Below are 72,089 nucleotides of genomic sequence, written 5' to 3' on the forward strand. Positions count from 1 at the left end.
TTCTTGAGAAAATTAATTTTGAAAATTTTGCGAAATTTTGTTAATTTTATTCCAAAAATTCCAATATGACATCTCCTTATACCAAAAGCTGTGGACTTACTCAGGTATACCTGGTATGCAGTCTTTATTTCTGGTACTTGAGCTAAATTCTGGAAAAGTGCGGTGGAGTTATTTTTTTCTATTCTTGAGAAAATTAATTTTGAAAATTTTGTTAATTTTATTCAAAAAATTCCAACATGACATCTTCTTATACCAAAAACTGTGGACTTACCCAGGTAAAGCTGGTATGCAGTCTTTATCAATGGTACCTGAACTCAATTCTGGAAAAGTTTGGTGGAGGTATTTTTTTCTATTCTTAAAAAAATTAATTTTGAAAATTTTCCGAAATTTTGTTCATTTTATTCAAAAAATTCCAATATGACATCTCCTTATACCAAAAACTGTGGATTTACTTTTTTTTTTCCTGTTAGGCAGTCTTTTTTTCTGGTACCAGAACTCAATTCTGGATAGTTTGGTGGAGGATTTTTTTTCTAGCCTTAAAAAAATTAATTTTGAAAATTTTGCGCAATTTTGCTAATTTTATTCAAAAAATTCCAATATGACATCTCCTTATACCAAAATCTGTGGACTTACGCAGGTAAAGCTGGTATGCAGTCTTCATCAATAATAACTGTATTAAATTCTGGAAAAGTTTGAAGGAGGTATTTTTTTTATATTCTTGAGAAAATTAATTTTGAAAATTTTACGAAATTTTGTTAATTTTATTAAAAAAATCCAACATGGCATCTCCTTATACCAAAAACTGTGGACTTACCCAGGTAAAGCTGGTATGCAGTCTTTATCAATGGTACCTGAACTCAATTCTGGAAAAGTTTGGTGGAGTTATTTTTTTCTATTCTTGAGAAAATTAATTTTGAAAATTTTGCGAAATTTTGTTAATTTTATTCCAAAAATTCCAATATGACATCTCCTTATACCAAAAGCTGTGGACTTACTCAGGTATACCTGGTATGCAGTCTTTATTTCTGGTACTTGAGCTAAATTCTGGAAAAGTGCGGTGGAGTTATTTTTTTCTATTCTTGAGAAAATTAATTTTGAAAATTTTGTTAATTTTATTCAAAAAATTCCAACATGACATCTTCTTATACCAAAAACTGTGGACTTACCCAGGTAAAGCTGGTATGCAGTCTTTATCAATGGTACCTGGACAAAATTCTGGAAAAGTTTGGTGGAGGTATTTTTTTCTAGTCTTGAAAAAATTAATTTTGAAAATTTTGCGAAATTTTGTTAATTTTATTCCAAAAATTCCAATATGACATCTCCTTATACCAAAAGCTGTGGACTTACTCAGGTGAAGCTGGTATGCAGTCTTTATTTCTGGTACTTGAGCTAAATTCTGGAAAAGTGCGGTGGAGTTATTTTTTTCTATTCTTGAGAAAATTAATTTTGAAAATTTTGTTAATTTTATTCAAAAAATTCCAACATGACATCTTCTTATACCAAAAACTGTGGACTTACCCAGGTAAAGCTGGTATGCAGTCTTTATCAATGGTACCTGGACTAAATTCTGGAAAAGTTTGGTGGAGGTATTTTTTCTAGTCTTGAAAAAATTAATTTTGAAAATTTTGCGAAATTTTGTTAATTTTATTCCAAAAATTCCAATATGACATCTCCTTATACCAAAAGCTGTGGACTTACTCAGGTATACCTGGTATGCAGTCTTTATTTCTGGTACTTGAGCTAAATTCTGGAAAAGTGCGGTGGAGTTATTTTATTCTATTCTTGAGAAAATTAATTTTGAAAATTTTGTTAATTTTATTCAAAAAATTCCAACATGACATCTTCTTATACCAAAAACTGTGGACTTACCCAGGTAAAGCTGGTATGCAGTCTTTATCAATGGTACCTGGACTAAATTCTGGAAAAGTTTGGTGGAGGTATTTTTTCTAGTCTTGAAAAAATTAATTTTGAAAATTTTGCGAAATTTTGTTAATTTTATTCCAAAAATTCCAATATGACATCTCCTTATACCAAAAGCTGTGGACTTACTCAGGTATACCTGGTATGCAGTCTTTATTTCTGGTACTTGAGCTAAATTCTGGAAAAGTGCGGTGGAGTTATTTTTTTCTATTCTTGAGAAAATTAATTTTGAAAATTTTGTTAATTTTATTCAAAAAATTCCAACATGACATCTTCTTATACCAAAAACTGTGGACTTACCCAGGTAAAGCTGGTATGCAGTCTTTATCAATGGTACCTGGACTAAATTCTGGAAAAGTTTGGTGGAGGTATTTTTTTCTAGTCTTAAAAAAATTAATTTTGAAAATTTTGCGAAATTTTGTTAATTTTATTCAAAAAATTCCAATATGACATCTCCTTTTACCAGTATCTGTGGACTTATCCAGGTAATGCTGGTATGCAGTCTTCATCAATGATACCTGGATTAAATTCTGGAAAAGTTTGAAGGAGGTGTTTTTTCTATTCTTAAGAAAATTAATTTTGAAAATTTTGTGAAATTTTGTTAATTTTATTCAAAAAATTCCAATATGACATCTCCTTATACCAAAAACTGTGGACTTACCTAGGTATACCTGGTATGCAGTCTTTATTTCTGGTACAAGAACTCAATTCTGGAAAAGTTTGGTGGAGGTATTTTTTTCTATTCTTGAAAAAAATAATTTTTAAAAATTTTGCGAAATTTTATTAATTTTATTCCAAAAATTCCAATATGACATCTCCTTATACCAAAAACTGTGGACTTTCTCAGGTAAAGCTGGTATGCAGTCTCTATCAATGGTACCTGAACTAAATCCTGGAAAAGTTTGGTGGAGGTTTTTTTTTTTCTATTCTTGAGAAAATTAATTTTGAGAATTTTGCGAAATTTTGTTAATTTTATTCAAAAAATTTCAATATGACATCTCCTTATACCAAAAACTGTGGATTTACTTTTTTTTTTACCTGTTAGGCAGTCTTTTTTTCTGGTACCAGAACTCAATTCTGGATAGTTTGGTGGAGGAATTTTTTTCTAGTCTTAAAAAAATTAATTTTGAAAATTTTGCGAAATTTTGCTAATTTTATTCAAAAAAATCCAATATGACATCTCCTTATACCAAAATCTGTGGACTTACGCAGGTAAAGCTGGTATGCAGTCTTCATCAATAATAACGGTATTAAATTCTGGAAAAGTTTGAAGGAGGTATTTTTTAAATTCTTGAGAAAATTAATTTTGAAAATTTTACGAAATTTTGTTAATTTTATTAAAAAAATCCAACATGGCATCTCCTTATATAAAAAACTGTGGACTTACCCAGGTAAAGCTGGTATGCAGTCTTTATCAATGGTACCTGAACTCAATTCTGGAAAAGTTTGGTGGAGTTATTTTTTTCTATTCTTGAGAAAATTAATTTTGAAAATTTTGCGAAATTTTGTTAATTTTATTCCAAAAATTCCAATATGACATCTCCTTATACCAAAAGCTGTGGACTTACTCAGGTATACCTGGTATGCAGTCTTTATTTCTGGTACTTGAGCTTAATTCTGGAAAAGTGCGGTGGAGTTATTTTTTTCTATTCTTGAGAAAATTAATTTTGAAAATTTTGTTAATTTTATTCAAAAAATTCCAACATGACATCTTCTTATACCAAAAACTGTGGACTTACCCAGGTAAAGCCGGTATGCAGTCTTTATCAATGGTACCTGGACTAAATTCTGGAAAAGTTTGGTGGAGGTATTTTTTTCTAGTCTTAAAAAAAATTAATTTTGAAAATTTTGCGAAATTTTGTTAATTTTATTCAAAAAATTCCAATATGACATCTCCTTTTACCAGTATCTGTGGACTTATCCAGGTAATGCTGGTATGCAGTCTTCATCAATGATACCTGGATTAAATTCTGGAAAAGTTTGAAGGAGGTGTTTTTTCTATTCTTAAAAAAATTGATTTTGAAAATTTTGCGAAATTTTGCTAATTTTATTCAAAAAATTCCAATATGACATCTCCTCATACCAAAAACTGTGGACTTACCCAGGTAAAGCAGGTATGCAGTCTTAATTTGTGGTACCTGAATTAATTTCTGAAAAAGTTTGGTGGAGGTTTTTTTTTCTATTCTTGTGAAAATTAATTTTGAAAATTATGCGAAATTTTGTTAATTTTATTCAAAAAAAAAATTCCAATATGACATCTCCTTATACCAAAAACTGTGGACTTACCTAAGTATACCAACTATACAGTTTTTATTTCTGGTATCTGAACTTAATTCTGGAAAAGTTTGGTGGAGGTCTTTTTTCTATTCTTGAAAAAAATAATTTTGAAAATTTTGCGAAATTTTGTTAATTTTATTCAAAAAAATCCAATATGACATCTCCTCATACCAAAAACTGTGGACTTACCCAGGTAAAGCTGGTATGCAGTCTTTATCAATTTTACCTGAACTAAATTCTGGAAAAGTTTGGTGGAGGTCTTTTTTTCTTTTCTTAAGAAGATTAATTTTGAAAATTTTGCGAAATTTTGTTAATTTTATTCGAAAAATTCCAACATGACATCTCCTTATACCAAAAACTGTGGACTTACTCAGGTATACCTGGTATGCGGTCTTTATTTCTGGTACCTGAACTTAATTGTGGAAAAGTTTGGTGAAGGTATTTTTTTCTATTCTTAAGAAAATTAATTTTGAAAATTTTGCGAAATTTTGTAAATTTTATTCAAAAAAAATTCCAATATGACATCTCCTCATACCAAAAACTGTGGACTTACCTAGGTATACCTGGTATGCAGTCTTTATCAATGGTATTTGTCCTTAATTCTGGAAAAGTTTAGTGGAGGTCTTTTTTCTATTTTTGAGAAAATTAATTTTGAAAATTTTGCGAAACTTTGTTAATTTTATTCAAAAAAATTCCAATATGACATCTCCTCATACCAAAAACTGTGGACTTACCCAGGTAAAGCAGGTATGCATTCTTAATTTGTGGTACCTGAATTAATTTCTGAAAAAGTTTGGTGGAGGTATTTTTTCTATTCTTGAAAAAATCAATATTGAAAATTTTACGATATTTTGATAATTTTATTCAAAAAAAATTCCAATATGACATCTCCTTATACCAAAAACTGTGGACTTACCCAGGTAAGGCTGGTATGCAGTTTTTATCAATGGTACCTAAACTAAATTCTTAAAATGTTTGAAGGAGGTTTTTTTTATTCTTGAAAAAAATTATTTTGAAAATGTTGCATTTTATTCAAAAAATTCCAATATGATATTTCCTCATACCAAAAACTGTGGACTTACTTAGGTATACCTGGTATGCAGTCTTTATCAATGGTACCTGAACTAAATTCTGGAAAAGTTTGGTGGAGGTATTTTTTTCTATTCTTAAAAAAATTAATTTTGAAAATTTTCCGAAATTTTGTTAATTTTATTCAAAAAATTCCAATATGACATCTCCTTATTCCAAAATCTGTGGACTTACGCAGGTAAAGCTGGTATGCAGTCTTCATCAATAATAACTGTATTAAATTCTGGAAAAGTTTGAAGGAGGTATTTTTTTTATATTCTTAAGAAAATTAATTTTGAAAATTTTACGAAATTTTGTTAATTTTATTAAAAAAATCCAACATGGCATCTCCTTATACCAAAAACTGTGGACTTACCCAGGTAAAGCTGGTATGCAGTCTTTATCAATGGTACCTGAACTCAATTCTGGAAAAGTTTGGTGGAGTTATTTTTTTCTATTCTTGAGAAAATTAATTTTGAAAATTTTGCGAAATTTTGTTAATTTTATTCCAAAAATTCCAATATGACATCTCCTTATACCAAAAGCTGTGGACTTACTCAGGTATACCTGGTATGCAGTCTTTATTTCTGGTACTTGAGCTAAATTCTGGAAAAGTGCGGTGGAGTTATTTTTTTCTATTCTTGAGAAAATTAATTTTGAAAATTTTGCGAAATTTTGTTAATTTTATTCAAAAAATTCCAACATGACATCTTCTTATACCAAAAACTGTGGACTTACCCAGGTAAAGCTGGTATGCAGTCTTTATCAATGGTACCTGGACTAAATTCTGGAAAAGTTTGGTGGAGGTATTTTTTTCTAGTCTTAAAAAAATTAATTTTGAAAATTTTGCGAAATTTTGTTAATTTTATTCAAAAAATTCCAATATGACATCTCCTTTTACCAGTATCTGTGGACTTATCCAGGTAATGCTGGTATGCAGTCTTCATCAATGATACCTGGATTAAATTCTGGAAAAGTTTGAAGGAGGTGTTTTTTCTATTCTTAAGAAAATTAATTTTGAAAGTTTTGCGAAATTTTGTTAATTTTATTCAAAAAATTCCAATATGACATCTCCTTATACCAAAAACTGTGGACTTACCTAGGTATACCTGGTATGCAGTCTTTATTTCTGGTACAAGAGCTCAATTCTGGAAAAGTTTGGTGGAGGTATTTTTTTCTATTCTTGAAAAAAATAATTTTTAAAAATTTTGCGAAATTTTATTAATTTTATTCCAAAAATTCCAATATGACATCTCCTTATACCAAAAACTGTGGACTTTCTCAAGTAAAGCTGGTATGCAGTCTTTATCAATGGTACCTGAACTAAATTCTGGAAAAGTTTGGTGGAGGTTTTTTTTTTTCTATTCTTGAGAAAATTAATTTTGAGAATGTTGCGAAATTTTGTTAATTTTATTCAAAAAATTCCAATATGACATCTCCTTATACCAAAAACTGTGGACTTATCCAGGTAAAGCTGGTATGCAGTCTTTATCAATGGTACCTGAACTAAATTCTGGAAAAGTTTGGTGGAGGTCTTTTTTTCTTTTCTTAAGAAGAATAATTTTGAAATTTTTGCGAAATTTTGTTAATTTTATTCGAAAAATTCCAACATGACATCTCCTTATACCAAAAACTGTGGACTTACTCAGGTATACCTGGTATGCAGTTTTTATCAATGGTACCTGGACTAAATTCTGGAAAAGTTTGGTGGAGGTATTTTTTTCTATTCTTGAAAAAACTAATTTTGAAAATTTTTACCGAAATTTTGTTAATTTTATTCCAAAAATTCCAATATGACATCTCCTTATACCAAAAACTGTGGACTTTCTCAGGTAAAGCTGGTATGCAGTCTTTATTTTTGGTACCTGAATTAATTTCTGGAAAAGTTTGGTGGAGGTATTTTTTCCATTCTTGAAAAAATCAATTTTGAAAATTTTGCGATATTTTGTTAATTTTATTCAAAAAATTCCAATATGACATCCCCTTATACCAAAAACTGTGGACTTTCCCAGGTAAAGCTGGTATGCAGTCTTTATCAATGGTACCTGAACTAAATTCTGGAAAAGTTTGGTGGAGGTTTTTTTTCTTCTATTCTTGAGAAAATTAATTTTGAGAAGTTTGCGAAATTTTGTTAATTTTATTCAAAAAATTCCAATATGACATCTCCTTATACCAAAAACTGTGGACTTACCCAGGTAAAGCTGGTCTGCAGTCTTTATCAATGGTACCTGAACTGAATTCTGGAAAAGTTTGGTGAAGGTATTTTTTTCTATTCTTAAGAAAATTAATTTTGAAAATTTTGCGAAATTTTGTAAATTTTATACAAAAAAAATTCCAATATGACATCTCCTCATACCAAAAACTGTGGACTTACCTAGGTATACCTGGTATGCAGTCTTTATCAATGGTATTTGTCCTTAATTCTGGAAAAGTTTGGTGGAGGTCTTTTTTCTATTTTTGAGAAAATTAATTTTGAAAATTTTGCGAAATTTTGTTAATTTTATTCAAAAAAAATCCAATATGACATCTCCTCATACCAAAAACTGTGGACTTACCCAGGTAAAGCTGGTATGCAGTCTTTATCAATGGTACCTGAACTAAATTCTGGAAAAGTTTGGTGGAGGTTTTTTTTTTCTATTCTTGAAAAAATTAATTTTGAGAATTTTGCGAAATTTTGTTAATTTTATTCAAAAAATTCCAATATGACATCTCCTTATACCAAAAACTGTGGACTTACCTAAGTATACCAATTATTCATTTTTTATTTCTGGTATCTGAACTTAATTCTGGAAAAGTTTGGTGGAGGTCTTTTTTCTATTCTTGAAAAAAATAATTTTGAAAATTTTGCGAAATTTTGTTAATTTTATTCAAAACAAATCCAATACGACATCTCCTCATACCAAAAACTGTGGACTTACCCAGGTATACCTGGTATGCAGTCTTTATTTCTGGTACCTGAACTAAATTCTGGAAAAGTGTGGTGGAGGTCTTTTTTCCTTTTCTTAAGAAGATTAATTTTGAAAATTTTGCGAAATTTTGTTAATTTTATTCGAAAAATTCCAATATGACATCTCCTTATACCAAAAACTGTGGACTTACTCAGGTATACCTGGTATGCGGTCTTTATTTCTGGTACCTGAACAAAATTGTGGAAAAGTTTGATGAAGGTATTTTTTTCTATTCTTAAGAAAATTAATTTTGAAAATTTTGCGAAATTTTGTAAATTTTATTCTAAAAAAATTCCAATATGACATCTCCTCATACCAAAAACTGTGGACTTACCTAGGTATACCTGGTATGCAGTCTTTATCAATGGTATTTGTCCTTAATTCTGGAAAAGTTTGGTGGAGGTCTTTTTTCTATTTTTGAGAAAATTAATTTTGAAAATTTTGCGAAACTTTGTTAATTTTATTCAAAAAAATTCCAATATGACATCTCCTCATACCAAAAACTGTGGACTTACCCAGGTAAAGCAGGTATGCATTCTTAATTTGTGGTACCTGGATTAATTTCTGAAAAAGTTTGGTGGAGGTATTTTTTCTATTCTTGAAAAATCAATATTGAAAATTTTACGATATTTTGTTAATTTTATTCAAAAAAAATTCCAATATGACATCTCCTTATACCAAAAACTGTGGACTTACCCTGGTAAGGCTGGTATGCAGTTTTTATCAATGGTACCTGAACTAAATTCTTAAAATGTTTGAAGGAGGTTTTTTTTATTCTTGAAAAAAATTATTTTGAAAATGTTGCATTTTATTCAAAAAATTCCAATATGATATTTCCTCATACCAAAAACTGTGGACTTACTTAGGTATACCTGGTATGCAGTCTTTATCAATGGTATTTGTCCTTAATTCTGGAAAAGTTTGGTGGAGGTCTTTTTTCTATTCTTAAGAAAATTAATTTTGAAAATTTTCCGAAATTTTGTTAATTTTATTCAAAAAATTCCAATATGACATCTCCTTATTCCAAAATCTGTGGACTTACGCAGGTAAAGCTGGTAATAGTAATAATAACTGTATTAAATTCTGGAGAAGTTTGAAGGAGGTATTTTTTTATATTCTTGAGAAAATTAATTTTGAAAATTTTACGAAATTTTGTTAATTTTATTAAAAAAATCCAACATGGCATCTCCTTATACCAAAAACTGTGGACTTACCCAGGTAAAGCTGGTATGCAGTCTTTATCAATGGTACCTGAACTCAATTCTGGAAAAGTTTGGTGGAGTTATTTTTTCCTATTCTTGAGAAAATTAATTTTGAAAATTTTGCGAAATTTTGTTAATTTTATTCCAAAAATTCCAATATGACATCTCCTTATACCAAAAGCTGTGGACTTACACAGGTAAACCTGGTATGCAGTCTTTATTTCTGGTACTTGAGCTTAATTCTGGAAAAGTGCGGTGGAGTTATTTTTTTCTATTCTTGAGAAAATTAATTTTGAAAATTTTGTTAATTTTATTCAAAAAATTCCAACATGACATCTTCTTATACCAAAAACTGTGGACTTACCCAGGTAAAGCTGGTATGCAGTCTTTAGTTTTGGTACCTGGACTAAATTCTGGAAAAGTTTGGTGGAGGTATTTTTTTCTAGTCTTAAAAAAATTAATTTTGAAAATTTTGCGAAATTTTGTTAATTTTATTCAAAAAATTCCAATATGACATCTCCTTTTACCAGTATCTGTGGACTTATCCAGGTAATGCTGGTATGCAGTCTTCATCAATGATACCTGGATTAAATTCTGGAAAAGTTTGAAGGAGGTGTTTTTTCTATTCTTAAGAAAATTAATTTTGAAAATTTTGCGAAATTTTGTTAATTTTATTCAAAAAATTCCAATATGACATCTCCTTATACCAAAAACTGTGGACTTACCTAGGTATACCTGGTATGCAGTCTTTATTTCTGGTACAAGAACTCAATTCTGGAAAAGTTTGGTGGAGGTATTTTTTTCTATTCTTGAAAAAAATAATTTTTAAAAATTTTGTGAAATTTTATTAATTTTATTCCAAAAATTCCAATATGACATCTCCTTATACCAAAAACTGTGGACTTTCTCAGGTAAAGCTGGTATGCAGTCTTTATCAATGGTACCTGAACTAAATTCTGGAAAAGTTTGGTGGAGGTTTTTTTTTTTTCTATTCTTGAGAAAATTAATTTTGAGAATTTTGCGAAATTTTGTTAATTTTATTCAAAAAATTCCAATATGACATCTCCTTATACCAAAAACTGTGGACTTACCCAGGTAAAGCTGGTATGCAGTCTTTATCAATGGTACCTGAACTAAATTCTGGAAAAGTTTGGTGGAGGTCTTTTTTTCTTTTCTTAATTTTTTTTTTGTTAATTACTTTATTTGTACAGGCTCATTCGAATAAACTTTACAGAGCCAAGTTATCATTTTCTTTATACATTATAAATGTCTTAAATCTAAAATTAAAGGATTGGAACCGATTTCTCGCGGTCTTCTCGAGGTTAGTGGATGACAATTGTTTGGATCGGGAGAGGGAAAAGGAGATTTGGAGTATGATTTATGATTAAAAAATTTCACTATTTCTAAACCAAATACTTAATCCTATCGACGTTATATCAACTCTGTAATTATACAATTATTACAGAAACAAATCTACAAAAAAAAAATACACACACACATACAAAACACAAACTAAACACAAGGTTAATCAAACTTACAATCTATGGTTAATATTCTTCAAGAAAACATATATGAGTTGCATAAACTCCAGATCGCGTCTAGCCAAAATATCCCGAACTGGAACATTAGGTTGCCTACCTCGAGCCCGAAGGGAATCGTACAACTCGGATCTGACTCCACGGTGCTCAGCACATGACCAAATAATGTGATCTGCGTCCTGGTAACCTTGTCCACATTCACAGAGATTACTGTCCCCCAGCCCAACACGGAACAAGTGAGCGCTTAGTGAATAGTGATTGGACATGAGGCGAGACATCACACGAATGAAGTCTCGACCCACCTCCAAACCTTTGAACCAAGGACACTTCGACACCTTAGGGATGATTGAATACAACCATCGTCCCAAACTCCCTTCACTCCATTTATGTTGCCAGCTGGCGAGTGACTGTTGACGATAAATGAAGAAAAATTCGTCGTAGGCGATTTGTCGATCGTAAATATCGCCTTCCATAGCGCCCACCTTTGCAAGCGAGTCCGCCTTCTCATTGCCCGCAATCGAGCAATGAGATGGAACCCATGCAAAGGTGATGACAAAAGATCTTAAAGATAAAGCACTTAAAAGCTCTCGTATTTTCATGAGAAAATACGAGGAGTGCTTTACCGGCCTCATGGAGCGAATAGCCTCGACAGAACTGAGACTATCCGTAAAAATAAAATAATGATCTGGTGCAAGTGAGGCGATCGTTTCTAGCGTATAATGTATTGCCGCCAGTTCAGCAACATATACGGAACAAGGAGCTTGAAGCATTCGAGAGGCGCTATGAAATTCGTTATAAATACCAAAACCAGCGGACGCCTCTATTAGTGATCCATCTGTGAAGAACGATCTTGCGGAATCAACTTGGCCAAACTTTGCAGCGAAAATTGACGGAGCAATCATGGAACGATGATGCTCTGGGATTCCGCGAATCTCTTGCGTCATTGATAAATCAAAATGAACAGAACTGTCGAAGTCGGAGAAGCAAACACGATAGGGATTATGCTGCGAAGGGCTGACATCCTGTGTTATGTACACGTAGTACAATGACATAAAACGAGTTTGAGGGTTTAGCTCAAGAAGCTTCTCAAAGTTTGCAATCACCAGTGGGTTCATAATTTCACAACGGGTGAGGAGCCTGAGGGATAATTCCGAAAACCGATCAGAGAGTGGCAACATGCCCGCTAACACTTCGAGACTCATCGTATGAGTCGAGTGCATGCATCCTAACGCGATACGAAGACAGCGATACTGGATCCGTTCCAGTTTGATGATGTGAGTTTTAGCCGCCGACTGGAAACAAAAACTACCGTATTCTAAAACCGATAAAATCGTTGTCCGGTACAACGTTAGAAGATCTTGCGGATGGGCTCCCCACCACGTTCCGGTAATTGTTCGGAGAAAATTGATCCTTTGTTGGCATTTCCGCTTCAGATACTCAATGTGGGATCTCCAGGTGCATTTTGAATCGAACCAGACCCCAAGATATTTGAAGGACATAGAATGAGTGATCGGTTTACCCAAAAGTTGAAGCTCTGGTTGTGCTGGGCTATGCTTCCTAGAAAAAACGACCAACTCAGTTTTCTCCGTGGAGAATTCGATACCTAGCTGGATAGCCCAAGTAGACAAATTGTCTAAGGTATCCTGTAAGGGTCCTTGCAGGTCGGCCTCTCTGGGTCCTGTCATAGACACTACTCCGTCATCTGCAAGTTGTCTCAACGTGCAGTTGTCCCTTAGACAATTGTCAATTTCTCTGACGTAGAAATTATACAGAAGGGGGCTTAAACATGAGCCCTGGGGGAGACCCATGTAGCTAAATCGTGAAGCTGTAGAGTTTCCATGAGAAAAGCTCATATGTTTCTCTGACAGCAAATTGTACAAAAAGTTATTAATTAATGGAGAAAGGCCACAAGCGTGGAGTTTGTCTGAAAGGACTTCAACCGATACTGAATCAAAAGCCCCCTTAATATCCAAGAAGACAGAAGCCATTTGCTCTTTATTAGCAAAAGCCAACTGAATTTCAGTGGAAAGCAACGCGAGACAGTCGTTCGTTCCCTTGCCCCTACGGAAACCAAATTGAGTATCTGAGAGTAGGTGGTTCAACTCAACCCATTTGTCCAGGCGAAAAAGGATCATTTTCTCCAACAATTTACGAATGCACGATAACATCGCAATTAGACGATACGAATTGTGATCTGACGCGGGTTTTCCAGGCTTTTTAATGGCTACAACTCTCACCCGCCTCCAATCATCCGGAACAATATTAAGCTCCAGGAACTGACCAAACAAGTTCAACATGCGCCTCTTAGCGACGTCTGGGAGGTTCTTCAACAAGTTGAACTTGATTCTATCAGACCCCGGAGCCGAATTGCCACACGAAAGGAGCGCGAGTGAGAGCTCCAGCATTGAAAAAGGCTGGCTGATCTCGTCTACCGAATTCGTCGTTTCGCGAGGAATCATCTGTGCCGGCACAGAATCAGGACATACTTTTCGCGCGAACTTGAGGATCCAACTATCGGAGTACTCCTCGCTCTCGTTGTTTGAAGATCGGTTACGCATCCTTCGCGCCGCATTCCAAAGCGTATTCATCGACGTTTCGCGCGATAATCCGTCCACGAATTGCCGCCAGTATCCGCGTTTCTTGGCTTTGATGAGGCTCTTGAGTTCGCGTTCAAGAGCCGAGTACGCTTCGAAATGTACGGGTGTTCCACGTTTCCGGAAAAGCTTAAACGCGTCGGACTTTTTACGATAAACCTCAGTGCATTGCTGGTCCCACCAAGGGGAAGGAGGTTTCCTACGGAAAGACGTTCCTGGAACCGGCCGAGTTTGAGCTTGGAGCGCGCTGTCCAAGATCAGATTGGAGAGGAAGTTATATTCCTCCAACGGTGGAAGCCCTTCTACCGACGTTAGGGCATCTCCTATCACATTCTTGAACTTTGTCCAATCGATATTACGGGTAAGATCGTACGCGACGTTAACGGGTTCCGACGGATTGAACCCACTGGCAACTGAAACTTTGATCGGCAAGTGATCACTACCGTGGGGATCTTGGATCACATTCCACGTGCAATCCAACGATAATGAGTTAGAGCAAAGTGTGAGGTCTAATCTACTTCCATTCGAGGATGGTCCAGCCAAACGTGTTACTTCTCCATTGTTAAGAATTGTCATATTAAAGCTGTCGCAGAGGTCATATATCAAAGTAGAACGGTTGTCATCATACAGTTCCCCCCAGCCTGTACCGTGGGAATTAAAATCTCCCATAATCAACCGTGGAGCAGGAAGTACTGAACATATATCTGAAAGTTGTTTTCGATTAACAACGGCTCTAGGAGGAATATAAACAGAAGCTATACAAAGGCTCTTACCTTTAATAATAGCCTGACATGCAACAACTTCAATACCTGGAAATTGTGGAAGATTCACTCTATAGAAAGAATGGCACTTTTTGATCCCCAAAAGTACCCCTCCTCCACGCGAATCCTCACGATCCAGTCGAATAATGTTAAAATCATAAAAAGGAAGATCTATATCTGAAGAGAGCCAAGTTTCACAAAGAGCAAATGCATCACAATCATTATTGTGAACTAAAAACTTAAAAGAGTCTAATTTAGGAATGAGACTTCGGCAATTCCACTGTAGAACAGTGATCAAATCCCCGACCTCGTTTGGAAAATTATCCATCGAAGGAAATGATTGCTGCAATGAGGGGCCACTTCAATGTCAATTGCTTCAAGAGGGTCTTCACAGAAGGAAGCATTGCCAGAACAATGCTTTTGAGAGGATCAGAAATATTGAGGTACTTGAGAATATCGTCCACAATTTTATCAAATGAGAACAACCCGGATGAAGAAGGGGTTTCTGTTCTTAAAAATGGGCCATCAGGGGTTTTTGATGTCCCCGGGAGAGATGGAAAGTTCTGGTTATAGTCAGTTCTGCGGAAACCAGGAGGAGTTGAAACTTCCTTTTTTCCATCACTCCTTGATTTGGGCAAGCTGATTTGGGGTTCCTTATCTGCAACTTTCCGCGAACGGATGCGTTTTCGTTTCCGTGCAGAACCTTCCGGAAAACTGAAAGAAACTCCCTCCTCAGCCAAGTCAGAGTCAGACTCGTCATCAGACAAAACAGCAAAGGGATTTTTGTCGTTGGTTGATGGTGTGGCTGTTTTTAGCATTGCTGCAAAAGACTGCCTGGAACGCTCCTTAATAGAGCGTTCTAGTTTCTCCCCGCGTTGTTTGTACGCCGGGCACGATGAGAGACCATAAGGAGTTCCCTTACAGTACACGCATTTTGGTGCAGTGACTGTGCAGGCGCCATCCTCGTGCTTCTCCCCGCATTTGGAACAGCGTGCCTTGCTGCCACAGTGAGAGGCCGTATGTCCCAACTGTTTGCAGTTTTGGCAGTTCATGACCCGAGGAACAAACAAACGCACAGGTAGCCGAAGTTTTCCCAACTCGATGTAGTGAGGAAGGGCTGAACCAGAAAAGGTCACTCGAAACGAGTCTGTGGGGGTAAAGCTCTTTTTACCCTCGCTGAAAGATACTGAGTTCAGCTTCTGGACTTCCAGTATCTCAACCGTGGGAAGCAAGGGGTTCTTGAAACGGCCAACCGCTTGCTTCGCCAAGATCTCGGGGGTCAGACTCGCTTCGGTGACCACACCTTCGATCTCCACATTACGAGCTGGGATGTACACTCTATACTCGAGTGTAAAGAGCTGGGAGGCAGCAATCTCGTTAGCTTGTTTCAGGTTAGAGACGACAACGCGAAGTTTATTGTACCTCACCTTCGAGATTTCGGTCACGGCCGAGAACCGCTTCGTCAGATCATTAGTAATTTGCATTACATTCAAAGGTTTCTTTTTGGGCTGAAAGTAAACAACCCATGGGCCAGTCGAGTCTTCTGGGTAGGCTCGCGATCGGGGGCTTATCTGTCCCTGTCCATTACCAGACTGAGATGACGAAGCAGGGATGGCATCATCTGATTTCTGGGATGACAGACGTTTTCGACCCTTCTTGCTATCGCGTGGCAAAGTGGTGTCATCTTCCGACAAAACGTCCATTTCGTCTTCCGACAAAATGTCCATTTTGCCGTACTAGTGGGAGCGAAAAACGCTCTACCACTGCAACGATAATCAAAATTACTCGGACACAATACACGAGAAAAAATACAAACACAGAAACACAAACTTAAAATTTAACTGATGGGAGAAAGAAAGAAACAAGAACAAAAACTTATCTGATAATCCTATACTACTACCACCGAGCGTTTACACAGCAGCAGCGGAGCGACGCGCAGCTTTGATGATCTTCGGTCCGCGTGTGCGGGCGGTCTTCGTTGGTGTGTGCTTGTATGAAGCTCGGCACTCAGCTGAACACACGAGATGGATGAGCGGTTTGAATGTGGAGGCAGATGCTGACACTCGATGACGATGATCCGTGTGCACAGGTATGCGTGACCACGCACCGATGGTGCGCAAAATGGTTGGCGAATTGGCAATCGCAAAAACAATTTTCCTTCCGATGATGCCGAAAACACACTTTCTTCTCAGAAAAAAAACTCACTTTTGATAAATTTATCGGGAATTATGCCAGGAATCACTAAGCGAGAAAAAACTGATTATTTACGTCAGATAATAGCGAGAAAACTTCCAAATTAACGGAGCGCGAAACAAGTCGACCGTTCTTCTTGCTAGGACGCAGTGGACCCTTCTTTTCTTAAGAAGAATAATTTTGAAATTTTCGCGAAATTTTGTTAATTTTATTCGAAAAATTCCAACATGACATCTCCTTATACCAAAAACTGTGGAGTTTCTCAGGTAAAGCTGGTATGCAGTCTTTATTTTTGGTACTTGAGCTAAATTCTGGAAAAGTGCGGTGGAGTTATTTTTTTCTATTCTTGAGAAAATTAATTTTGAAAATTTTGTTAATTTTATTCAAAAAATTCCAACATGACATCTTCTTATACCAAAAACTGTGGACTTACCCAGGTAAAGCTGGTATGCAGTCTTTATCAATGGTACCTGGACTAAATTCTGGAAAAGTTTGGTGGAGGTATTTTTTTCTAGTCTTGAAAAAATTAATTTTGAAAATTTTGCGAAATTTTGTTAATTTTATTCCAAAAATTCCAATATGACATCTCCTTATACCAAAAGCTGTGGACTTACTCAGGTGAAGCTGGTATGCAGTCTTTATTTCTGGTACTTGAGCTAAATTCTGGAAAAGTGCGGTGGAGTTATTTTTTTCTATTCTTGAGAAAATTAATTTTGAAAATTTTGTTAATTTTATTCAAAAAATTCCAACATGACATCTTCTTATACCAAAAACTGTGGACTTACCCAGGTAAAGCTGGTATGCAGTCTTTATCAATGGTACCTGGACTAAATTCTGGAAAAGTTTGGTGGAGGTATTTTTTCTAGTCTTGAAAAAATTAATTTTGAAAATTTTGCGAAATTTTGTTAATTTTATTCCAAAAATTCCAATATGACATCTCCTTATACCAAAAGCTGTGGACTTACTCAGGTATACCTGGTATGCAGTCTTTATTTCTGGTACTTGAGCTAAATTCTGGAAAAGTGCGGTGGAGTTATTTTTTTCTATTCTTGAGAAAATTAATTTTGAAAATTTTGTTAATTTTATTCAAAAAATTCCAACATGACATCTTCTTATACCAAAAACTGTGGACTTACCCAGGTAAAGCTGGTATGCAGTCTTTATCAATGGTACCTGGACTAAATTCTGGAAAAGTTTGGTGGAGGTATTTTTTTCTAGTCTTAAAAAAATTAATTTTGAAAATTTTGCGAAATTTTGTTAATTTTATTCAAAAAATTCCAATATGACATCTCCTTTTACCAGTATCTGTGGACTTATCCAGGTAATGCTGGTATGCAGTCTTCATCAATGATACCTGGATTAAATTCTGGAAAAGTTTGAAGGAGGTGTTTTTTCTATTCTTAAGAAAATTAATTTTGAAAATTTTGTGAAATTTTGTTAATTTTATTCAAAAAATTCCAATATGACATCTCCTTATACCAAAAACTGTGGACTTACCTAGGTATACCTGGTATGCAGTCTTTATTTCTGGTACAAGAACTCAATTCTGGAAAAGTTTGGTGGAGGTATTTTTTTCTATTCTTGAAAAAAATAATTTTGAAAATTTTGCGAAATTTTATTAATTTTATTCCAAAAATTCCAATATGACATCTCCTTATACCACAAACTGTGGACTTTCTCAGGTAAAGCTGGTATGCAGTCTTTATCAATGGTACCTGAACTAAATTCTGGAAAAGTTTGGTGGAGGTTTTTTTTTTCTATTCTTGAGAAAATTAATTTTGAGAATTTTGCGAAATTTTGTTAATTTTATTCAAAAAATTCCAATATGACATCTCCTTATACCAAAAACTGTGGACTTACCCAGGTAAAGCTGGTATGCAGTCTTTATCAATGGTACCTGAACTCAATTCTGGAAAAGTTTGGTGGAGTTATTTTTTTCTATTCTTGAGAAAATTAATTTTGAAAATTTTGCGAAATTTTGTTAATTTTATTCAAAAAATTCCAACATGACATCTTCTTATACCAAAAACTGTGGACTTACCCAGGTAAAGCTGGTATGCAGTCTTTATCAATGGTACCTGGACTAAATTCTGGAAAAGTTTGGTGGAGGTATTTTTTTCTAGTCTTAAAAAAATTAATTTTGAAAATTTTGCGAAATTTTGTTAATTTTATTCAAAAAATTCCAATATGACATCTCCTTTTACCAGTATCTGTGGACTTATCCAGGTAATGCTGGTATGCAGTCTTCATCAATGATACCTGGATTAAATTCTGGAAAAGTTTGAAGGAGGTGTTTTTTCTATTCTTAAGAAAATTAATTTTGAAAATTTTGCGAAATTTTGTTAATTTTATTCAAAAAATTCCAATATGACATCTCCTTATACCAAAAACTGTGGACTTATCTAGGTATACCTGGTATGCAGTCTTTATTTTTGGTACAAGAACTCAATTCTGGAAAAGTTTGGTGGAGGTATTTTTTTCTATTCTTGAAAAAAATAATTTTTAAAAATTTTGCGAAATTTTATTAATTTTATTCCAAAAATTCCAATATGACATCTCCTTATACCAAAAACTGTGGACTTTCTCAGGTAAAGCTGGTATGCAGTCTTTACCAATGGTACCTGAACTAAATTCTGGAAAAGTTTGGTGGAGGTTTTTTTTTCTATTCTTGAGAAAATTAATTTTGAGAATTTTGCGAAATTTTGTTAATTTTATTCCAAAAATTCCAACATGACATCTTCTTATACCAAAAACTGTGGACTTACCCAGGTAAAGCTGGTATGCAGTCTTTATTTTTGGTACAAGAACTCAATTCTGGAAAAGTTTGGTGGAGTTTTTTTTTTTCTATTCTTGAGAAAATTAATTTTGAGAATTTTGCGAAATTTTGTTAATTTTATTCAAAAAATTCCAATATGACATCTCCTTATACCAAAAACTGTGGACTTACCCAGGTAAAGCTGATATGCAGTCTTTATCAATGGTACCTGAACTCAATTCTGGAAAAGTTTGGTGGAGTTATTTTTTTCTATTCTTGAGAAAATTAATTTTGAAAGTTTTGCGAAATTTTGTTAATTTTATTCCAAAAATTCCAACAGTTCTTCTTATACCAAAAACTGTGGACTTACCCAGGTAAAGCTGGTATGCAGTCTTTATTTTTGGTACCTGGACTAAATTCTGGAAAAGTTTGGTGGAGGTATTTTTTTCTAGTCTTAAAAAAATTAATTTTGAAAATTTTGCGAAATTTTGTTAATTTTATTCAAAAAATTCCAATATGACATCTCCTTTTACCAGTATCTGTGGACTTATCCAGGTAATGCTGGTATGCAGTCTTCATCAATGATACCTGGATTAAATTCTGGAAAAGTTTGAAGGAGGTGTTTTTTCTATTCTTAAAAAAATTAATTTTGAAAATTTTGCGAAATTTTGTTAATTTTATCCAAAAAAATCCAATATGACATCTTCTTATACCAAAAACTGTGGACTTACCTAGGTATACCTGGTATGCAGTCTTTATTTCTGGTACAAGAACTCAATTCTGGAAAAGTTTGGTGGAGGTATTTTTTTCTATTCTTGAAAAAAATAATTTTTAAAAATTTTGCGAAATTTTATTAATTTTATTCCAAAAATTCCAATATGACATCTCCTTATACCAAAAACTGTGGACTTTCTCAGTTAAAGCTGGTATGCAGTCTTTATCAATGGTACCTGAACTCAATTCTGGAAAAGTTTGGTGGAGTTATTTTTTTCTATTCTTGAGAAAATTAATTTTGAAAATTTTGCGAAATTTTGTTAATTTTATTCCAAAAATTCCAATATGACATCTCCTTATACCAAAAGCTGTGGACTTACTCAGGTATACCTGGTATGCAGTCTTTATTTCTGGTACTTGAGCTAAATTCTGGAAAAGTGCGGTGGAGTTATTTTTTTCTATTCTTGAGAAAATTAATTTTGAAAATTTTGTTAATTTTATTCAAAAAATTCCAACATGACATCTTCTTATACCAAAAACTGTGGACTTACCCAGGTAAAGCTGGTATGCAGTCTTTATCAATGGTACCTGAACTAAATTCTGGAAAAGTTTGGTGGAGGTATTTTTTTCTAGTCTTAAAAAAATTAATTTTGAAAATTTTCCGAAATTTTGTTAATTTTATTCAAAAAATTCCAATATGACATCTCCTTATACCAAAAACTGTGGATTTACTTTTTTTTTTCCTGTTAGGCAGTCTTTTTTTCTGGTACCAGAACTCAATTCTGGATAGTTTGGTGGAGGAATTTTTTTCTAGCCTTAAAAAAATTAATTTTGAAAATTTTGCGCAATTTTGCTAATTTTATTCAAAAAATTCCAATATGACATCTCCTTATACCAAAATCTGTGGACTTACTCAGGTATACCTGGTATGCAGTCTTTATTTCTGGTACTTGAGCTAAATTCTGGAAAAGTGCGGTGGAGTTATTTTTTTCTATTCTTGAGAAAATTAATTTTGAAAATTTTGTTAATTTTATTCAAAAAATTCCAACATGACATCTTCTTATACCAAAAACTGTGGACTTACCCAGGTAAAGCTGGTATGCAGTCTTTATCAATGGTACCTGAACTAAATTCTGAAAAAGTTTGGTGGAGGTATTTTTTTCTATTCTTAAAAAAATTAATTTTGAAAATTTTCCGAAATTTTGTTAATTTTATTCAAAAAATTCCAACATGACATCTTCTTATACCAAAAACTGTGGACTTACCCAGGTAAAGCTGGTATGCAGTCTTTATCAATGGTACCTGAACTAAATTCTGGAAAAGTTTGGTGGAGGTATTTTTTTCTATTCTTAAAAAAATTAATTTTGAAAATTTTGCGAAATTTTGTTAATTTTATTCAAAAAAATCCAATATGACATCTTCTTATACCAAAAACTGTGGACTTACCTAGGTATACCTGGTATGCAGTCTTTATTTCTGGTACAAGAACTCAATTCTGGAAAAGTTTGAAGGAGGTATTTTTTTTATATTCTTGAGAAAATTAATTTTGAAAATTTTACGAAATTTTGTTAATTTTATTAAAAAAATCCAACATGGCATCTCCTTATACCAAAAACTGTGGACTTACCCAGGTAAAGCTGGTATGCAGTCTTTATCAATGGTACCTGAACTCAATTCTGGAAAAGTTTGGTGGAGTTATTTTTTTCTATTCTTGAGAAAATTAATTTTGAAAATTTTGCGAAATTTTGTTAATTTTATTCCAAAAATTCCAATATGACATCTCCTTATACCAAAAGCTGTGGACTTACTCAGGTATACCTGGTATGCAGTCTTTATTTCTGGTACTTGAGCTAAATTCTGGAAAAGTGCGGTGGAGTTATTTTTTTCTATTCTTGAGAAAATTAATTTTGAAAATTTTGTTAATTTTATTCAAAAAATTCCAACATGACATCTTCTTATACCAAAAACTGTGGACTTACCCAGGTAAAGCTGGTATGCAGTCTTTATCAATGGTACCTGGACTAAATTCTGGAAAAGTTTGGTGGAGGTATTTTTTTCTAGTCTTGAAAAAATTAATTTTGAAAATTTTGCGAAATTTTGTTAATTTTATTCCAAAAATTCCAATATGACATCTCCTTATACCAAAAGCTGTGGACTTACTCAGGTATACCTGGTATGCAGTCTTTATTTCTGGTACTTGAGCTAAATTCTGGAAAAGTGCGGTGGAGTTATTTTTTTCTATTCTTGAGAAAATTAATTTTGAAAATTTTGTTAATTTTATTCAAAAAATTCCAACATGACATCTTCTTATACCAAAAACTGTGGACTTACCCAGGTAAAGCTGGTATGCAGTCTTTATCAATGGTACCTGGACTAAATTCTGGAAAAGTTTGGTGGAGGTATTTTTTCTAGTCTTGAATAAAATAATTTTGAAAATTTTGCGAAATTTTATTAATTTTATTCCAAAAATTCCAATATGACATCTCCTTATACCAAAAACTGTGGACTTTCTCAGGTAAAGCTGGTATGCAGTCTTTATCAATGGTACCTGAACTAAATTCTGGAAAAGTTTGGTGGAGGTTTTTTTTTTTCTATTCTTGAGAAAATTAATTTTGAGAATTTTGCGAAATTTTGTTAATTTTATTCAAAAAATTCCAATATGACATCTCCTTATACCAAAAACTGTGGACTTACCCAGGTAAAGCTGGTATGCAGTCTTTATCAATGGTACCTGAACTCAATTCTGGAAAAGTTTGGTGGAGTTATTTTTTTCTATTCTTGAGAAAATTAATTTTGAAAATTTTGCGAAATTTTGTTAATTTTATTCAAAAAATTCCAACATGACATCTTCTTATACCAAAAACTGTGGACTTACCCAGGTAAAGCTGGTATGCAGTCTTTATCAATGGTACCTGGACTAAATTCTGGAAAAGTTTGGTGGAGGTATTTTTTTCTAGTCTTAAAAAAATTAATTTTGAAAATTTTGCGAAATTTTGTTAATTTTATTCAAAAAATTCCAATATGACATCTCCTTTTACCAGTATCTGTGGACTTATCCAGGTAATGCTGGTATGCAGTCTTCATCAATGATACCTGGATTAAATTCTGGAAAAGTTTGAAGGAGGTGTTTTTTCTATTCTTAAGAAAATTAATTTTGAAAATTTTGCGAAATTTTGTTAATTTTATTCAAAAAATTCCAATATGACATCTCCTTATACCAAAAACTGTGGACTTACCTAGGTATACCTGGTATGTAGTCTTTATTTCTGGTACAAGAACTCAATTCTGGAAAAGTTTGGTGGAGGTATTTTTTTCTATTCTTGAAAAAAATAATTTTTAAAAATTTTGCGAAATTTTATTAATTTTATTCCAAAAATTCCAATATGACATCTCCTTATACCAAAAACTGTGGACTTTCTCAGGTAAAGCTGGTATGCAGTCTTTACCAATGGTACCTGAACTAAATTCTGGAAAAGTTTGGTGGAGGTTTTTTTTTCTATTCTTGAGAAAATTAATTTTGAGAATTTTGCGAAATTTTGTTAATTTTATTCCAAAAATTCCAACATGACATCTTCTTATACCAAAAACTGTGGACTTACCCAGGTTAAGCTGGTATGCAGTCTTTATTTTTGGTAACTGGACTAAATTCTGGAAAAGTTTGGTGGAGGTATTTTTTTCTAGTCTTAAAAAAATTAATTTTGAAAATTTTGCGAAATTTTGTTAATTTTATTCAAAAAATTCCAATATGACATCTCCTTTTACCAGTATCTGTGGACTTATCCAGGTAATGCTGGTATGCAGTCTTCATCAATGATACCTAGATTAAATTCTGGAAAAGTTTGAAGGAGGTGTTTTTTCTATTCTTAAGAAAATTAATTTTGAAAATTTTGCGAAATTTTGTTAATTTTATTCAAAAAATTCCAATATGACATCTCCTTATACCAAAAACTGTGGACTTACCTAGGTATACCAGGTATTTTTTTCTATTCTTGAAAAAAATAATTTTTAAAAAATTTGCGAAATTTTATTAATTTTATTCCAAAAATTCCAATATGACATCTCCTTATACCAAAAACTGTGGACTTTCTCAGGTAAAGCTGGTATGCAGTCTTTATCAATGGTACCTGAACTAAATTCTGGAAAAGTTTTGTGGAGGTTTTTTTTTTCTATTCTTGAGAAAATTAATTTTGAGAATTTTGCGAAATTTTGTTAATTTTATTCAAAAAATTCCAATATGACATCTCCTTATACCAAAAACTGTGGACTTACCCAGGAAAAGCTGATATGCAGTCTTTATCAATGGTACCTGAACTCAATTCTGGAAAAGTTTGGTGGAGTTATTTTTTTCTATTCTTGAGAAAATTAATTTTGAAAATTTTGCGAAATTTTGTTAATTTTATTCCAAAAATTCCAACAGTTCTTCTTATACCAAAAACTGTGGACTTACCCAGGTAAAGCTGGTATGCAGTCTTTATTTTTGGTACCTGGACTAAATTCTGGAAAAGTTTGGTGGAGGTATTTTTTTCTAGTCTTAAAAAAATTAATTTTGAAAATTTTGCGAAATTTTGTTAATTTTATTCAAAAAATTCCAATATGACATCTCCTTTTACCAGTATCTGTGGACTTATCCAGGTAATGCTGGTATGCAGTCTTCATCAATGATACCTGGATTAAATTCTGGAAAAGTTTGAAGGAGGTGTTTTTTCTATTCTTAAGAAAATTAATTTTGAAAATTTTGCGAAATTTTGTTAATTTTATTCAAAAAATTCCAATATGACATCTTCTTATACCAAAAACTGTGGACTTACCTAGGTATACCTGGTATGCAGTCTTTATTTCTGGTACAAGAACTCAATTCTGGAAAAGTTTGGTGGAGGTATTTTTTTCTATTCTTGAAAAAAATAATTTTTAAAAATTTTGCGAAATTTTATTAATTTTATTCCAAAAATTCCAATATGACATCTCCTTATACCAAAAACTGTGGACTTTCTCAGGTAAAGCTGGTATGCAGTCTTTATCAATGGTACCTGAACTCAATTCTGGAAAAGTTTGGTGGAGTTATTTTTTTCTATTCTTGAGAAAATTAATTTTGAAAATTTTGCGAAATTTTGTTAATTTTATTCCAAAAATTCCAATATGACATCTCCTTATACCAAAAGCTGTGGACTTACTCAGGTATACCTGGTATGCAGTCTTTATTTCTGGTACTTGAGCTAAATTCTGGAAAAGTGCGGTGGAGTTATTTTTTTCTATTCTTGAGAAAATTAATTTTGAAAATTTTGTTAATTTTATTCAAAAAATTCCAACATGACATCTTCTTATACCAAAAACTGTGGACTTACCCAGGTAAAGCTGGTATGCAGTCTTTATCAATGGTACCTGAACTCAATTCTGGAAAAGTTTGGTGGAGGTATTTTTTTCTATTCTTAAAAAAATTAATTTTGAAAATTTTCCGAAATTTTGTTCATTTTATTCAAAAAATTCCAATATGACATCTCCTTATACCAAAAACTGTGGATTTACTTTTTTTTTTTCCTGTTAGGCAGTCTTTTTTTCTGGTACCAGAACTCAATTCTGGATAGTTTGGTGGAGGATTTTTTTTCTAGCCTTAAAAAAATTAATTTTGAAAATTTTGCGCAATTTTGCTAATTTTATTCAAAAAATTCCAATATGACATCTCCTTATACCAAAATCTGTGGACTTACGCAGGTAAAGCTGGTATGCAGTCTTCATCAATAATAACTGTATTAAATTCTGGAAAAGTTTGAAGGAGGTATTTTTTATATTCTTGAGAAAATTAATTTTGAAAATTTTACGAAATTTTGTTAATTTTATTAAAAAAATCCAACATGGCATCTCCTTATATAAAAAACTGTGGACTTACCCAGGTAAAGCTGGTATGCAGTCTTTATCAATGGTACCTGAACTCAATTCTGGAAAAGTTTGGTGGAGTTATTTTTTTCTATTCTTGAGAAAATTAATTTTGAAAATTTTGCGAAATTTTGTTAATTTTATTCCAAAAATTCCAATATGACATCTCCTTATACCAAAAGCTGTGGACTTACTCAGGTATACCTGGTATGCAGTCTTTATTTCTGGTACTTGAGCTTAATTCTGGAAAAGTGCGGTGGAGTTATTTTTTTCTATTCTTGAGAAAATTAATTTTGAAAATTTTGTTAATTTTATTCAAAAAATTCCAACATGACATCTTCTTATACCAAAAACTGTGGACTTACCCAGGTAAAGCCGGTATGCAGTCTTTATCAATGGTACCTGGACTAAATTCTGGAAAAGTTTGGTGGAGGTATTTTTTTCTAGTCTTAAAAAAAATTAATTTTGAAAATTTTGCGAAATTTTGTTAATTTTATTCAAAAAATTCCAATATGACATCTCCTTTTACCAGTATCTGTGGACTTATCCAGGTAATGCTGGTATGCAGTCTTCATCAATGATACCTGGATTAAATTCTGGAAAAGTTTGAAGGAGGTGTTTTTTCTATTCTTAAAAAAATTGATTTTGAAAATTTTGCGAAATTTTGCTAATTTTATTCAAAAAATTCCAATATGACATCTCCTCATACCAAAAACTGTGGACTTACCCAGGTAAAGCAGGTATGTAGTCTTAATTTGTGGTACCTGAATTAATTTCTGAAAAAGTTTGGTGGAGGTTTTTTTTTCTATTCTTGTGAAAATTAATTTTGAAAATTATGCGAAATTTTGTTAATTTTATTCAAAAAAAAAATTCCAATATGACATCTCCTTATACCAAAAACTGTGGACTTACCTAAGTATACCAACTATACAGTTTTTATTTCTGGTATCTGAACTTAATTCTGGAAAAGTTTGGTGGAGGTCTTTTTTCTATTCTTGAAAAAAATAATTTTGAAAATTTTGCGAAATTTTGTTAATTTTATTCAAAAAAATCCAATATGACATCTCCTCATACCAAAAACTGTGGACTTACCCAGGTAAAGCTGGTATGCAGTCTTTATCAATTTTACCTGAACTAAATTCTGGAAAAGTTTGGTGGAGGTCTTTTTTTCTTTTCTTAAGAAGATTAATTTTGAAAATTTTGCGAAATTTTGTTAATTTTATTCGAAAAATTCCAACATGACATCTCCTTATACCAAAAACTGTGGACTTACTCAGGTATACCTGGTATGCGGTCTTTATTTCTGGTACCTGAACTTAATTGTGGAAAAGTTTGGTGAAGGTATTTTTTTCTATTCTTAAGAAAATTAATTTTGAAAATTTTGCGAAATTTTGTAAATTTTATTCAAAAAAAATTCCAATATGACATCTCCTCATACCAAAAACTGTGGACTTACCTAGGTATACCTGGTATGCAGTCTTTATCAATGGTATTTGTCCTTAATTCTGGAAAAGTTTAGTGGAGGTCTTTTTTCTATTTTTGAGAAAATTAATTTTGAAAATTTTGCGAAACTTTGTTAATTTTATTCAAAAAAATTCCAATATGACATCTCCTCATACCAAAAACTGTGGACTTACCCAGGTAAAGCAGGTATGCATTCTTAATTTGTGGTACCTGAATTAATTTCTGAAAAAGTTTGGTGGAGGTATTTTTTCTATTCTTGAAAAAATCAATATTGAAAATTTTACGATATTTTGATAATTTTATTCAAAAAAAATTCCAATATGACATCTCCTTATACCAAAAACTGTGGACTTACCCAGGTAAGGCTGGTATGCAGTTTTTATCAATGGTACCTAAACTAAATTCTTAAAATGTTTGAAGGAGGTTTTTTTTATTCTTGAAAAAAATTATTTTGAAAATGTTGCATTTTATTCAAAAAATTCCAATATGATATTTCCTCATACCAAAAACTGTGGACTTACTTAGGTATACCTGGTATGCAGTCTTTATCAATGGTACCTGAACTAAATTCTGGAAAAGTTTGGTGGAGGTATTTTTTTCTATTCTTAAAAAAATTAATTTTGAAAATTTTCCGAAATTTTGTTAATTTTATTCAAAAAATTCCAATATGACATCTCCTTATTCCAAAATCTGTGGACTTACGCAGGTAAAGCTGGTATGCAGTCTTCATCAATAATAACTGTATTAAATTCTGGAAAAGTTTGAAGGAGGTATTTTTTTTATATTCTTAAGAAAATTAATTTTGAAAATTTTACGAAATTTTGTTAATTTTATTAAAAAAATCCAACAGGGCATCTCCTTATACCAAAAACTGTGGACTTACCCAGGTAAAGCTGGTATGCAGTCTTTATCAATGGTACCTGAACTCAATTCTGGAAAAGTTTGGTGGAGTTATTTTTTTCTATTCTTGAGAAAATTAATTTTGAAAATTTTGCGAAATTTTGTTAATTTTATTCCAAAAATTCCAATATGACATCTCCTTATACCAAAAGCTGTGGACTTACTCAGGTATACCTGGTATGCAGTCTTTATTTCTGGTACTTGAGCTAAATTCTGGAAAAGTGCGGTGGAGTTATTTTTTTCTATTCTTGAGAAAATTAATTTTGAAAATTTTGCGAAATTTTGTTAATTTTATTCAAAAAATTCCAACATGACATCTTCTTATACCAAAAACTGTGGACTTACCCAGGTAAAGCTGGTATGCAGTCTTTATCAATGGTACCTGGACTAAATTCTGGAAAAGTTTGGTGGAGGTATTTTTTTCTAGTCTTAAAAAAATTAATTTTGAAAATTTTGCGAAATTTTGTTAATTTTATTCAAAAAATTCCAATATGACATCTCCTTTTACCAGTATCTGTGGACTTATCCAGGTAATGCTGGTATGCAGTCTTCATCAATGATACCTGGATTAAATTCTGGAAAAGTTTGAAGGAGGTGTTTTTTCTATTCTTAAGAAAATTAATTTTGAAAGTTTTGCGAAATTTTGTTAATTTTATTCAAAAAATTCCAATATGACATCTCCTTATACCAAAAACTGTGGACTTACCTAGGTATACCTGGTATGCAGTCTTTATTTCTGGTACAAGAGCTCAATTCTGGAAAAGTTTGGTGGAGGTATTTTTTTCTATTCTTGAAAAAAATAATTTTTAAAAATTTTGCGAAATTTTATTAATTTTATTCCAAAAATTCCAATATGACATCTCCTTATACCAAAAACTGTGGACTTTCTCAAGTAAAGCTGGTATGCAGTCTTTATCAATGGTACCTGAACTAAATTCTGGAAAAGTTTGGTGGAGGTTTTTTTTTTCTATTCTTGAGAAAATTAATTTTGAGAATGTTGCGAAATTTTGTTAATTTTATTCAAAAAATTCCAATATGACATCTCCTTATACCAAAAACTGTGGACTTATCCAGGTAAAGCTGGTATGCAGTCTTTATCAATGGTACCTGAACTAAATTCTGGAAAAGTTTGGTGGAGGTCTTTTTTTCTTTTCTTAAGAAGAATAATTTTGAAATTTTTGCGAAATTTTGTTAATTTTATTCGAAAAATTCCAACATGACATCTCCTTATACCAAAAACTGTGGACTTACTCAGGTATACCTGGTATGCAGTTTTTATCAATGGTACCTGGACTAAATTCTGGAAAAGTTTGGTGGAGGTATTTTTTTCTATTCTTGAAAAAACTAATTTTGAAAATTTTTACCGAAATTTTGTTAATTTTATTCCAAAAATTCCAATATGACATCTCCTTATACCAAAAACTGTGGACTTTCTCAGGTAAAGCTGGTATGCAGTCTTTATTTTTGGTACCTGAATTAATTTCTGGAAAAGTTTGGTGGAGGTATTTTTTCCATTCTTGAAAAAATCAATTTTGAAAATTTTGCGATATTTTGTTAATTTTATTCAAAAAATTCCAATATGACATCCCCTTATACCAAAAACTGTGGACTTTCCCAGGTAAAGCTGGTATGCAGTCTTTATCAATGGTACCTGAACTAAATTCTGGAAAAGTTTGGTGGAGGTTTTTTTTCTTCTATTCTTGAGAAAATTAATTTTGAGAAGTTTGCGAAATTTTGTTAATTTTATTCAAAAAATTCCAATATGACATCTCCTTATACCAAAAACTGTGGACTTACCCAGGTAAAGCTGGTCTGCAGTCTTTATCAATGGTACCTGAACTGAATTCTGGAAAAGTTTGGTGAAGGTATTTTTTTCTATTCTTAAGAAAATTAATTTTGAAAATTTTGCGAAATTTTGTAAATTTTATACAAAAAAAATTCCAATATGACATCTCCTCATACCAAAAACTGTGGACTTACCTAGGTATACCTGGTATGCAGTCTTTATCAATGGTATTTGTCCTTAATTCTGGAAAAGTTTGGTGGAGGTCTTTTTTCTATTTTTGAGAAAATTAATTTTGAAAATTTTGCGAAATTTTGTTAATTTTATTCAAAAAAAATCCAATATGACATCTCCTCATACCAAAAACTGTGGACTTACCCAGGTAAAGCTGGTATGCAGTCTTTATCAATGGTACCTGAACTAAATTCTGGAAAAGTTTGGTGGAGGTTTTTTTTTTCTATTCTTGAAAAAATTAATTTTGAGAATTTTGCGAAATTTTGTTAATTTTATTCAAAAAATTCCAATATGACATCTCCTTATACCAAAAACTGTGGACTTACCTAAGTATACCAATTATTCATTTTTTATTTCTGGTATCTGAACTTAATTCTGGAAAAGTTTGGTGGAGGTCTTTTTTCTATTCTTGAAAAAAATAATTTTGAAAATTTTGCGAAATTTTGTTAATTTTATTCAAAACAAATCCAATATGACATCTCCTCATACCAAAAACTGTGGACTTACCCAGGTATACCTGGTATGCAGTCTTTATTTCTGGTACCTGAACTAAATTCTGGAAAAGTTTGGTGGAGGTCTTTTTTCCTTTTCTTAAGAAGATTAATTTTGAAAATTTTGCGAAATTTTGTTAATTTTATTCGAAAAATTCCAATATGACATCTCCTTATACCAAAAACTGTGGACTTACTCAGGTATACCTGGTATGCGGTCTTTATTTCTGGTACCTGAACAAAATTGTGGAAAAGTTTGATGAAGGTATTTTTTTCTATTCTTAAGAAAATTAATTTTGAAAATTTTGCGAAATTTTGTAAATTTTATTCTAAAAAAATTCCAATATGACATCTCCTCATACCAAAAACTGTGGACTTACCTAGGTATACCTGGTATGCAGTCTTTATCAATGGTATTTGTCCTTAATTCTGGAAAAGTTTGGTGGAGGTCTTTTTTCTATTTTTGAGAAAATTAATTTTGAAAATTTTGCGAAACTTTGTTAATTTTATTCAAAAAAATTCCAATATGACATCTCCTCATACCAAAAACTGTGGACTTACCCAGGTAAAGCAGGTATGCATTCTTAATTTGTGGTACCTGGATTAATTTCTGAAAAAGTTTGGTGGAGGTATTTTTTCTATTCTTGAAAAATCAATATTGAAAATTTTACGATATTTTGTTAATTTTATTCAAAAAAAATTCCAATATGACATCTCCTTATACCAAAAACTGTGGACTTACCCTGGTAAGGCTGGTATGCAGTTTTTATCAATGGTACCTGAACTAAATTCTTAAAATGTTTGAAGGAGGTTTTTTTTATTCTTGAAAAAAATTATTTTGAAAATGTTGCATTTTATTCAAAAAATTCCAATATGATATTTCCTCATACCAAAAACTGTGGACTTACTTAGGTATACCTGGTATGCAGTCTTTATCAATGGTATTTGTCCTTAATTCTGGAAAAGTTTGGTGGAGGTCTTTTTTCTATTCTTAAGAAAATTAATTTTGAAAATTTTCCGAAATTTTGTTAATTTTATTCAAAAAATTCCAATATGACATCTCCTTATTCCAAAATCTGTGGACTTACGCAGGTAAAGCTGGTAATAGTAATAATAACTGTATTAAATTCTGGAGAAGTTTGAAGGAGGTATTTTTTTATATTCTTGAGAAAATTAATTTTGAAAATTTTACGAAATTTTGTTAATTTTATTAAAAAAATCCAACATGGCATCTCCTTATACCAAAAACTGTGGACTTACCCAGGTAAAGCTGGTATGCAGTCTTTATCAATGGTACCTGAACTCAATTCTGGAAAAGTTTGGTGGAGTTATTTTTTCCTATTCTTGAGAAAATTAATTTTGAAAATTTTGCGAAATTTTGTTAATTTTATTCCAAAAATTCCAATATGACATCTCCTTATACCAAAAGCTGTGGACTTACACAGGTAAACCTGGTATGCAGTCTTTATTTCTGGTACTTGAGCTTAATTCTGGAAAAGTGCGGTGGAGTTATTTTTTTCTATTCTTGAGAAAATTAATTTTGAAAATTTTGTTAATTTTATTCAAAAAATTCCAACATGACATCTTCTTATACCAAAAACTGTGGACTTACCCAGGTAAAGCTGGTATGCAGTCTTTATTTTTGGTACCTGGACTAAATTCTGGAAAAGTTTGGTGGAGGTATTTTTTTCTAGTCTTAAAAAAATTAATTTTGAAAATTTTGCGAAATTTTGTTAATTTTATTCAAAAAATTCCAATATGACATCTCCTTTTACCAGTATCTGTGGACTTATCCAGGTAATGCTGGTATGCAGTCTTCATCAATGATACCTGGATTAAATTCTGGAAAAGTTTGAAGGAGGTGTTTTTTCTATTCTTAAGAAAATTAATTTTGAAAATTTTGCGAAATTTTGTTAATTTTATTCAAAAAATTCCAATATGACATCTCCTTATACCAAAAACTGTGGACTTACCTAGGTATACCTGGTATGCAGTCTTTATTTCTGGTACAAGAACTCAATTCTGGAAAAGTTTGGTGGAGGTATTTTTTTCTATTCTTGAAAAAAATAATTTTTAAAAATTTTGTGAAATTTTATTAATTTTATTCCAAAAATTCCAATATGACATCTCCTTATACCAAAAACTGTGGACTTTCTCAGGTAAAGCTGGTATGCAGTCTTTATCAATGGTACCTGAACTAAATTCTGGAAAAGTTTGGTGGAGGTTTTTTTTTTTTCTATTCTTGAGAAAATTAATTTTGAGAATTTTGCGAAATTTTGTTAATTTTATTCAAAAAATTCCAATATGACATCTCCTTATACCAAAAACTGTGGACTTACCCAGGTAAAGCTGGTATGCAGTCTTTATCAATGGTACCTGAACTAAATTCTGGAAAAGTTTGGTGGAGGTCTTTTTTTCTTTTCTTAATTTTTTTTTTGTTAATTACTTTATTTGTACAGGCTCATTCGAATAAACTTTACAGAGCCAAGTTATCATTTTCTTTATACATTATAAATGTCTTAAATCTAAAATTAAAGGATTGGAACCGATTTCTCGCGGTCTTCTCGAGGTTAGTGGATGACAATTGTTTGGATCGGGAGAGGGAAAAGGAGATTTGGAGTATGATTTATGATTAAAAAATTTCACTATTTCTAAACCAAATACTTAATCCTATCGACGTTATATCAACTCTGTAATTATACAATTATTACAGAAACAAATCTACAAAAAAAAAATACACACACACATACAAAACACAAACTAAACACAAGGTTAATCAAACTTACAATCTATGGTTAATATTCTTCAAGAAAACATATATGAGTTGCATAAACTCCAGATCGCGTCTAGCCAAAATATCCCGAACTGGAACATTAGGTTGCCTACCTCGAGCCCGAAGGGAATCGTACAACTCGGATCTGACTCCACGGTGCTCAGCACATGACCAAATAATGTGATCTGCGTCCTGGTAACCTTGTCCACATTCACAGAGATTACTGTCCCCCAGCCCAACACGGAACAAGTGAGCGCTTAGTGAATAGTGATTGGACATGAGGCGAGACATCACACGAATGAAGTCTCGACCCACCTCCAAACCTTTGAACCAAGGACACTTCGACACCTTAGGGATGATTGAATACAACCATCGTCCCAAACTCCCTTCACTCCATTTATGTTGCCAGCTGGCGAGTGACTGTTGACGATAAATGAAGAAAAATTCGTCGTAGGCGATTTGTCGATCGTAAATATCGCCTTCCATAGCGCCCACCTTTGCAAGCGAGTCCGCCTTCTCATTGCCCGCAATCGAGCAATGAGATGGAACCCATGCAAAGGTGATGACAAAAGATCTTAAAGATAAAGCACTTAAAAGCTCTCGTATTTTCATGAGAAAATACGAGGAGTGCTTTACCGGCCTCATGGAGCGAATAGCCTCGACAGAACTGAGACTATCCGTAAAAATAAAATAATGATCTGGTGCAAGTGAGGCGATCGTTTCTAGCGTATAATGTATTGCCGCCAGTTCAGCAACATATACGGAACAAGGAGCTTGAAGCATTCGAGAGGCGCTATGAAATTCGTTATAAATACCAAAACCAGCGGACGCCTCTATTAGTGATCCATCTGTGAAGAACGATCTTGCGGAATCAACTTGGCCAAACTTTGCAGCGAAAATTGACGGAGCAATCATGGAACGATGATGCTCTGGGATTCCGCGAATCTCTTGCGTCATTGATAAATCAAAATGAACAGAACTGTCGAAGTCGGAGAAGCAAACACGATAGGGATTATGCTGCGAAGGGCTGACATCCTGTGTTATGTACACGTAGTACAATGACATAAAACGAGTTTGAGGGTTTAGCTCAAGAAGCTTCTCAAAGTTTGCAATCACCAGTGGGTTCATAATTTCACAACGGGTGAGGAGCCTGAGGGATAATTCCGAAAACCGATCAGAGAGTGGCAACATGCCCGCTAACACTTCGAGACTCATCGTATGAGTCGAGTGCATGCATCCTAACGCGATACGAAGACAGCGATACTGGATCCGTTCCAGTTTGATGATGTGAGTTTTAGCCGCCGACTGGAAACAAAAACTACCGTATTCTAAAACCGATAAAATCGTTGTCCGGTACAACGTTAGAAGATCTTGCGGATGGGCTCCCCACCACGTTCCGGTAATTGTTCGGAGAAAATTGATCCTTTGTTGGCATTTCCGCTTCAGATACTCAATGTGGGATCTCCAGGTGCATTTTGAATCGAACCAGACCCCAAGATATTTGAAGGACATAGAATGAGTGATCGGTTTACCCAAAAGTTGAAGCTCTGGTTGTGCTGGGCTATGCTTCCTAGAAAAAACGACCAACTCAGTTTTCTCCGTGGAGAATTCGATACCTAGCTGGATAGCCCAAGTAGACAAATTGTCTAAGGTATCCTGTAAGGGTCCTTGCAGGTCGGCCTCTCTGGGTCCTGTCATAGACACTACTCCGTCATCTGCAAGTTGTCTCAACGTGCAGTTGTCCCTTAGACAATTGTCAATTTCTCTGACGTAGAAATTATACAGAAGGGGGCTTAAACATGAGCCCTGGGGGAGACCCATGTAGCTAAATCGTGAAGCTGTAGAGTTTCCATGAGAAAAGCTCATATGTTTCTCTGACAGCAAATTGTACAAAAAGTTATTAATTAATGGAGAAAGGCCACAAGCGTGGAGTTTGTCTGAAAGGACTTCAACCGATACTGAATCAAAAGCCCCCTTAATATCCAAGAAGACAGAAGCCATTTGCTCTTTATTAGCAAAAGCCAACTGAATTTCAGTGGAAAGCAACGCGAGACAGTCGTTCGTTCCCTTGCCCCTACGGAAACCAAATTGAGTATCTGAGAGTAGGTGGTTCAACTCAACCCATTTGTCCAGGCGAAAAAGGATCATTTTCTCCAACAATTTACGAATGCACGATAACATCGCAATTAGACGATACGAATTGTGATCTGACGCGGGTTTTCCAGGCTTTTTAATGGCTACAACTCTCACCCGCCTCCAATCATCCGGAACAATATTAAGCTCCAGGAACTGACCAAACAAGTTCAACATGCGCCTCTTAGCGACGTCTGGGAGGTTCTTCAACAAGTTGAACTTGATTCTATCAGACCCCGGAGCCGAATTGCCACACGAAAGGAGCGCGAGTGAGAGCTCCAGCATTGAAAAAGGCTGGCTGATCTCGTCTACCGAATTCGTCGTTTCGCGAGGAATCATCTGTGCCGGCACAGAATCAGGACATACTTTTCGCGCGAACTTGAGGATCCAACTATCGGAGTACTCCTCGCTCTCGTTGTTTGAAGATCGGTTACGCATCCTTCGCGCCGCATTCCAAAGCGTATTCATCGACGTTTCGCGCGATAATCCGTCCACGAATTGCCGCCAGTATCCGCGTTTCTTGGCTTTGATGAGGCTCTTGAGTTCGCGTTCAAGAGCCGAGTACGCTTCGAAATGTACGGGTGTTCCACGTTTCCGGAAAAGCTTAAACGCGTCGGACTTTTTACGATAAACCTCAGTGCATTGCTGGTCCCACCAAGGGGAAGGAGGTTTCCTACGGAAAGACGTTCCTGGAACCGGCCGAGTTTGAGCTTGGAGCGCGCTGTCCAAGATCAGATTGGAGAGGAAGTTATATTCCTCCAACGGTGGAAGCCCTTCTACCGACGTTAGGGCATCTCCTATCACATTCTTGAACTTTGTCCAATCGATATTACGGGTAAGATCGTACGCGACGTTAACGGGTTCCGACGGATTGAACCCACTGGCAACTGAAACTTTGATCGGCAAGTGATCACTACCGTGGGGATCTTGGATCACATTCCACGTGCAATCCAACGATAATGAGTTAGAGCAAAGTGTGAGGTCTAATCTACTTCCATTCGAGGATGGTCCAGCCAAACGTGTTACTTCTCCATTGTTAAGAATTGTCATATTAAAGCTGTCGCAGAGGTCATATATCAAAGTAGAACGGTTGTCATCATACAGTTCCCCCCAGCCTGTACCGTGGGAATTAAAATCTCCCATAATCAACCGTGGAGCAGGAAGTACTGAACATATATCTGAAAGTTGTTTTCGATTAACAACGGCTCTAGGAGGAATATAAACAGAAGCTATACAAAGGCTCTTACCTTTAATAATAGCCTGACATGCAACAACTTCAATACCTGGAAATTGTGGAAGATTCACTCTATAGAAAGAATGGCACTTTTTGATCCCCAAAAGTACCCCTCCTCCACGCGAATCCTCACGATCCAGTCGAATAATGTTAAAATCATAAAAAGGAAGATCTATATCTGAAGAGAGCCAAGTTTCACAAAGAGCAAATGCATCACAATCATTATTGTGAACTAAAAACTTAAAAGAGTCTAATTTAGGAATGAGACTTCGACAATTCCACTGTAGAACAGTGATCAAATCCCCGACCTCGTTTGGAAAATTATCCATCGAAGGAAATGATTGCTGCAATGAGGGGCCACTTCAATGTCAATTGCTTCAAGAGGGTCTTCACAGAAGGAAGCATTGCCAGAACAATGCTTTTGAGAGGATCAGAAATATTGAGGTACTTGAGAATATCGTCCACAATTTTATCAAATGAGAACAACCCGGATGAAGAAGGGGTTTCTGTTCTTAAAAATGGGCCATCAGGGGTTTTTGATGTCCCCGGGAGAGATGGAAAGTTCTGGTTATAGTCAGTTCTGCGGAAACCAGGAGGAGTTGAAACTTCCTTTTTTCCATCACTCCTTGATTTGGGCAAGCTGATTTGGGGTTCCTTATCTGCAACTTTCCGCGAACGGATGCGTTTTCGTTTCCGTGCAGAACCTTCCGGAAAACTGAAAGAAACTCCCTCCTCAGCCAAGTCAGAGTCAGACTCGTCATCAGACAAAACAGCAAAGGGATTTTTGTCGTTGGTTGATGGTGTGGCTGTTTTTAGCATTGCTGCAAAAGACTGCCTGGAACGCTCCTTAATAGAGCGTTCTAGTTTCTCCCCGCGTTGTTTGTACGCCGGGCACGATGAGAGACCATAAGGAGTTCCCTTACAGTACACGCATTTTGGTGCAGTGACTGTGCAGGCGCCATCCTCGTGCTTCTCCCCGCATTTGGAACAGCGTGCCTTGCTGCCACAGTGAGAGGCCGTATGTCCCAACTGTTTGCAGTTTTGGCAGTTCATGACCCGAGGAACAAACAAACGCACAGGTAGCCGAAGTTTTCCCAACTCGATGTAGTGAGGAAGGGCTGAACCAGAAAAGGTCACTCGAAACGAGTCTGTGGGGGTAAAGCTCTTTTTACCCTCGCTGAAAGATACTGAGTTCAGCTTCTGGACTTCCAGTATCTCAACCGTGGGAAGCAAGGGGTTCTTGAAACGGCCAACCGCTTGCTTCGCCAAGATCTCGGGGGTCAGACTCGCTTCGGTGACCACACCTTCGATCTCCACATTACGAGCTGGGATGTACACTCTATACTCGAGTGTAAAGAGCTGGGAGGCAGCAATCTCGTTAGCTTGTTTCAGGTTAGAGACGACAACGCGAAGTTTATTGTACCTCACCTTCGAGATTTCGGTCACGGCCGAGAACCGCTTCGTCAGATCATTAGTAATTTGCATTACATTCAAAGGTTTCTTTTTGGGCTGAAAGTAAACAACCCATGGGCCAGTCGAGTCTTCTGGGTAGGCTCGCGATCGGGGGCTTATCTGTCCCTGTCCATTACCAGACTGAGATGACGAAGCAGGGATGGCATCATCTGATTTCTGGGATGACAGACGTTTTCGACCCTTCTTGCTATCGCGTGGCAAAGTGGTGTCATCTTCCGACAAAACGTCCATTTCGTCTTCCGACAAAATGTCCATTTTGCCGTACTAGTGGGAGCGAAAAACGCTCTACCACTGCAACGATAATCAAAATTACTCGGACACAATACACGAGAAAAAATACAAACACAGAAACACAAACTTAAAATTTAACTGATGGGAGAAAGAAAGAAACAAGAACAAAAACTTATCTGATAATCCTATACTACTACCACCGAGCGTTTACACAGCAGCAGCGGAGCGACGCGCAGCTTTGATGATCTTCGGTCCGCGTGTGCGGGCGGTCTTCGTTGGTGTGTGCTTGTATGAAGCTCGGCACTCAGCTGAACACACGAGATGGATGAGCGGTTTGAATGTGGAGGCAGATGCTGACACTCGATGACGATGATCCGTGTGCACAGGTATGCGTGACCACGCACCGATGGTGCGCAAAATGGTTGGCGAATTGGCAATCGCAAAAACAATTTTCCTTCCGATGATGCCGAAAACACACTTTCTTCTCAGAAAAAAAACTCACTTTTGATAAATTTATCGGGAATTATGCCAGGAATCACTAAGCGAGAAAAAACTGATTATTTACGTCAGATAATAGCGAGAAAACTTCCAAATTAACGGAGCGCGAAACAAGTCGACCGTTCTTCTTGCTAGGACGCAGTGGACCCTTCTTTTCTTAAGAAGAATAATTTTGAAATTTTCGCGAAATTTTGTTAATTTTATTCGAAAAATTCCAACATGACATCTCCTTATACCAAAAACTGTGGAGTTTCTCAGGTAAAGCTGGTATGCAGTCTTTATTTTTGGTACTTGAGCTAAATTCTGGAAAAGTGCGGTGGAGTTATTTTTTTCTATTCTTGAGAAAATTAATTTTGAAAATTTTGTTAATTTTATTCAAAAAATTCCAACATGACATCTTCTTATACCAAAAACTGTGGACTTACCCAGGTAAAGCTGGTATGCAGTCTTTATCAATGGTACCTGGACTAAATTCTGGAAAAGTTTGGTGGAGGTATTTTTTTCTAGTCTTGAAAAAATTAATTTTGAAAATTTTGCGAAATTTTGTTAATTTTATTCCAAAAATTCCAATATGACATCTCCTTATACCAAAAGCTGTGGACTTACTCAGGTGAAGCTGGTATGCAGTCTTTATTTCTGGTACTTGAGCTAAATTCTGGAAAAGTGCGGTGGAGTTATTTTTTTCTATTCTTGAGAAAATTAATTTTGAAAATTTTGTTAATTTTATTCAAAAAATTCCAACATGACATCTTCTTATACCAAAAACTGTGGACTTACCCAGGTAAAGCTGGTATGCAGTCTTTATCAATGGTACCTGGACTAAATTCTGGAAAAGTTTGGTGGAGGTATTTTTTCTAGTCTTGAAAAAATTAATTTTGAAAATTTTGCGAAATTTTGTTAATTTTATTCCAAAAATTCCAATATGACATCTCCTTATACCAAAAGCTGTGGACTTACTCAGGTATACCTGGTATGCAGTCTTTATTTCTGGTACTTGAGCTAAATTCTGGAAAAGTGCGGTGGAGTTATTTTTTTCTATTCTTGAGAAAATTAATTTTGAAAATTTTGTTAATTTTATTCAAAAAATTCCAACATGACATCTTCTTATACCAAAAACTGTGGACTTACCCAGGTAAAGCTGGTATGCAGTCTTTATCAATGGTACCTGGACTAAATTCTGGAAAAGTTTGGTGGAGGTATTTTTTCTAGTCTTGAAAAAATTAATTTTGAAAATTTTGCGAAATTTTGTTAATTTTATTCCAAAAATTCCAATATGACATCTCCTTATACCAAAAGCTGTGGACTTACTCAGGTATACCTGGTATGCAGTCTTTATTTCTGGTACTTGAGCTAAATTCTGGAAAAGTGCGGTGGAGTTATTTTTTTCTATTCTTGAGAAAATTAATTTTGAAAATTTTGTTAATTTTATTCAAAAAATTCCAACATGACATCTTCTTATACCAAAAACTGTGGACTTACCCAGGTAAAGCTGGTATGCAGTCTTTATCAATGGTACCTGGACTAAATTCTGGAAAAGTTTGGTGGAGGTATTTTTTCTAGTCTTGAAAAAAATAATTTTGAAAATTTTGCGAAATTTTATTAATTTTATTCCAAAAATTCCAATATGACATCTCCTTATACCAAAAACTGTGGACTTTCTCAGGTAAAGCTGGTATGCAGTCTTTATCAATGGTACCTGAACTAAATTCTGGAAAAGTTTGGTGGAGGTTTTTTTTTTTCTATTCTTGAGAAAATTAATTTTGAGAATTTTGCGAAATTTTGTTAATTTTATTCAAAAAATTCCAATATGACATCTCCTTATACCAAAAACTGTGGACTTACCCAGGTAAAGCTGGTATGCAGTCTTTATCAATGGTACCTGAACTCAATTCTGGAAAAGTTTGGTGGAGTTATTTTTTTCTATTCTTGAGAAAATTAATTTTGAAAATTTTGCGAAATTTTGTTAATTTTATTCAAAAAATTCCAACATGACATCTTCTTATACCAAAAACTGTGGACTTACCCAGGTAAAGCTGGTATGCAGTCTTTATCAATGGTACCTGGACTAAATTCTGGAAAAGTTTGGTGGAGGTATTTTTTTCTAGTCTTAAAAAAATTAATTTTGAAAATTTTGCGAAATTTTGTTAATTTTATTCAAAAAATTCCAATATGACATCTCCTTTTACCAGTATCTGTGGACTTATCCAGGTAATGCTGGTATGCAGTCTTCATCAATGATACCTGGATTAAATTCTGGAAAAGTTTGAAGGAGGTGTTTTTTCTATTCTTAAGAAAATTAATTTTGAAAATTTTGCGAAATTTTGTTAATTTTATTCAAAAAATTCCAATATGACATCTCCTTATACCAAAAACTGTGGACTTACCTAGGTATACCTGGTATGTAGTCTTTATTTCTGGTACAAGAACTCAATTCTGGAAAAGTTTGGTGGAGGTATTTTTTTCTAGTCTTGAAAAAATTAATTTTGAAAATTTTGCGAAATTTTGTTAATTTTATTCCAAAAATTCCAATATGACATCTCCTTATACCAAAAGCTGTGGATTTACTTTTTTTTCCTGTTAGGCAGTCTTTTTTTCTGGTACCAGAACTCAATTCTGGATAGTTTGGTGGAGGATTTTTTTTCTAGCCTTAAAAAAATTAATTTTGAAAATTTTGCGCAATTTTGCTAATTTTATTCAAAAAATTCCAATATGACATCTCCTTATACCGAAATCTGTGGACTTACGCAGGTAAAGCTGGTATGCAGTCTTCATCAATAATAACTGTATTAAATTCTGGAAAAGTTTGAAGGAGGTATTTTTTTATATTCTTGAGAAAATTAATTTTGAAAATTTTACGAAATTTTGTTAATTTTATTAAAAAAATCCAACATGGCATCTCCTTATACCAAAAACTGTGGACTTACCCAGGTAAAGCTGGTATGCAGTCTTTATCAATGGTACCTGAACTCAATTCTGGAAAAGTTTGGTGGAGTTATTTTTTTCTATTCTTGAGAAAATTAATTTTGAAAATTTTGCGAAATTTTGTTAATTTTATTCCAAAAATTCCAATATGACATCTCCTTATACCAAAAGCTGTGGACTTACTCAGGTATACCTGGTATGCAGTCTTTATTTCTGGTACTTGAGCTAAATTCTGGAAAAGTGCGGTGGAGTTATTTTTTTCTATTCTTGAGAAAATTAATTTTGAAAATTTTGTTAATTTTATTCAAAAAATTCCAACATGACATCTTCTTATACCAAAAACTGTGGACTTACCCAGGTAAAGCTGGTATGCAGTCTTTATCAATGGTACCTGGACTAAATTCTGGAAAAGTTTGGTGGAGGTATTTTTTTCTAGTCTTGAAAAAATTAATTTTGAAAATTTTGCGAAATTTTGTTAATTTTATTCCAAAAATTCCAATATGACATCTCCTTATACCAAAAGCTGTGGACTTACTCAGGTGAAGCTGGTATGCAGTCTTTATTTCTGGTACTTGAGCTAAATTCTGGAAAAGTGCGGTGGAGTTATTTTTTTCTATTCTTGAGAAAATTAATTTTGAAAATTTTGTTAATTTTATTCAAAAAATTCCAACATGACATCTTCTTATACCAAAAACTGTGGACTTACCCAGGTAAAGCTGGTATGCAGTCTTTATCAATGGTACCTGGACTAAATTCTGGAAAAGTTTGGTGGAGGTATTTTTTCTAGTCTTGAAAAAATTAATTTTGAAAATTTTGCGAAATTTTGTTAATTTTATTCCAAAAATTCCAATATGACATCTCCTTATACCAAAAGCTGTGGACTTACTCAGGTATACCTGGTATGCAGTCTTTATTTCTGGTACTTGAGCTAAATTCTGGAAAAGTGCGGTGGAGTTATTTTTTTCTATTCTTGAGAAAATTAATTTTGAAAATTTTGTTAATTTTATTCAAAAAATTCCAACATGACATCTTCTTATACCAAAAACTGTGGACTTACCCAGGTAAAGCTGGTATGCAGTCTTTATCAATGGTACCTGGACTAAATTCTGGAAAAGTTTGGTGGAGGTATTTTTTTCTAGTCTTAAAAAAATTAATTTTGAAAATTTTGCGAAATTTTGTTAATTTTATTCAAAAAATTCCAATATGACATCTCCTTTTACCAGTATCTGTGGACTTATCCAGGTAATGCTGGTATGCAGTCTTCATCAATGATACCTGGATTAAATTCTGGAAAAGTTTGAAGGTGTTTTTTCTATTCTTAAGAAAATTAATTTTGAAAATTTTGTGAAATTTTGTTAATTTTATTCAAAAAATTCCAATATGACATCTCCTTATACCAAAAACTGTGGACTTACCTAGGTATACCTGGTATGCAGTCTTTATTTCTGGTACAAGAACTCAATTCTGGAAAAGTTTGGTGGAGGTATTTTTTTCTATTCTTGAAAAAAATAATTTTGAAAATTTTGCGAAATTTTATTAATTTTATTCCAAAAATTCCAATATGACATCTCCTTATACCACAAACTGTGGACTTTCTCAGGTAAAGCTGGTATGCAGTCTTTATCAATGGTACCTGAACTAAATTCTGGAAAAGTTTGGTGGAGGTTTTTTTTTTCTATTCTTGAGAAAATTAATTTTGAGAATTTTGCGAAATTTTGTTAATTTTATTCAAAAAATTCCAATATGACATCTCCTTATACCAAAAACTGTGGACTTACCCAGGTAAAGCTGGTATGCAGTCTTTATCAATGGTACCTGAACTCAATTCTGGAAAAGTTTGGTGGAGTTATTTTTTTCTATTCTTGAGAAAATTAATTTTGAAAATTTTGCGAAATTTTGTTAATTTTATTCAAAAAATTCCAACATGACATCTTCTTATACCAAAAACTGTGGACTTACCCAGGTAAAGCTGGTATGCAGTCTTTATCAATGGTACCTGGACTAAATTCTGGAAAAGTTTGGTGGAGGTATTTTTTTCTAGTCTTAAAAAAATTAATTTTGAAAATTTTGCGAAATTTTGTTAATTTTATTCAAAAAATTCCAATATGACATCTCCTTTTACCAGTATCTGTGGACTTATCCAGGTAATGCTGGTATGCAGTCTTCATCAATGATACCTGGATTAAATTCTGGAAAAGTTTGAAGGAGGTGTTTTTTCTATTCTTAAGAAAATTAATTTTGAAAATTTTGCGAAATTTTGTTAATTTTATTCAAAAAATTCCAATATGACATCTCCTTATACCAAAAACTGTGGACTTATCTAGGTATACCTGGTATGCAGTCTTTATTTTTGGTACAAGAACTCAATTCTGGAAAAGTTTGGTGGAGGTATTTTTTTCTATTCTTGAAAAAAATAATTTTTAAAAATTTTGCGAAATTTTATTAATTTTATTCCAAAAATTCCAATATGACATCTCCTTATACCAAAAACTGTGGACTTTCTCAGGTAAAGCTGGTATGCAGTCTTTACCAATGGTACCTGAACTAAATTCTGGAAAAGTTTGGTGGAGGTTTTTTTTTCTATTCTTGAGAAAATTAATTTTGAGAATTTTGCGAAATTTTGTTAATTTTATTCCAAAAATTCCAACATGACATCTTCTTATACCAAAAACTGTGGACTTACCCAGGTAAAGCTGGTATGCAGTCTTTATTTTTGGTACAAGAACTCAATTCTGGAAAAGTTTGGTGGAGTTTTTTTTTTTTCTATTCTTGAGAAAATTAATTTTGAGAATTTTGCGAAATTTTGTTAATTTTATTCAAAAAATTCCAATATGACATCTCCTTATACCAAAAACTGTGGACTTACCCAGGTAAAGCTGATATGCAGTCTTTATCAATGGTACCTGAACTCAATTCTGGAAAAGTTTGGTGGAGTTATTTTTTTCTATTCTTGAGAAAATTAATTTTGAAAGTTTTGCGAAATTTTGTTAATTTTATTCCAAAAATTCCAACAGTTCTTCTTATACCAAAAACTGTGGACTTACCCAGGTAAAGCTGGTATGCAGTCTTTATTTTTGGTACCTGGACTAAATTCTGGAAAAGTTTGGTGGAGGTATTTTTTTCTAGTCTTAAAAAAATTAATTTTGAAAATTTTGCGAAATTTTGTTAATTTTATTCAAAAAATTCCAATATGACATCTCCTTTTACCAGTATCTGTGGACTTATCCAGGTAATGCTGGTATGCAGTCTTCATCAATGATACCTGGATTAAATTCTGGAAAAGTTTGAAGGAGGTGTTTTTTCTATTCTTAAAAAAATTAATTTTGAAAATTTTGCGAAATTTTGTTAATTTTATCCAAAAAAATCCAATATGACATCTTCTTATACCAAAAACTGTGGACTTACCTAGGTATACCTGGTATGCAGTCTTTATTTCTGGTACAAGAACTCAATTCTGGAAAAGTTTGGTGGAGGTATTTTTTTCTATTCTTGAAAAAAATAATTTTTAAAAATTTTGCGAAATTTTATTAATTTTATTCCAAAAATTCCAATATGACATCTCCTTATACCAAAAACTGTGGACTTTCTCAGTTAAAGCTGGTATGCAGTCTTTATCAATGGTACCTGAACTCAATTCTGGAAAAGTTTGGTGGAGTTATTTTTTTCTATTCTTGAGAAAATTAATTTTGAAAATTTTGCGAAATTTTGTTAATTTTATTCCAAAAATTCCAATATGACATCTCCTTATACCAAAAGCTGTGGACTTACTCAGGTATACCTGGTATGCAGTCTTTATTTCTGGTACTTGAGCTAAATTCTGGAAAAGTGCGGTGGAGTTATTTTTTTCTATTCTTGAGAAAATTAATTTTGAAAATTTTGTTAATTTTATTCAAAAAATTCCAACATGACATCTTCTTATACCAAAAACTGTGGACTTACCCAGGTAAAGCTGGTATGCAGTCTTTATCAATGGTACCTGAACTAAATTCTGGAAAAGTTTGGTGGAGGTATTTTTTTCTAGTCTTAAAAAAATTAATTTTGAAAATTTTCCGAAATTTTGTTAATTTTATTCAAAAAATTCCAATATGACATCTCCTTATACCAAAAACTGTGGATTTACTTTTTTTTTTCCTGTTAGGCAGTCTTTTTTTCTGGTACCAGAACTCAATTCTGGATAGTTTGGTGGAGGAATTTTTTTCTAGCCTTAAAAAAATTAATTTTGAAAATTTTGCGCAATTTTGCTAATTTTATTCAAAAAATTCCAATATGACATCTCCTTATACCAAAATCTGTGGACTTACTCAGGTATACCTGGTATGCAGTCTTTATTTCTGGTACTTGAGCTAAATTCTGGAAAAGTGCGGTGGAGTTATTTTTTTCTATTCTTGAGAAAATTAATTTTGAAAATTTTGTTAATTTTATTCAAAAAATTCCAACATGACATCTTCTTATACCAAAAACTGTGGACTTACCCAGGTAAAGCTGGTATGCAGTCTTTATCAATGGTACCTGAACTAAATTCTGAAAAAGTTTGGTGGAGGTATTTTTTTCTATTCTTAAAAAAATTAATTTTGAAAATTTTCCGAAATTTTGTTAATTTTATTCAAAAAATTCCAACATGACATCTTCTTATACCAAAAACTGTGGACTTACCCAGGTAAAGCTGGTATGCAGTCTTTATCAATGGTACCTGAACTAAATTCTGGAAAAGTTTGGTGGAGGTATTTTTTTCTATTCTTAAAAAAATTAATTTTGAAAATTTTGCGAAATTTTGTTAATTTTATTCAAAAAAATCCAATATGACATCTTCTTATACCAAAAACTGTGGACTTACCTAGGTATACCTGGTATGCAGTCTTTATTTCTGGTACAAGAACTCAATTCTGGAAAAGTTTGAAGGAGGTATTTTTTTTATATTCTTGAGAAAATTAATTTTGAAAATTTTACGAAATTTTGTTAATTTTATTAAAAAAATCCAACATGGCATCTCCTTATACCAAAAACTGTGGACTTACCCAGGTAAAGCTGGTATGCAGTCTTTATCAATGGTACCTGAACTCAATTCTGGAAAAGTTTGGTGGAGTTATTTTTTTCTATTCTTGAGAAAATTAATTTTGAAAATTTTGCGAAATTTTGTTAATTTTATTCCAAAAATTCCAATATGACATCTCCTTATACCAAAAGCTGTGGACTTACTCAGGTATACCTGGTATGCAGTCTTTATTTCTGGTACTTGAGCTAAATTCTGGAAAAGTGCGGTGGAGTTATTTTTTTCTATTCTTGAGAAAATTAATTTTGAAAATTTTGTTAATTTTATTCAAAAAATTCCAACATGACATCTTCTTATACCAAAAACTGTGGACTTACCCAGGTAAAGCTGGTATGCAGTCTTTATCAATGGTACCTGGACTAAATTCTGGAAAAGTTTGGTGGAGGTATTTTTTTCTAGTCTTGAAAAAATTAATTTTGAAAATTTTGCGAAATTTTGTTAATTTTATTCCAAAAATTCCAATATGACATCTCCTTATACCAAAAGCTGTGGACTTACTCAGGTATACCTGGTATGCAGTCTTTATTTCTGGTACTTGAGCTAAATTCTGGAAAAGTGCGGTGGAGTTATTTTTTTCTATTCTTGAGAAAATTAATTTTGAAAATTTTGTTAATTTTATTCAAAAAATTCCAACATGACATCTTCTTATACCAAAAACTGTGGACTTACCCAGGTAAAGCTGGTATGCAGTCTTTATCAATGGTACCTGGACTAAATTCTGGAAAAGTTTGGTGGAGGTATTTTTTCTAGTCTTGAAAAAAATAATTTTGAAAATTTTGCGAAATTTTATTAATTTTATTCCAAAAATTCCAATATGACATCTCCTTATACCAAAAACTGTGGACTTTCTCAGGTAAAGCTGGTATGCAGTCTTTATCAATGGTACCTGAACTAAATTCTGGAAAAGTTTGGTGGAGGTTTTTTTTTTTCTATTCTTGAGAAAATTAATTTTGAGAATTTTGCGAAATTTTGTTAATTTTATTCAAAAAATTCCAATATGACATCTCCTTTTACCAGTATCTGTGGACTTATCCAGGTAATGCTGGTATGCAGTCTTCATCAATGATACCTAGATTAAATTCTGGAAAAGTTTGAAGGAGGTGTTTTTTCTATTCTTAAGAAAATTAATTTTGAAAATTTTGCGAAATTTTGTTAATTTTATTCAAAAAATTCCAATATGACATCTCCTTATACCAAAAACTGTGGACTTACCTAGGTATACCTGGTATTTTTTTCTATTCTTGAAAAAAATAATTTTTAAAAAATTTGCGAAATTTTATTAATTTTATTCCAAAAATTCCAATATGACATCTCCTTATACCAAAAACTGTGGACTTTCTCAGGTAAAGCTGGTATGCAGTCTTTATCAATGGTACCTGAACTAAATTCTGGAAAAGTTTTGTGGAGGTTTTTTTTTTCTATTCTTGAGAAAATTAATTTTGAGAATTTTGCGAAATTTTGTTAATTTTATTCAAAAAATTCCAATATGACATCTCCTTATACCAAAAACTGTGGACTTACCCAGGAAAAGCTGATATGCAGTCTTTATCAATGGTACCAGAACTCAATTCTGGAAAAGTTTGGTGGAGTTATTTTTTTCTATTCTTGAGAAAATTAATTTTGAAAATTTTGCGAAATTTTGTTAATTTTATTCCAAAAATTCCAACAGTTCTTCTTATACCAAAAACTGTGGACTTACCCAGGTAAAGCTGGTATGCAGTCTTTATTTTTGGTACCTGGACTAAATTCTGGAAAAGTTTGGTGGAGGTATTTTTTTCTAGTCTTAAAAAAATTAATTTTGAAAATTTTGCGAAATTTTGTTAATTTTATTCAAAAAATTCCAATATGACATCTCCTTTTACCAGTATCTGTGGACTTATCCAGGTAATGCTGGTATGCAGTCTTCATCAATGATACCTGGATTAAATTCTGGAAAAGTTTGAAGGAGGTGTTTTTTCTATTCTTAAGAAAATTAATTTTGAAAATTTTGCGAAATTTTGTTAATTTTATTCAAAAAATTCCAATATGACATCTTCTTATACCAAAAACTGTGGACTTACCTAGGTATACCTGGTATGCAGTCTTTATTTCTGGTACAAGAACTCAATTCTGGAAAAGTTTGGTGGAGGTATTTTTTTCTATTCTTGAAAAAAATAATTTTTAAAAATTTTGCGAAATTTTATTAATTTTATTCCAAAAATTCCAATATGACATCTCCTTATACCAAAAACTGTGGACTTTCTCAGGTAAAGCTGGTATGCAGTCTTTATCAATGGTACCTGAACTCAATTCTGGAAAAGTTTGGTGGAGTTATTTTTTTCTATTCTTGAGAAAATTAATTTTGAAAATTTTGCGAAATTTTGTTAATTTTATTCCAAAAATTCCAATATGACATCTCCTTATACCAAAAGCTGTGGACTTACTCAGGTATACCTGGTATGCAGTCTTTATTTCTGGTACTTGAGCTAAATTCTGGAAAAGTGCGGTGGAGTTATTTTTTTCTATTCTTGAGAAAATTAATTTTGAAAATTTTGTTAATTTTATTCAAAAAATTCCAACATGACATCTTCTTATACCAAAAACTGTGGACTTACCCAGGTAAAGCTGGTATGCAGTCTTTATCAATGGTACCTGAACTCAATTCTGGAAAAGTTTGGTGGAGGTATTTTTTTCTATTCTTAAAAAAATTAATTTTGAAAATTTTCCGAAATTTTGTTCATTTTATTCAAAAAATTCCAATATGACATCTCCTTATACCAAAAACTGTGGATTTACTTTTTTTTTTCCTGTTAGGCAGTCTTTTTTTCTGGTACCAGAACTCAATTCTGGATAGTTTGGTGGAGGATTTTTTTTCTAGCCTTAAAAAAATTAATTTTGAAAATTTTGCGCAATTTTGCTAATTTTATTCAAAAAATTCCAATATGACATCTCCTTATACCAAAATCTGTGGACTTACGCAGGTAAAGCTGGTATGCAGTCTTCATCAATAATAACTGTATTAAATTCTGGAAAAGTTTGAAGGAGGTATTTTTTTTATATTCTTGAGAAAATTAATTTTGAAAATTTTACGAAATTTTGTTAATTTTATTAAAAAAATCCAACATGGCATCTCCTTATACCAAAAACTGTGGACTTACCCAGGTAAAGCTGGTATGCAGTCTTTATCAATGGTACCTGAACTCAATTCTGGAAAAGTTTGGTGGAGTTATTTTTTTCTATTCTTGAGAAAATTAATTTTGAAAATTTTGCGAAATTTTGTTAATTTTATTCCAAAAATTCCAATATGACATCTCCTTATACCAAAAGCTGTGGACTTACTCAGGTATACCTGGTATGCAGTCTTTATTTCTGGTACTTGAGCTAAATTCTGGAAAAGTGCGGTGGAGTTATTTTTTTCTATTCTTGAGAAAATTAATTTTGAAAATTTTGTTAATTTTATTCAAAAAATTCCAACATGACATCTTCTTATACCAAAAACTGTGGACTTACCCAGGTAAAGCTGGTATGCAGTCTTTATCAATGGTACCTGGACAAAATTCTGGAAAAGTTTGGTGGAGGTATTTTTTTCTAGTCTTGAAAAAATTAATTTTGAAAATTTTGCGAAATTTTGTTAATTTTATTCCAAAAATTCCAATATGACATCTCCTTATACCAAAAGCTGTGGACTTACTCAGGTGAAGCTGGTATGCAGTCTTTATTTCTGGTACTTGAGCTAAATTCTGGAAAAGTGCGGTGGAGTTATTTTTTTCTATTCTTGAGAAAATTAATTTTGAAAATTTTGTTAATTTTATTCAAAAAATTCCAACATGACATCTTCTTATACCAAAAACTGTGGACTTACCCAGGTAAAGCTGGTATGCAGTCTTTATCAATGGTACCTGGACTAAATTCTGGAAAAGTTTGGTGGAGGTATTTTTTCTAGTCTTGAAAAAATTAATTTTGAAAATTTTGCGAAATTTTGTTAATTTTATTCCAAAAATTCCAATATGACATCTCCTTATACCAAAAGCTGTGGACTTACTCAGGTATACCTGGTATGCAGTCTTTATTTCTGGTACTTGAGCTAAATTCTGGAAAAGTGCGGTGGAGTTATTTTATTCTATTCTTGAGAAAATTAATTTTGAAAATTTTGTTAATTTTATTCAAAAAATTCCAACATGACATCTTCTTATACCAAAAACTGTGGACTTACCCAGGTAAAGCTGGTATGCAGTCTTTATCAATGGTACCTGGACTAAATTCTGGAAAAGTTTGGTGGAGGTATTTTTTCTAGTCTTGAAAAAATTAATTTTGAAAATTTTGCGAAATTTTGTTAATTTTATTCCAAAAATTCCAATATGACATCTCCTTATACCAAAAGCTGTGGACTTACTCAGGTATACCTGGTATGCAGTCTTTATTTCTGGTACTTGAGCTAAATTCTGGAAAAGTGCGGTGGAGTTATTTTTTTCTATTCTTGAGAAAATTAATTTTGAAAATTTTGTTAATTTTATTCAAAAAATTCCAACATGACATCTTCTTATACCAAAAACTGTGGACTTACCCAGGTAAAGCTGGTATGCAGTCTTTATCAATGGTACCTGGACTAAATTCTGGAAAAGTTTGGTGGAGGTATTTTTTTCTAGTCTTAAAAAAATTAATTTTGAAAATTTTGCGAAATTTTGTTAATTTTATTCAAAAAATTCCAATATGACATCTCCTTTTACCAGTATCTGTGGACTTATCCAGGTAATGCTGGTATGCAGTCTTCATCAATGATACCTGGATTAAATTCTGGAAAAGTTTGAAGGAGGTGTTTTTTCTATTCTTAAGAAAATTAATTTTGAAAATTTTGTGAAATTTTGTTAATTTTATTCAAAAAATTCCAATATGACATCTCCTTATACCAAAAACTGTGGACTTACCTAGGTATACCTGGTATGCAGTCTTTATTTCTGGTACAAGAACTCAATTCTGGAAAAGTTTGGTGGAGGTATTTTTTTCTATTCTTGAAAAAAATAATTTTTAAAAATTTTGCGAAATTTTATTAATTTTATTCCAAAAATTCCAATATGACATCTCCTTATACCAAAAACTGTGGACTTTCTCAGGTAAAGCTGGTATGCAGTCTCTATCAATGGTACCTGAACTAAATCCTGGAAAAGTTTGGTGGAGGTTTTTTTTTTTCTATTCTTGAGAAAATTAATTTTGAGAATTTTGCGAAATTTTGTTAATTTTATTCAAAAAATTTCAATATGACATCTCCTTATACCAAAAACTGTGGATTTACTTTTTTTTTACCTGTTAGGCAGTCTTTTTTTCTGGTACCAGAACTCAATTCTGGATAGTTTGGTGGAGGAATTTTTTTCTAGTCTTAAAAAAATTAATTTTGAAAATTTTGCGAAATTTTGCTAATTTTATTCAAAAAAATCCAATATGACATCTCCTTATACCAAAATCTGTGGACTTACGCAGGTAAAGCTGGTATGCAGTCTTCATCAATAATAACGGTATTAAATTCTGGAAAAGTTTGAAGGAGGTATTTTTTATATTCTTGAGAAAATTAATTTTGAAAATTTTACGAAATTTTGTTAATTTTATTAAAAAAATCCAACATGGCATCTCCTTATATAAAAAACTGTGGACTTACCCAGGTAAAGCTGGTATGCAGTCTTTATCAATGGTACCTGAACTCAATTCTGGAAAAGTTTGGTGGAGTTATTTTTTTCTATTCTTGAGAAAATTAATTTTGAAAATTTTGCGAAATTTTGTTAATTTTATTCCAAAAATTCCAATATGACATCTCCTTATACCAAAAGCTGTGGACTTACTCAGGTATACCTGGTATGCAGTCTTTATTTCTGGTACTTGAGCTTAATTCTGGAAAAGTGCGGTGGAGTTATTTTTTTCTATTCTTGAGAAAATTAATTTTGAAAATTTTGTTAATTTTATTCAAAAAATTCCAACATGACATCTTCTTATACCAAAAACTGTGGACTTACCCAGGTAAAGCCGGTATGCAGTCTTTATCAATGGTACCTGGACTAAATTCTGGAAAAGTTTGGTGGAGGTATTTTTTTCTAGTCTTAAAAAAAATTAATTTTGAAAATTTTGCGAAATTTTGTTAATTTTATTCAAAAAATTCCAATATGACATCTCCTTTTACCAGTATCTGTGGACTTATCCAGGTAATGCTGGTATGCAGTCTTCATCAATGATACCTGGATTAAATTCTGGAAAAGTTTGAAGGAGGTGTTTTTTCTATTCTTAAAAAAATTGATTTTGAAAATTTTGCGAAATTTTGCTAATTTTATTCAAAAAATTCCAATATGACATCTCCTCATACCAAAAACTGTGGACTTACCCAGGTAAAGCAGGTATGCAGTCTTAATTTGTGGTACCTGAATTAATTTCTGAAAAAGTTTGGTGGAGGTTTTTTTTTCTATTCTTGTGAAAATTAATTTTGAAAATTATGCGAAATTTTGTTAATTTTATTCAAAAAAAAAATTCCAATATGACATCTCCTTATACCAAAAACTGTGGACTTACCTAAGTATACCAACTATACAGTTTTTATTTCTGGTATCTGAACTTAATTCTGGAAAAGTTTGGTGGAGGTCTTTTTTCTATTCTTGAAAAAAATAATTTTGAAAATTTTGCGAAATTTTGTTAATTTTATTCAAAAAAATCCAATATGACATCTCCTCATACCAAAAACTGTGGACTTACCCAGGTAAAGCTGGTATGCAGTCTTTATCAATTTTACCTGAACTAAATTCTGGAAAAGTTTGGTGGAGGTCTTTTTTTCTTTTCTTAAGAAGATTAATTTTGAAAATTTTGCGAAATTTTGTTAATTTTATTCGAAAAATTCCAACATGACATCTCCTTATACCAAAAACTGTGGACTTACTCAGGTATACCTGGTATGCGGTCTTTATTTCTGGTACCTGAACTTAATTGTGGAAAAGTTTGGTGAAGGTATTTTTTTCTATTCTTAAGAAAATTAATTTTGAAAATTTTGCGAAATTTTGTAAATTTTATTCAAAAAAAATTCCAATATGACATCTCCTCATACCAAAAACTGTGGACTTACCTAGGTATACCTGGTATGCAGTCTTTATCAATGGTATTTGTCCTTAATTCTGGAAAAGTTTAGTGGAGGTCTTTTTTCTATTTTTGAGAAAATTAATTTTGAAAATTTTGCGAAACTTTGTTAATTTTATTCAAAAAAATTCCAATATGACATCTCCTCATACCAAAAACTGTGGACTTACCCAGGTAAAGCAGGTATGCATTCTTAATTTGTGGTACCTGAATTAATTTCTGAAAAAGTTTGGTGGAGGTATTTTTTCTATTCTTGAAAAAATCAATATTGAAAATTTTACGATATTTTGATAATTTTATTCAAAAAAAATTCCAATATGACATCTCCTTATACCAAAAACTGTGGACTTACCCAGGTAAGGCTGGTATGCAGTTTTTATCAATGGTACCTAAACTAAATTCTTAAAATGTTTGAAGGAGGTTTTTTTTATTCTTGAAAAAAATTATTTTGAAAATGTTGCATTTTATTCAAAAAATTCCAATATGATATTTCCTCATACCAAAAACTGTGGACTTACTTAGGTATACCTGGTATGCAGTCTTTATCAATGGTACCTGAACTAAATTCTGGAAAAGTTTGGTGGAGGTATTTTTTTCTATTCTTAAAAAAATTAATTTTGAAAATTTTCCGAAATTTTGTTAATTTTATTCAAAAAATTCCAATATGACATCTCCTTATTCCAAAATCTGTGGACTTACGCAGGTAAAGCTGGTATGCAGTCTTCATCAATAATAACTGTATTAAATTCTGGAAAAGTTTGAAGGAGGTATTTTTTTTATATTCTTAAGAAAATTAATTTTGAAAATTTTACGAAATTTTGTTAATTTTATTAAAAAAATCCAACATGGCATCTCCTTATACCAAAAACTGTGGACTTACCCAGGTAAAGCTGGTATGCAGTCTTTATCAATGGTACCTGAACTCAATTCTGGAAAAGTTTGGTGGAGTTATTTTTTTCTATTCTTGAGAAAATTAATTTTGAAAATTTTGCGAAATTTTGTTAATTTTATTCCAAAAATTCCAATATGACATCTCCTTATACCAAAAGCTGTGGACTTACTCAGGTATACCTGGTATGCAGTCTTTATTTCTGGTACTTGAGCTAAATTCTGGAAAAGTGCGGTGGAGTTATTTTTTTCTATTCTTGAGAAAATTAATTTTGAAAATTTTGCGAAATTTTGTTAATTTTATTCAAAAAATTCCAACATGACATCTTCTTATACCAAAAACTGTGGACTTACCCAGGTAAAGCTGGTATGCAGTCTTTATCAATGGTACCTGGACTAAATTCTGGAAAAGTTTGGTGGAGGTATTTTTTTCTAGTCTTAAAAAAATTAATTTTGAAAATTTTGCGAAATTTTGTTAATTTTATTCAAAAAATTCCAATATGACATCTCCTTTTACCAGTATCTGTGGACTTATCCAGGTAATGCTGGTATGCAGTCTTCATCAATGATACCTGGATTAAATTCTGGAAAAGTTTGAAGGAGGTGTTTTTTCTATTCTTAAGAAAATTAATTTTGAAAGTTTTGCGAAATTTTGTTAATTTTATTCAAAAAATTCCAATATGACATCTCCTTATACCAAAAACTGTGGACTTACCTAGGTATACCTGGTATGCAGTCTTTATTTCTGGTACAAGAGCTCAATTCTGGAAAAGTTTGGTGGAGGTATTTTTTTCTATTCTTGAAAAAAATAATTTTTAAAAATTTTGCGAAATTTTATTAATTTTATTCCAAAAATTCCAATATGACATCTCCTTATACCAAAAACTGTGGACTTTCTCAAGTAAAGCTGGTATGCAGTCTTTATCAATGGTACCTGAACTAAATTCTGGAAAAGTTTGGTGGAGGTTTTTTTTTTTCTATTCTTGAGAAAATTAATTTTGAGAATGTTGCGAAATTTTGTTAATTTTATTCAAAAAATTCCAATATGACATCTCCTTATACCAAAAACTGTGGACTTATCCAGGTAAAGCTGGTATGCAGTCTTTATCAATGGTACCTGAACTAAATTCTGGAAAAGTTTGGTGGAGGTCTTTTTTTCTTTTCTTAAGAAGAATAATTTTGAAATTTTTGCGAAATTTTGTTAATTTTATTCGAAAAATTCCAACATGACATCTCCTTATACCAAAAACTGTGGACTTACTCAGGTATACCTGGTATGCAGTTTTTATCAATGGTACCTGGACTAAATTCTGGAAAAGTTTGGTGGAGGTATTTTTTTCTATTCTTGAAAAAACTAATTTTGAAAATTTTTACCGAAATTTTGTTAATTTTATTCCAAAAATTCCAATATGACATCTCCTTATACCAAAAACTGTGGACTTTCTCAGGTAAAGCTGGTATGCAGTCTTTATTTTTGGTACCTGAATTAATTTCTGGAAAAGTTTGGTGGAGGTATTTTTTCCATTCTTGAAAAAATCAATTTTGAAAATTTTGCGATATTTTGTTAATTTTATTCAAAAAATTCCAATATGACATCCCCTTATACCAAAAACTGTGGACTTTCCCAGGTAAAGCTGGTATGCAGTCTTTATCAATGGTACCTGAACTAAATTCTGGAAAAGTTTGGTGGAGGTTTTTTTTCTTCTATTCTTGAGAAAATTAATTTTGAGAAGTTTGCGAAATTTTGTTAATTTTATTCAAAAAATTCCAATATGACATCTCCTTATACCAAAAACTGTGGACTTACCCAGGTAAAGCTGGTCTGCAGTCTTTATCAATGGTACCTGAACTGAATTCTGGAAAAGTTTGGTGAAGGTATTTTTTTCTATTCTTAAGAAAATTAATTTTGAAAATTTTGCGAAATTTTGTAAATTTTATACAAAAAAAATTCCAATATGACATCTCCTCATACCAAAAACTGTGGACTTACCTAGGTATACCTGGTATGCAGTCTTTATCAATGGTATTTGTCCTTAATTCTGGAAAAGTTTGGTGGAGGTCTTTTTTCTATTTTTGAGAAAATTAATTTTGAAAATTTTGCGAAATTTTGTTAATTTTATTCAAAAAAAATCCAATATGACATCTCCTCATACCAAAAACTGTGGACTTACCCAGGTAAAGCTGGTATGCAGTCTTTATCAATGGTACCTGAACTAAATTCTGGAAAAGTTTGGTGGAGGTTTTTTTTTTCTATTCTTGAAAAAATTAATTTTGAGAATTTTGCGAAATTTTGTTAATTTTATTCAAAAAATTCCAATATGACATCTCCTTATACCAAAAACTGTGGACTTACCTAAGTATACCAATTATTCATTTTTTATTTCTGGTATCTGAACTTAATTCTGGAAAAGTTTGGTGGAGGTCTTTTTTCTATTCTTGAAAAAAATAATTTTGAAAATTTTGCGAAATTTTGTTAATTTTATTCAAAACAAATCCAATATGACATCTCCTCATACCAAAAACTGTGGACTTACCCAGGTATACCTGGTATGCAGTCTTTATTTCTGGTACCTGAACTAAATTCTGGAAAAGTTTGGTGGAGGTCTTTTTTCCTTTTCTTAAGAAGATTAATTTTGAAAATTTTGCGAAATTTTGTTAATTTTATTCGAAAAATTCCAATATGACATCTCCTTATACCAAAAACTGTGGACTTACTCAGGTATACCTGGTATGCGGTCTTTATTTCTGGTACCTGAACAAAATTGTGGAAAAGTTTGATGAAGGTATTTTTTTCTATTCTTAAGAAAATTAATTTTGAAAATTTTGCGAAATTTTGTAAATTTTATTCTAAAAAAATTCCAATATGACATCTCCTCATACCAAAAACTGTGGACTTACCTAGGTATACCTGGTATGCAGTCTTTATCAATGGTATTTGTCCTTAATTCTGGAAAAGTTTGGTGGAGGTCTTTTTTCTATTTTTGAGAAAATTAATTTTGAAAATTTTGCGAAACTTTGTTAATTTTATTCAAAAAAATTCCAATATGACATCTCCTCATACCAAAAACTGTGGACTTACCCAGGTAAAGCAGGTATGCATTCTTAATTTGTGGTACCTGGATTAATTTCTGAAAAAGTTTGGTGGAGGTATTTTTTCTATTCTTGAAAAATCAATATTGAAAATTTTACGATATTTTGTTAATTTTATTCAAAAAAAATTCCAATATGACATCTCCTTATACCAAAAACTGTGGACTTACCCTGGTAAGGCTGGTATGCAGTTTTTATCAATGGTACCTGAACTAAATTCTTAAAATGTTTGAAGGAGGTTTTTTTTATTCTTGAAAAAAATTATTTTGAAAATGTTGCATTTTATTCAAAAAATTCCAATATGATATTTCCTCATACCAAAAACTGTGGACTTACTTAGGTATACCTGGTATGCAGTCTTTATCAATGGTATTTGTCCTTAATTCTGGAAAAGTTTGGTGGAGGTCTTTTTTCTATTCTTAAGAAAATTAATTTTGAAAATTTTCCGAAATTTTGTTAATTTTATTCAAAAAATTCCAATATGACATCTCCTTATTCCAAAATCTGTGGACTTACGCAGGTAAAGCTGGTAATAGTAATAATAACTGTATTAAATTCTGGAGAAGTTTGAAGGAGGTATTTTTTTATATTCTTGAGAAAATTAATTTTGAAAATTTTACGAAATTTTGTTAATTTTATTAAAAAAATCCAACATGGCATCTCCTTATACCAAAAACTGTGGACTTACCCAGGTAAAGCTGGTATGCAGTCTTTATCAATGGTACCTGAACTCAATTCTGGAAAAGTTTGGTGGAGTTATTTTTTCCTATTCTTGAGAAAATTAATTTTGAAAATTTTGCGAAATTTTGTTAATTTTATTCCAAAAATTCCAATATGACATCTCCTTATACCAAAAGCTGTGGACTTACACAGGTAAACCTGGTATGCAGTCTTTATTTCTGGTACTTGAGCTTAATTCTGGAAAAGTGCGGTGGAGTTATTTTTTTCTATTCTTGAGAAAATTAATTTTGAAAATTTTGTTAATTTTATTCAAAAAATTCCAACATGACATCTTCTTATACCAAAAACTGTGGACTTACCCAGGTAAAGCTGGTATGCAGTCTTTATTTTTGGTACCTGGACTAAATTCTGGAAAAGTTTGGTGGAGGTATTTTTTTCTAGTCTTAAAAAAATTAATTTTGAAAATTTTGCGAAATTTTGTTAATTTTATTCAAAAAATTCCAATATGACATCTCCTTTTACCAGTATCTGTGGACTTATCCAGGTAATGCTGGTATGCAGTCTTCATCAATGATACCTGGATTAAATTCTGGAAAAGTTTGAAGGAGGTGTTTTTTCTATTCTTAAGAAAATTAATTTTGAAAATTTTGCGAAATTTTGTTAATTTTATTCAAAAAATTCCAATATGACATCTCCTTATACCAAAAACTGTGGACTTACCTAGGTATACCTGGTATGCAGTCTTTATTTCTGGTACAAGAACTCAATTCTGGAAAAGTTTGGTGGAGGTATTTTTTTCTATTCTTGAAAAAAATAATTTTTAAAAATTTTGTGAAATTTTATTAATTTTATTCCAAAAATTCCAATATGACATCTCCTTATACCAAAAACTGTGGACTTTCTCAGGTAAAGCTGGTATGCAGTCTTTATCAATGGTACCTGAACTAAATTCTGGAAAAGTTTGGTGGAGGTTTTTTTTTTTTCTATTCTTGAGAAAATTAATTTTGAGAATTTTGCGAAATTTTGTTAATTTTATTCAAAAAATTCCAATATGACATCTCCTTATACCAAAAACTGTGGACTTACCCAGGTAAAGCTGGTATGCAGTCTTTATCAATGGTACCTGAACTAAATTCTGGAAAAGTTTGGTGGAGGTCTTTTTTTCTTTTCTTAATTTTTTTTTTGTTAATTACTTTATTTGTACAGGCTCATTCGAATAAACTTTACAGAGCCAAGTTATCATTTTCTTTATACATTATAAATGTCTTAAATCTAAAATTAAAGGATTGGAACCGATTTCTCGCGGTCTTCTCGAGGTTAGTGGATGACAATTGTTTGGATCGGGAGAGGGAAAAGGAGATTTGGAGTATGATTTATGATTAAAAAATTTCACTATTTCTAAACCAAATACTTAATCCTATCGACGTTATATCAACTCTGTAATTATACAATTATTACAGAAACAAATCTACAAAAAAAAAAATACACACACACATACAAAACACAAACTAAACACAAGGTTAATCAAACTTACAATCTATGGTTAATATTCTTCAAGAAAACATATATGAGTTGCATAAACTCCAGATCGCGTCTAGCCAAAATATCCCGAACTGGAACATTAGGTTGCCTACCTCGAGCCCGAAGGGAATCGTACAACTCGGATCTGACTCCACGGTGCTCAGCACATGACCAAATAATGTGATCTGCGTCCTGGTAACCTTGTCCACATTCACAGAGATTACTGTCCCCCAGCCCAACACGGAACAAGTGAGCGCTTAGTGAATAGTGATTGGACATGAGGCGAGACATCACACGAATGAAGTCTCGACCCACCTCCAAACCTTTGAACCAAGGACACTTCGACACCTTAGGGATGATTGAATACAACCATCGTCCCAAACTCCCTTCACTCCATTTATGTTGCCAGCTGGCGAGTGACTGTTGACGATAAATGAAGAAAAATTCGTCGTAGGCGATTTGTCGATCGTAAATATCGCCTTCCATAGCGCCCACCTTTGCAAGCGAGTCCGCCTTCTCATTGCCCGCAATCGAGCAATGAGATGGAACCCATGCAAAGGTGATGACAAAAGATCTTAAAGATAAAGCACTTAAAAGCTCTCGTATTTTCATGAGAAAATACGAGGAGTGCTTTACCGGCCTCATGGAGCGAATAGCCTCGACAGAACTGAGACTATCCGTAAAAATAAAATAATGATCTGGTGCAAGTGAGGCGATCGTTTCTAGCGTATAATGTATTGCCGCCAGTTCAGCAACATATACGGAACAAGGAGCTTGAAGCATTCGAGAGGCGCTATGAAATTCGTTATAAATACCAAAACCAGCGGACGCCTCTATTAGTGATCCATCTGTGAAGAACGATCTTGCGGAATCAACTTGGCCAAACTTTGCAGCGAAAATTGACGGAGCAATCATGGAACGATGATGCTCTGGGATTCCGCGAATCTCTTGCGTCATTGATAAATCAAAATGAACAGAACTGTCGAAGTCGGAGAAGCAAACACGATAGGGATTATGCTGCGAAGGGCTGACATCCTGTGTTATGTACACGTAGTACAATGACATAAAACGAGTTTGAGGGTTTAGCTCAAGAAGCTTCTCAAAGTTTGCAATCACCAGTGGGTTCATAATTTCACAACGGGTGAGGAGCCTGAGGGATAATTCCGAAAACCGATCAGAGAGTGGCAACATGCCCGCTAACACTTCGAGACTCATCGTATGAGTCGAGTGCATGCATCCTAACGCGATACGAAGACAGCGATACTGGATCCGTTCCAGTTTGATGATGTGAGTTTTAGCCGCCGACTGGAAACAAAAACTACCGTATTCTAAAACCGATAAAATCGTTGTCCGGTACAACGTTAGAAGATCTTGCGGATGGGCTCCCCACCACGTTCCGGTAATTGTTCGGAGAAAATTGATCCTTTGTTGGCATTTCCGCTTCAGATACTCAATGTGGGATCTCCAGGTGCATTTTGAATCGAACCAGACCCCAAGATATTTGAAGGACATAGAATGAGTGATCGGTTTACCCAAAAGTTGAAGCTCTGGTTGTGCTGGGCTATGCTTCCTAGAAAAAACGACCAACTCAGTTTTCTCCGTGGAGAATTCGATACCTAGCTGGATAGCCCAAGTAGACAAATTGTCTAAGGTATCCTGTAAGGGTCCTTGCAGGTCGGCCTCTCTGGGTCCTGTCATAGACACTACTCCGTCATCTGCAAGTTGTCTCAACGTGCAGTTGTCCCTTAGACAATTGTCAATTTCTCTGACGTAGAAATTATACAGAAGGGGGCTTAAACATGAGCCCTGGGGGAGACCCATGTAGCTAAATCGTGAAGCTGTAGAGTTTCCATGAGAAAAGCTCATATGTTTCTCTGACAGCAAATTGTACAAAAAGTTATTAATTAATGGAGAAAGGCCACAAGCGTGGAGTTTGTCTGAAAGGACTTCAACCGATACTGAATCAAAAGCCCCCTTAATATCCAAGAAGACAGAAGCCATTTGCTCTTTATTAGCAAAAGCCAACTGAATTTCAGTGGAAAGCAACGCGAGACAGTCGTTCGTTCCCTTGCCCCTACGGAAACCAAATTGAGTATCTGAGAGTAGGTGGTTCAACTCAACCCATTTGTCCAGGCGAAAAAGGATCATTTTCTCCAACAATTTACGAATGCACGATAACATCGCAATTAGACGATACGAATTGTGATCTGACGCGGGTTTTCCAGGCTTTTTAATGGCTACAACTCTCACCCGCCTCCAATCATCCGGAACAATATTAAGCTCCAGGAACTGACCAAACAAGTTCAACATGCGCCTCTTAGCGACGTCTGGGAGGTTCTTCAACAAGTTGAACTTGATTCTATCAGACCCCGGAGCCGAATTGCCACACGAAAGGAGCGCGAGTGAGAGCTCCAGCATTGAAAAAGGCTGGCTGATCTCGTCTACCGAATTCGTCGTTTCGCGAGGAATCATCTGTGCCGGCACAGAATCAGGACATACTTTTCGCGCGAACTTGAGGATCCAACTATCGGAGTACTCCTCGCTCTCGTTGTTTGAAGATCGGTTACGCATCCTTCGCGCCGCATTCCAAAGCGTATTCATCGACGTTTCGCGCGATAATCCGTCCACGAATTGCCGCCAGTATCCGCGTTTCTTGGCTTTGATGAGGCTCTTGAGTTCGCGTTCAAGAGCCGAGTACGCTTCGAAATGTACGGGTGTTCCACGTTTCCGGAAAAGCTTAAACGCGTCGGACTTTTTACGATAAACCTCAGTGCATTGCTGGTCCCACCAAGGGGAAGGAGGTTTCCTACGGAAAGACGTTCCTGGAACCGGCCGAGTTTGAGCTTGGAGCGCGCTGTCCAAGATCAGATTGGAGAGGAAGTTATATTCCTCCAACGGTGGAAGCCCTTCTACCGACGTTAGGGCATCTCCTATCACATTCTTGAACTTTGTCCAATCGATATTACGGGTAAGATCGTACGCGACGTTAACGGGTTCCGACGGATTGAACCCACTGGCAACTGAAACTTTGATCGGCAAGTGATCACTACCGTGGGGATCTTGGATCACATTCCACGTGCAATCCAACGATAATGAGTTAGAGCAAAGTGTGAGGTCTAATCTACTTCCATTCGAGGATGGTCCAGCCAAACGTGTTACTTCTCCATTGTTAAGAATTGTCATATTAAAGCTGTCGCAGAGGTCATATATCAAAGTAGAACGGTTGTCATCATACAGTTCCCCCCAGCCTGTACCGTGGGAATTAAAATCTCCCATAATCAACCGTGGAGCAGGAAGTACTGAACATATATCTGAAAGTTGTTTTCGATTAACAACGGCTCTAGGAGGAATATAAACAGAAGCTATACAAAGGCTCTTACCTTTAATAATAGCCTGACATGCAACAACTTCAATACCTGGAAATTGTGGAAGATTCACTCTATAGAAAGAATGGCACTTTTTGATCCCCAAAAGTACCCCTCCTCCACGCGAATCCTCACGATCCAGTCGAATAATGTTAAAATCATAAAAAGGAAGATCTATATCTGAAGAGAGCCAAGTTTCACAAAGAGCAAATGCATCACAATCATTATTGTGAACTAAAAACTTAAAAGAGTCTAATTTAGGAATGAGACTTCGACAATTCCACTGTAGAACAGTGATCAAATCCCCGACCTCGTTTGGAAAATTATCCATCGAAGGAAATGATTGCTGCAATGAGGGGCCACTTCAATGTCAATTGCTTCAAGAGGGTCTTCACAGAAGGAAGCATTGCCAGAACAATGCTTTTGAGAGGATCAGAAATATTGAGGTACTTGAGAATATCGTCCACAATTTTATCAAATGAGAACAACCCGGATGAAGAAGGGGTTTCTGTTCTTAAAAATGGGCCATCAGGGGTTTTTGATGTCCCCGGGAGAGATGGAAAGTTCTGGTTATAGTCAGTTCTGCGGAAACCAGGAGGAGTTGAAACTTCCTTTTTTCCATCACTCCTTGATTTGGGCAAGCTGATTTGGGGTTCCTTATCTGCAACTTTCCGCGAACGGATGCGTTTTCGTTTCCGTGCAGAACCTTCCGGAAAACTGAAAGAAACTCCCTCCTCAGCCAAGTCAGAGTCAGACTCGTCATCAGACAAAACAGCAAAGGGATTTTTGTCGTTGGTTGATGGTGTGGCTGTTTTTAGCATTGCTGCAAAAGACTGCCTGGAACGCTCCTTAATAGAGCGTTCTAGTTTCTCCCCGCGTTGTTTGTACGCCGGGCACGATGAGAGACCATAAGGAGTTCCCTTACAGTACACGCATTTTGGTGCAGTGACTGTGCAGGCGCCATCCTCGTGCTTCTCCCCGCATTTGGAACAGCGTGCCTTGCTGCCACAGTGAGAGGCCGTATGTCCCAACTGTTTGCAGTTTTGGCAGTTCATGACCCGAGGAACAAACAAACGCACAGGTAGCCGAAGTTTTCCCAACTCGATGTAGTGAGGAAGGGCTGAACCAGAAAAGGTCACTCGAAACGAGTCTGTGGGGGTAAAGCTCTTTTTACCCTCGCTGAAAGATACTGAGTTCAGCTTCTGGACTTCCAGTATCTCAACCGTGGGAAGCAAGGGGTTCTTGAAACGGCCAACCGCTTGCTTCGCCAAGATCTCGGGGGTCAGACTCGCTTCGGTGACCACACCTTCGATCTCCACATTACGAGCTGGGATGTACACTCTATACTCGAGTGTAAAGAGCTGGGAGGCAGCAATCTCGTTAGCTTGTTTCAGGTTAGAGACGACAACGCGAAGTTTATTGTACCTCACCTTCGAGATTTCGGTCACGGCCGAGAACCGCTTCGTCAGATCATTAGTAATTTGCATTACATTCAAAGGTTTCTTTTTGGGCTGAAAGTAAACAACCCATGGGCCAGTCGAGTCTTCTGGGTAGGCTCGCGATCGGGGGCTTATCTGTCCCTGTCCATTACCAGACTGAGATGACGAAGCAGGGATGGCATCATCTGATTTCTGGGATGACAGACGTTTTCGACCCTTCTTGCTATCGCGTGGCAAAGTGGTGTCATCTTCCGACAAAACGTCCATTTCGTCTTCCGACAAAATGTCCATTTTGCCGTACTAGTGGGAGCGAAAAACGCTCTACCACTGCAACGATAATCAAAATTACTCGGACACAATACACGAGAAAAAATACAAACACAGAAACACAAACTTAAAATTTAACTGATGGGAGAAAGAAAGAAACAAGAACAAAAACTTATCTGATAATCCTATACTACTACCACCGAGCGTTTACACAGCAGCAGCGGAGCGACGCGCAGCTTTGATGATCTTCGGTCCGCGTGTGCGGGCGGTCTTCGTTGGTGTGTGCTTGTATGAAGCTCGGCACTCAGCTGAACACACGAGATGGATGAGCGGTTTGAATGTGGAGGCAGATGCTGACACTCGATGACGATGATCCGTGTGCACAGGTATGCGTGACCACGCACCGATGGTGCGCAAAATGGTTGGCGAATTGGCAATCGCAAAAACAATTTTCCTTCCGATGATGCCGAAAACACACTTTCTTCTCAGAAAAAAAAACTCACTTTTGATAAATTTATCGGGAATTATGCCAGGAATCACTAAGCGAGAAAAAACTGATTATTTACGTCAGATAATAGCGAGAAAACTTCCAAATTAACGGAGCGCGAAACAAGTCGACCGTTCTTCTTGCTAGGACGCAGTGGACCCTTCTTTTCTTAAGAAGAATAATTTTGAAATTTTCGCGAAATTTTGTTAATTTTATTCGAAAAATTCCAACATGACATCTCCTTATACCAAAAACTGTGGAGTTTCTCAGGTAAAGCTGGTATGCAGTCTTTATTTTTGGTACCTGAATTAATTTCTGGAAAAGTTTGGTGGAGGTATTTTTTCCATTCTTGAAAAAATCAATTTTGAAAATTTTGCGATATTTTGTTAATTTTATTCAAAAAAATCCAATATGACATCTCCTTATACCAAAAACTGTGGAGTTTCTCAGGTAAAGCTGGTATGCAGTCTTTATTTTTGGTACTTGAGCTAAATTCTGGAAAAGTGCGGTGGAGTTATTTTTTTCTATTCTTGAGAAAATTAATTTTGAAAATTTTGTTAATTTTATTCAAAAAATTCCAACATGACATCTTCTTATACCAAAAACTGTGGACTTACCCAGGTAAAGCTGGTATGCAGTCTTTATCAATGGTACCTGGACTAAATTCTGGAAAAGTTTGGTGGAGGTATTTTTTTCTAGTCTTGAAAAAATTAATTTTGAAAATTTTGCGAAATTTTGTTAATTTTATTCCAAAAATTCCAATATGACATCTCCTTATACCAAAAGCTGTGGACTTACTCAGGTGAAGCTGGTATGCAGTCTTTATTTCTGGTACTTGAGCTAAATTCTGGAAAAGTGCGGTGGAGTTATTTTTTTCTATTCTTGAGAAAATTAATTTTGAAAATTTTGTTAATTTTATTCAAAAAATTCCAACATGACATCTTCTTATACCAAAAACTGTGGACTTACCCAGGTAAAGCTGGTATGCAGTCTTTATCAATGGTACCTGGACTAAATTCTGGAAAAGTTTGGTGGAGGTATTTTTTTCTAGTCTTGAAAAAATTAATTTTGAAAATTTTGCGAAATTTTGTTAATTTTATTCCAAAAATTCCAATATGACATCTCCTTATACCAAAAGCTGTGGACTTACTCAGGTGAAGCTGGTATGCAGTCTTTATTTCTGGTACTTGAGCTAAATTCTGGAAAAGTGCGGTGGAGTTATTTTTTTCTATTCTTGAGAAAATTAATTTTGAAAATTTTGTTAATTTTATTCAAAAAATTCCAACATGACATCTTCTTATACCAAAAACTGTGGACTTACCCAGGTAAAGCTGGTATGCAGTCTTTATCAATGGTACCTGGACTAAATTCTGGAAAAGTTTGGTGGAGGTATTTTTTCTAGTCTTGAAAAAATTAATTTTGAAAATTTTGCGAAATTTTGTTAATTTTATTCCAAAAATTCCAATATGACATCTCCTTATACCAAAAGCTGTGGACTTACTCAGGTATACCTGGTATGCAGTCTTTATTTCTGGTACTTGAGCTAAATTCTGGAAAAGTGCGGTGGAGTTATTTTTTTCTATTCTTGAGAAAATTAATTTTGAAAATTTTGTTAATTTTATTCAAAAAATTCCAACATGACATCTTCTTATACCAAAAACTGTGGACTTACCCAGGTAAAGCTGGTATGCAGTCTTTATCAATGGTACCTGGACTAAATTCTGGAAAAGTTTGGTGGAGGTATTTTTTTCTAGTCTTAAAAAAATTAATTTTGAAAATTTTGCGAAATTTTGTTAATTTTATTCAAAAAATTCCAATATGACATCTCCTTTTACCAGTATCTGTGGACTTATCCAGGTAATGCTGGTATGCAGTCTTCATCAATGATACCTGGATTAAATTCTGGAAAAGTTTGAAGGAGGTGTTTTTTCTATTCTTAAGAAAATTAATTTTGAAAATTTTGTGAAATTTTGTTAATTTTATTCAAAAAATTCCAATATGACATCTCCTTATACCAAAAACTGTGGACTTACCTAGGTATACCTGGTATGCAGTCTTTATTTCTGGTACAAGAACTCAATTCTGGAAAAGTTTGGTGGAGGTATTTTTTTCTATTCTTGAAAAAAATAATTTTGAAAATTTTGCGAAATTTTATTAATTTTATTCCAAAAATTCCAATATGACATCTCCTTATACCACAAACTGTGGACTTTCTCAGGTAAAGCTGGTATGCAGTCTTTATCAATGGTACCTGAACTAAATTCTGGAAAAGTTTGGTGGAGGTTTTTTTTTTCTATTCTTGAGAAAATTAATTTTGAGAATTTTGCGAAATTTTGTTAATTTTATTCAAAAAATTCCAATATGACATCTCCTTATACCAAAAACTGTGGACTTACCCAGGTAAAGCTGGTATGCAGTCTTTATCAATGGTACCTGAACTCAATTCTGGAAAAGTTTGGTGGAGTTATTTTTTTCTATTCTTGAGAAAATTAATTTTGAAAATTTTGCGAAATTTTGTTAATTTTATTCAAAAAATTCCAACATGACATCTTCTTATACCAAAAACTGTGGACTTACCCAGGTAAAGCTGGTATGCAGTCTTTATCAATGGTACCTGGACTAAATTCTGGAAAAGTTTGGTGGAGGTATTTTTTTCTAGTCTTAAAAAAATTAATTTTGAAAATTTTGCGAAATTTTGTTAATTTTATTCAAAAAATTCCAATATGACATCTCCTTTTACCAGTATCTGTGGACTTATCCAGGTAATGCTGGTATGCAGTCTTCATCAATGATACCTGGATTAAATTCTGGAAAAGTTTGAAGGAGGTGTTTTTTCTATTCTTAAGAAAATTAATTTTGAAAATTTTGCGAAATTTTGTTAATTTTATTCAAAAAATTCCAATATGACATCTCCTTATACCAAAAACTGTGGACTTATCTAGGTATACCTGGTATGCAGTCTTTATTTTTGGTACAAGAACTCAATTCTGGAAAAGTTTGGTGGAGGTATTTTTTTCTATTCTTGAAAAAAATAATTTTTAAAAATTTTGCGAAATTTTATTAATTTTATTCCAAAAATTCCAATATGACATCTCCTTATACCAAAAACTGTGGACTTTCTCAGGTAAAGCTGGTATGCAGTCTTTACCAATGGTACCTGAACTAAATTCTGGAAAAGTTTGGTGGAGGTTTTTTTTTCTATTCTTGAGAAAATTAATTTTGAGAATTTTGCGAAATTTTGTTAATTTTATTCCAAAAATTCCAACATGACATCTTCTTATACCAAAAACTGTGGACTTACCCAGGTAAAGCTGGTATGCAGTCTTTATTTTTGGTACAAGAACTCAATTCTGGAAAAGTTTGGTGGAGTTTTTTTTTTCTATTCTTGAGAAAATTAATTTTGAGAATTTTGCGAAATTTTGTTAATTTTATTCAAAAAATTCCAATATGACATCTCCTTATACCAAAAACTGTGGACTTACCCAGGTAAAGCTGATATGCAGTCTTTATCAATGGTACCTGAACTCAATTCTGGAAAAGTTTGGTGGAGTTATTTTTTTCTATTCTTGAGAAAATTAATTTTGAAAGTTTTGCGAAATTTTGTTAATTTTATTCCAAAAATTCCAACAGTTCTTCTTATACCAAAAACTGTGGACTTACCCAGGTAAAGCTGGTATGCAGTCTTTATTTTTGGTACCTGGACTAAATTCTGGAAAAGTTTGGTGGAGGTATTTTTTTCTAGTCTTAAAAAAATTAATTTTGAAAATTTTGCGAAATTTTGTTAATTTTATTCAAAAAATTCCAATATGACATCTCCTTTTACCAGTATCTGTGGACTTATCCAGGTAATGCTGGTATGCAGTCTTCATCAATGATACCTGGATTAAATTCTGGAAAAGTTTGAAGGAGGTGTTTTTTCTATTCTTAAAAAAATTAATTTTGAAAATTTTGCGAAATTTTGTTAATTTTATCCAAAAAAATCCAATATGACATCTTCTTATACCAAAAACTGTGGACTTACCTAGGTATACCTGGTATGCAGTCTTTATTTCTGGTACAAGAACTCAATTCTGGAAAAGTTTGGTGGAGGTATTTTTTTCTATTCTTGAAAAAAATAATTTTTAAAAATTTTGCGAAATTTTATTAATTTTATTCCAAAAATTCCAATATGACATCTCCTTATACCAAAAACTGTGGACTTTCTCAGTTAAAGCTGGTATGCAGTCTTTATCAATGGTACCTGAACTCAATTCTGGAAAAGTTTGGTGGAGTTATTTTTTTCTATTCTTGAGAAAATTAATTTTGAAAATTTTGCGAAATTTTGTTAATTTTATTCCAAAAATTCCAATATGACATCTCCTTATACCAAAAGCTGTGGACTTACTCAGGTATACCTGGTATGCAGTCTTTATTTCTGGTACTTGAGCTAAATTCTGGAAAAGTGCGGTGGAGTTATTTTTTTCTATTCTTGAGAAAATTAATTTTGAAAATTTTGTTAATTTTATTCAAAAAATTCCAACATGACATCTTCTTATACCAAAAACTGTGGACTTACCCAGGTAAAGCTGGTATGCAGTCTTTATCAATGGTACCTGAACTAAATTCTGGAAAAGTTTGGTGGAGGTATTTTTTTCTAGTCTTAAAAAAATTAATTTTGAAAATTTTCCGAAATTTTGTTAATTTTATTCAAAAAATTCCAATATGACATCTCCTTATACCAAAAACTGTGGATTTACTTTTTTTTTTCCTGTTAGGCAGTCTTTTTTTCTGGTACCAGAACTCAATTCTGGATAGTTTGGTGGAGGAATTTTTTTCTAGCCTTAAAAAAATTAATTTTGAAAATTTTGCGCAATTTTGCTAATTTTATTCAAAAAATTCCAATATGACATCTCCTTATACCAAAATCTGTGGACTTACTCAGGTATACCTGGTATGCAGTCTTTATTTCTGGTACTTGAGCTAAATTCTGGAAAAGTGCGGTGGAGTTATTTTTTTCTATTCTTGAGAAAATTAATTTTGAAAATTTTGTTAATTTTATTCAAAAAATTCCAACATGACATCTTCTTATACCAAAAACTGTGGACTTACCCAGGTAAAGCTGGTATGCAGTCTTTATCAATGGTACCTGAACTAAATTCTGAAAAAGTTTGGTGGAGGTATTTTTTTCTATTCTTAAAAAAATTAATTTTGAAAATTTTCCGAAATTTTGTTAATTTTATTCAAAAAATTCCAACATGACATCTTCTTATACCAAAAACTGTGGACTTACCCAGGTAAAGCTGGTATGCAGTCTTTATCAATGGTACCTGAACTAAATTCTGGAAAAGTTTGGTGGAGGTATTTTTTTCTATTCTTAAAAAAATTAATTTTGAAAATTTTGCGAAATTTTGTTAATTTTATTCAAAAAAATCCAATATGACATCTTCTTATACCAAAAACTGTGGACTTACCTAGGTATACCTGGTATGCAGTCTTTATTTCTGGTACAAGAACTCAATTCTGGAAAAGTTTGAAGGAGGTATTTTTTTTATATTCTTGAGAAAATTAATTTTGAAAATTTTACGAAATTTTGTTAATTTTATTAAAAAAATCCAACATGGCATCTCCTTATACCAAAAACTGTGGACTTACCCAGGTAAAGCTGGTATGCAGTCTTTATCAATGGTACCTGAACTCAATTCTGGAAAAGTTTGGTGGAGTTATTTTTTTCTATTCTTGAGAAAATTAATTTTGAAAATTTTGCGAAATTTTGTTAATTTTATTCCAAAAATTCCAATATGACATCTCCTTATACCAAAAGCTGTGGACTTACTCAGGTATACCTGGTATGCAGTCTTTATTTCTGGTACTTGAGCTAAATTCTGGAAAAGTGCGGTGGAGTTATTTTTTTCTATTCTTGAGAAAATTAATTTTGAAAATTTTGTTAATTTTATTCAAAAAATTCCAACATGACATCTTCTTATACCAAAAACTGTGGACTTACCCAGGTAAAGCTGGTATGCAGTCTTTATCAATGGTACCTGGACTAAATTCTGGAAAAGTTTGGTGGAGGTATTTTTTCTAGTCTTGAAAAAATTAATTTTGAAAATTTTGCGAAATTTTGTTAATTTTATTCCAAAAATTCCAATATGACATCTTCTTATACCAAAAGCTGTGGACTTACTCAGGTATACCTGGTATGCAGTCTTTATTTCTGGTACTTGAGCTAAATTCTGGAAAAGTGCGGTGGAGTTATTTTTTT

The sequence above is a fragment of the Ochlerotatus camptorhynchus genome, unplaced genomic scaffold, assembly GCF_037179485.1.
Source record: "Ochlerotatus camptorhynchus isolate MF236.1 unplaced genomic scaffold, CSIRO-AGI_Acam_v1.1 ptg000483l, whole genome shotgun sequence".
NCBI classification, from domain to species: Eukaryota; Metazoa; Arthropoda; class Insecta; order Diptera; family Culicidae; genus Ochlerotatus; species Ochlerotatus camptorhynchus.